This window comes from Pteropus medius, unplaced genomic scaffold, assembly GCF_902729225.1.
Source record: "Pteropus medius unplaced genomic scaffold, Ma_sr-lr_union100, whole genome shotgun sequence".
Classification (NCBI taxonomy): domain Eukaryota; kingdom Metazoa; phylum Chordata; class Mammalia; order Chiroptera; family Pteropodidae; genus Pteropus; species Pteropus medius.
Window position 1 is genome coordinate 111,041 of NW_024346787.1, and position 72,089 is coordinate 183,129.

The 72,089-nt window shown below is 38.7% G+C and overlaps 3 protein-coding genes, 1 non-coding gene, 4 pseudogenes and 2 gene segments (V, D, J or C); 6 read left to right on the top strand and 4 right to left on the bottom strand.

Moving 5' to 3' along the window:
- Positions 1 to 5,918: 5,918 nt before the first annotated feature.
- On the top strand, positions 5,919 to 6,545 carry LOC120613915 (nucleophosmin-like; annotated as a pseudogene).
- Positions 6,546 to 6,620: 75 nt separating this feature from the next.
- On the top strand, positions 6,621 to 7,565 carry LOC120613918 (cytochrome c oxidase subunit 6A1, mitochondrial-like; annotated as a pseudogene).
- Positions 7,566 to 10,802: 3,237 nt separating this feature from the next.
- Positions 10,803 to 11,698, bottom strand: LOC120613917 (T cell receptor alpha variable 9-1-like). The segment is given in 2 exon segments: positions 10,803 to 11,403; positions 11,540 to 11,698. Coding segments are annotated over 2 exon segments (381 nt in total).
- A 5,030-nt stretch (positions 11,699 to 16,728) lies between these two features.
- Positions 16,729 to 18,677, bottom strand: LOC120613914 (40S ribosomal protein SA-like; annotated as a pseudogene).
- Positions 18,678 to 19,240: 563 nt separating this feature from the next.
- LOC120613916 (T cell receptor alpha variable 1-2-like) lies at positions 19,241 to 28,908 on the bottom strand. The segment is given in 3 exon segments: positions 19,241 to 19,631; positions 27,780 to 28,150; positions 28,469 to 28,908. Coding segments are annotated over 3 exon segments (438 nt in total).
- Positions 28,909 to 33,323: 4,415 nt separating this feature from the next.
- On the top strand, positions 33,324 to 35,000 carry LOC120613911 (olfactory receptor 10G2). Its single transcript, XM_039876531.1, has one exon. It carries the CDS (start codon positions 34,044 to 34,046, stop codon positions 34,998 to 35,000), a length of 957 nt encoding a protein of 318 aa, XP_039732465.1. The 5' UTR covers positions 33,324 to 34,043.
- Positions 35,001 to 41,727: 6,727 nt separating this feature from the next.
- LOC120613913 (olfactory receptor 10G2-like) lies at positions 41,728 to 42,903 on the top strand. The gene has a single exon (XM_039876532.1). The coding sequence runs from the start codon at positions 41,942 to 41,944 to the stop codon at positions 42,896 to 42,898; it is 957 nt and encodes a 318-aa protein (XP_039732466.1). The 5' UTR covers positions 41,728 to 41,941; the 3' UTR covers positions 42,899 to 42,903.
- Positions 42,904 to 45,954: 3,051 nt separating this feature from the next.
- LOC120613939 (U6 spliceosomal RNA) lies at positions 45,955 to 46,061 on the top strand. The gene has a single exon (XR_005655802.1). It is a non-coding gene; the product is annotated as a U6 spliceosomal RNA (small nuclear RNA).
- Positions 46,062 to 56,119: 10,058 nt separating this feature from the next.
- Positions 56,120 to 57,272, top strand: LOC120613926 (olfactory receptor 10G3). The gene has a single exon (XM_039876534.1). It carries the CDS (start codon positions 56,331 to 56,333, stop codon positions 57,270 to 57,272), a length of 942 nt encoding a protein of 313 aa, XP_039732468.1. The 5' UTR covers positions 56,120 to 56,330.
- An 11,106-nt stretch (positions 57,273 to 68,378) lies between these two features.
- LOC120613932 (T cell receptor alpha variable 26-2-like) lies at positions 68,379 to 69,301 on the bottom strand (annotated as a pseudogene).
- Between the last annotated feature and the right edge of the window lie 2,788 nt (positions 69,302 to 72,089).

Consider the following 72,089-nt stretch of genomic DNA (forward strand, 5'->3'; position numbering starts at 1 on the left):
AGACATGTAGGAAAATTTTCAGAGAAAAAAAGTGAGGAGTTCAGCTTTTGATTTCTGGTTTGCTGGAGAGATACAAGGAAAATAAAAACCAACTGAGTCGATCCATTAAAACAGACAACCTCAAGGCAAGGGCCTGAGCTTGTGATGAGTATGTGACAAGAACACTGTCTCCTTCATTTTTCTCGAATACTATTTATGATGATGTAGTTCTTACAAAGAAGAGCAAAAAGCTTCTGAAATAAAGTTCATCAGACACGGATTTGTAGGATTATGTCAAAGAAACTGAGTCTCCTCTGCTCTCTTCGCCTCATTTGCTGTCATATGAAAACAGATCTTTAAAAATAGCACAGGAAGAGATCTAAAGTCTCCAAAACCTCCACGACCATGAGTGGTTTGTGCTCAGCTCCCCCACAGTCTCAGGCACTGTGTCACTCAGAACACAGAAGTACACAGCTGAGTCGTTCAGACGGGCTGAGGATTTCTCCAGGTTGAAGGAAAACTCATTCTTCCTAAATTCAGCCACAAAATCTTTGTCGCCTTTAACCAAGGTGTCCCCTGAATAGTATTTGAGGAGAAGCTGGAGGCCTTCGCTGGGGTACTGGACGTACCAGAAGAGAGAAGGAGTTCCGCCATACTCAACCTGCACCTCAGCTCCAGTGAGGCTCCTTCAGAGACAGCGATGTGGCTGTCAGGCTGGGTCACCTTCTGGGCTCTGGCATCTCCTGCAAAATCAATGTTTTATCAGTGAATGCAGTGCAGACTTCACTGTGAAACTTAAGTATTTCCACTCAGAATCTGTAGAACTAGAGAGCATTATGAAATTTCACTCACTCGAGGCAAATATCATGCCCAGTATTGAGACGAGCAACAGGTGCATGGCTGAACAAGAGAAACACCACGGAATATTTTCTGGAAAATCTGCGCTGAGCAGGCAGGCAAATGGCTGCAGAAAGCAGCCCTTGGAATTAGGAGGTGGGGGGAAGAACCAGCTTGCTCTTGTCGATAAAAATGCAAAAGTTGCTGAGATGAGCCTGGAGCTTTCTGACATCTGACGTTTGTCACCTCTCTGACTGCAAAGAACTCAGCCAGCTGCAGGGAGGTGCTGAGCAGATGATACTGATTTTGTTCTATCTCTAGTTTGTGCAACATGGCCCTCTGCAGGCCAGGTGCACAACCAAAGGTCCTGAGGCCCCATGAGTACTAATCACTGGGTTCCTTCTATTTTCTGAGATGAATCAAAATTTCCACACAACATCTTTCTTCCTTCCCAAATCTGATGGTGTGTTAGTTCTACAGTCCATTAGAAATGAATATCATATAAAAGTAGACTAACAAGTCTACTTTTACCTTGCTGAAAAATCAATTTTTTAAAAGTGTATCAGACGAGAAATTCAAGTCTGTGAGAGTCTTCAGAATCATACCACTTGCCTCAGACTGAGTTTTGGATGGCCCAGTGCTGACATGTGATGATGGAAGATGAAAGAGGTATTTCCCTTGGCTGATGCTCATGCACCCACATGAGTCTTGGGAAACCTTTTAGAGGAGTTTCAGGACCCATAAAATGAGAGTAGTGCTCTGTGGAAGGGAGAAAGTAGATTGCCCAAGGGCTGAAGGACATAACAACCACACTAATAAAGCAATCTCTGAACAGCTCAGAATAGACAAATTCTCTGCTTTCTCTGTGGACAATAAGCTCTTTGACAAAAATCTGAATATTTCTTCTCTGTGATTCCAGGAGTCTGAGCCCAGGCTTCTCCTTGGGTTCTTCAGTCATTTGTTCATTTCAATCGAGATTTCTTTCAACAAAGATTTACTAATGCTATTCATTTGTGAATTGTTAGTCTATTGAGTGTGGACCTCTGATTCCTGGGGCTTTTTACTTACTCTCATCTCTTCTGAAAGTCCTTCTAACTAAAAGCATAGAAATATGAAAGAGAATAAACCAAACTCCACAGAAGTACAAACAATAATGATCATGTAGAGATAAGAGAGTTATAGTTTTTTCCACAATACAGAAAGTAAATGGGATCATACTGAGCATTAAAGTCAACACAGAAAAAAATTGTAAAAAAATGCTATGAGGAGCAATTCCTGCTAGCTTTCAGGCTGGTGGCCATTTTAACTCCTTTCGAAGTAGCCCAGTGTCAGCAAACCCCAGCATCTACAAAATCAAAGGCCACCAGATTGACATAAGCCTTGAAACAGTGCTCTTTTCCTTTGTACTGGAAGGACGCACAGGAATTCTCCAGTCGTCTCTGGTAGTGAAAGCAGCATCTCATAGTTGAAGAAGTTCAGAAATAGAATATTCTCCTTTAAGAAAGTCGAGAGGATTCTAAGAAATATACTGATTGCTAGAAAGGTTAAATAATCTCCACAGAGAGCATAGAACACAATAAAAAATGATCCTGAAAAACAAGCAAAAATTAAGAAATTTAAAAATTAAAGAGTGGAAGAGAAAATTGAAAACACAACAGCTGTTTTAGGTACAAAAAAGACATAGTCTTTGATAAATTATACCAGGCCTTAACATGCTTTTGGAAATTGATGCAGAATTCAAAAATGCTTGAATTTTAGAAAAAGATTTGTAGTACTTAAAGGATGGATAAAAACAAGTAATCATTCTCATTTTCCCATAGACTCTTGACAATTATATAAAAGCAGGCAAATTCTGCAGGGTAGTCAAAACTTGGAAAAGCAACCAGTACAAGGATATATGTTATATTTTATTTTTCTTTTAGCTTTGCTCTGGTGGCAAGCCTCTGATGGTGGGGTGGCAAGAACACAGGAAGCTAAAACTGAAAGAAACATGATCTTTCTGGCCCTAAGAGCTGGCTGCTATGGAGAGACTCTAAAAAAAAGACATGGAGAACAACATAAGTTCCAGGCTAAACCAAAAACTGGACATGCATGGGACAGACCCAAATCAGAATAACCAATATGAGACGTGAACCACTGCCTCAGTCTCAGACTAACCCCTGAGTGAACACATGCAGTGCAGACTCAAACCAATGTAATACCAATTTCAGGTACTAACCAGAAATGTGACCCACCCAAACAAGTTTCAAATTAATCCCTGAGATACACATGACAAAGAAAAACCCATAGCAACATAATATATGATTAAAGTACTAAACTGAGACTTCAGCCACAAAAAGAGACAAAACTTACAGTCTAAAACAAAGTTGATTTCCTTCTAAAACAAAAACATCAACATTCACCAGAGGATTATTATAAAAATATAAAAGAGTTTATCCAACAGAATATTTAAAATGTTTAAGATGCATTCCAAAATTATTTAACAGACAAATGTTAAAAAACAAAATTCAGTTGAGTAAAAGTGAAGATTTAATTGACCTTACTGAATGATTCATGAATCGGGCAACATCCCGCCTATCAAACAGAGAAGCACTGCAAGAAATTATACAATATGGAAAGTTTTTACAGTGAGAAATTGGGCAGGACAAAGAAGTTATTAGCAAAAGGAAATGAACAGTCCTTTCAGGCAGGGTCGCCTTTCTTTGTGGAGAAGGATGACAGGAGTTTTATCAGTCAAGGTACACACTAGTGTTAATCAGAAAATTCCAGACTGATTGGTTTAAGGTCACACTCCTGGGAGGGACTGAAACTGCAATTTAGCCTTGGGTTTTTGTCCTGGGGTCAAAAGGTTTCACCTTGGGCCTGTTGTTTCTTTTAACACAAAGAATCAGAGAAATCGACTAATATGTATCTTAGTAAAAGATAATCAACAAGTACAAACGTCAAAATGACTAAGATATTGCCGTTAATAAAAATAAAAATGTAGTTAAAAGGAAGCACACTTGAAATTGTCAAAGTAATATAAATGGAGACACTTTAAAATAGAGCTGAAGCTGCCATTCCAGAGGTACTGCCTTGCACATCTTATGCCACAAATCAAAAAGTCCAAAATATATGTAATTAGAGTCCCAAAAAGAATAAAGGAAAGAGATTGGAACATAAAACATATTTGAAGAAAGAACGGCCGAACACTTGACAAATTTGATGAAAGACAGAAATTAACAAATTCAGAATCTTAGCAAACCCTAAACAGAAAAAAAAAAAAAATCAGAGAAAATTACACCTAAAAACATCATAATTAAACTTCTGACAGCCAAAGATTAGACAACAATGTAATATATAATATATATATAAATTTATTGGCTAAAGAAAAAATTATCTATCTATGTATATATATATATATATATATATATATACACACACACTATATATATATATGTATATATATATATATATATATAGGAGAGAGAGAGAGAGAGAGAGATAGATTAGAAAGAGAGAAAGAGAGGCTAATAAAACAATATATTACACTGGGGAGCAATATTTTAATGTCAATTGATTTCTCATCACAAAACATGGAGACAGTGAAAACATAGAGACAGTGAAACAACATCTTTAGAGTGCAAAAATGGTGGCGGAATTGTAAATTGGTGCAGCCACTGTGGAAAACAGTATGGAGATTCCTCAAAAATTAAGACTAGAACTACCATACGATGCAGCTATTCAACTTCTTAGTATTTATCCAAAGAATGCGAAAGCACTAATTTGAAAAACCATATGCATTTATATGTTTATTGCAACATTATTTACAATAGCCAAGATATGGAAACAACCTAAGTGTCCATTGAACAATGACAGGGTAGAATATGTGATATATATATATGTGTGTGTATATATTTATACACACACACACACACACACACACACACACACACACACATACACACAGTGCAATATTAGTCCTCCATAGAAAAGAGCAAATATTGCCATTAGCGACAACATAGATGGGCTTTGAAGGTACTATGCTGAGTGAAGTAAGTTAATCAAAAAGGAAATAAATTGTATGATTTCGCTCACATATAGAGTATAAGAAAAGAAACAAATGAACAAACAAAACAAAAACAGCTCATAGATATGGAAACAGATGAGTGGTTACCAGAGAGAAAGGGCAGTGTCAGCAGGGCAAAATGTGTAAAGGGGGTAAAATGTATACTGACTCATGGAAACTAGACTTTTGGTGGTGAGCACGTTATGGGGTATACAGATGTCAAATTATAATATCGTACACCTAAAATTTATATAATGGTATTAACTGTTAGTTTCTCCAAAGGAAGAACACCCAAGGCCAAAGGGGTTAAGCAAGGTTTATTGTAGTAGAGTGACAGCTGGGCTGAGCCGAAGATGGCGTCAGCCTCAAATACAAAGGGACCTGAAACTTATATGGAACTTTAGGTGGGCTTTTTCGGTGGGAATATTTCAGGTGGGTAAATTCTCAGGGAAGGGAGGAGAGCCCAGTGAAACCGGAGATGAGCATGTAGCGTTGCCAGCCAGATGCCATGTCCCATTCCCACACAAAGGTAAGGGAGGAGTCTGGTTCTCACACTAAGGGGATAAGGCCCTCCTGGACCTAACATTAACTAAAGTAACCTCAATTACAAATATAATTAATTAAAATAAAACAAAGTGTGCCTTGGTGTAATTTCATCCTGTGTGCTGTTCTGCCAAATGGTAGTCATTTATATCCTTCTGCTTTCTCTCATGTGTTGTAGCCGCCAGCCCTCGATAGACACACAGACCATCAGAAATCAGTGAGTTATAGGAATCATACTCTTTATTCAGCCAGCTGGGTCTGCCAGGAGTACGCAGACCCCAAATTAAACAGCCCCGAAATGGAAAGGTACAGGGTTCTTAAGCTCCAAACCCTTATTCTTCATCCTGTTTGAACATACGAGTCTATTTTTCTTCTTTTTACTAACTGTCAACTCACAGGTCGGTTGTGCAAGCGGAGGGTACAGAAGCAGAAAGTTTATTGTTAGAGAGTTATGTTCCCATGGGCGATAGTCAAACAGTAATTTTCCAGCCAGCACACATACGACCACTCCATGGTAGATTTGATGGACTTGGACATGAGCCCCTTGAGGCTCCAGAACTATCTTTTCAGTTGTGAACCAAAGGCTGACAAATATTATCACTTTAAGGTGGATAATGATGAAAATAAGCACCAATTATCTTTAAGAACGGTCAATTTAGGGACTGGTGCAAAGGATGAATTGCACATTGTTGAAGCTGGGGCAATGAATTATGAAGGTAGTCCAATTAAATTAATGCTGGCAACTTTGAAAATGTCTGTACAGCCAACGGTTTCCCTTAGGGGCTTTAAAGTAACACCACCCGTGTCTTACTTGTGGTTCAGGGTCTGTGCATATTAGCGGGCAGCATTTAGTAGCTGTGGAGGAAGATGCAGAGTCAGATGATGAAGAGGAGGAGAAAGCCAAATTCCTTATATCTGGAAATTCTGCCCCTGGAAGTGGTAGCAAGTGTCCACAGAAGAAAAGTGAAACTTGCTGCTGATGAAGATGACAATGACAGTGATGATGAAGATGATGATGATGATTTTAATGAGGAAGAAGCTGAAGAAAAAGCTCCAGTAAAGAAATCGGTACAAAATATTCTAGCCAAAAACGCACAAAAATCAAACCAGAATTAAAGAACAAAGAAAAATAAAACCCTCGAAATCAACATCACCAAGATTAAAAGATCAAGAACCCTTTTAAAAAAGGAGAGATGTGGAGTCCTGGTAAAAAATGGCGGCGGCGGCGGGGACCCTGGTTCCTGAGCTGCTAGGTCGGTTCCGGCCACGGCTGGCACAGCCCATGTCGAGTGGCGCCCACGGCGAGAAGGGCCCAGCTCACATGTGGAAGACCCTCACCTACTTCATCACGCTCCCCCGGGTGGGAGTGAGCATGCTGAAGTCTTCCTGAAATCGCACCACGGGGAGCACGAGAGACCCGAGTTCATCGCCTACCGCCATCTCCGCATCAGGTTCCAAGCGCTTTCCCTGGGGAGATGGTGACCATGCTCTATTCCATAACTCTCAAGTGAATCCACTTCCGACTGTCTATGAAGATGAATGAAGAGAATCTGGACCACTACCCAGTGGGGACCATAGCACTGGTTTAGACCATTACTCTGCACACGGACCAGAAAAGTATATGGGACCTTAAGCTGACCTTTCCCTGTATCAAATGATGACCAGTATACTTATCTTCCATCCTTTTGCTTCCGGCAAGAGATGGCTTAAATAAATAACTTAGATTAGTCATGGGAAAAAAAACCTCTTAAAATACTGAAAGGACATAGTTCTGTAAAGCAAAAATGCAAGCAAGGATAGGAAAAGCTGCTTTTCTTCCCTTAATGGAAACCAAGTTCATCAATTCTGTGAAGAATAGCTTCTGGATGACTGAACAGGCGACTTCACCGTCTCTGGCAGAGGATGAAGTCTCTTTAAGAAAATAGTTTAAACAGTTTGTTAAAATTTTCCATCTTCTTAAATTTACATAACAGTTGATATCTGGCTGTCCTTTTTATAATGCAAAGTGAGAACTTTCCCTACCATGATTGATAAGTGGTGTCCAGGTTCCATTGCCAAGAATATGTTGTTTAATTTTTAAAAGTGGAACTCCACCCTTTGCTTGGTTTTAAGTATGTATGGAATGTTACAATAGGACATAAGAAAAGCAATGGTCAGAGAAGTGGAAATGGGGGGAGGGAGACAAATATATGCATATGAAATAAACTCAGTATTTAATAAAGTAAAAAGTAATTTTTAAATTAAAAATAAAACAAAGTGCAAAAATAATACCATCAACACAAAATTGCAGATCCAGTGGAAATCTTTCCTATATAATGGTGAAATAAAGACATTTTCAGTTCAAAGACAACTAAAAACATAGTTGCCAACAGACCTGTGCCGGAGGAAATGCTAAAAGAAATTTTTCAAGGTAGAAGAGAAATACATCATTTCAGACACATCCCCTGGTATCAGAGGAAAACTTGAATCTTCAGGAATGAAGGAAGAATGGCAGAAATGATAAAGACCTGATAAATAGAAAAGACTTCTTATTCTTCTTTTAAGTTTCAAAATGCATACAACTATGTTTTCAATGTATGTAGATGTAATATGTATAAACAACTATAACAAAGCTTCAGTACTGATGGATAAAGAGACATACTGTACAAAATTTCAACATTTTACGTATAATAGAACAGTATTAACTCTCAGTAGCCTCTGAATAGTAGGCATGTATGTTACAATCTCTAGAAAAACCACTCAAAAAAGTTCAAAAAGATATAACAAAAAGTCAACAGATAAAATGGAATATTAAAAAGTATTTAAGTAATCCAAAATAGTCAGGTAAAAAAGAGAGGACAAAAAAATAAAGACAGGTCAAATAGAAAAAATAATAAAATCCTATACCTACACTCATGCAATGTAATCTACAGCAACATATAGAAGACGATTTTCTGAGGTCCAAAGTGGAAAGACAGATGAACTGTAAAGGCCAAAAGGATGCTTTGGTGGTGGTAGAAATGTTTATTACCTTGACTGTGACATATACATATGTTAAAACTAACCATATTGTACACTTAAATATGTGCAGTTTATAGCACTTTAATTACAAATTAATAAAAGGCAAATGCCACACCTAAGAGATTAGTCACCCAGTGTTTACGATCACCAATTGTGTCTCGTCTACATTTCTCAATATGAATCCTCGATGGACTAAATAATGACTTTCTTTGCTCCGTGCTTCCTATTCCAATGTCCCACATCCTAAGGAAAATGTATCTTAGCTATTTTTGTATTAACCTCACTAAAACTCTCTTCTATCTCACAACAAAAATGAAGCCAGAAAACACCTACGCGGCTTTCAGACACATCTCCGTACTTTACCAAGTACACTGCCCAGGGCGGCATCCAAGTCCAGCTTCTCTCTCCTATATTCTTTTCTGCCACATGAAAGGGAGACTCAAGTTTACTACCAGCTCACCAGACAGCAGAGATGGCTCTGCTGCATACATTTATATCTATTCAGAGTCGTGTCGTATGTGTGAGGAGAAAAGCCAGCAAGACCATCTTACAGTCAGAACGACAGTTGCCCAAAACTTTCGATTAACTTCTTGTCCAGTCTTCTCCTTACCACCGGCAATGTGATCTATATATACATTTATATAAGTACTCTAGATTAATACTTAAGTCACGTGCATTGAGAACCTTCCTTTGAGTCCTGCCTCTGCTACTACCCACCTACGTGATCATGAATAAGTGACTTACACTCTTTGTGCCTCAGTATCCTCAGATACACAATGGACATAATAATAGAAAATTTTTTGAGAGAATTACATAATCTGATGCACATTGAACACTTCGAATAGCAGTAACATGGAGTGAGCCCTCTATTAGGATATAAGATCTATTAGGGCAGCAAATTTTGTTTGTTCCGTGTACTGTCTCTTTGGTTATGATCTGGCACAGAGAAGGTGCAAATAATTCTTTGTTGAATAAATTTGTTTAATGAAAATCTGTAGCTTTCATGTAATAGCAGCAATAAGCTTTCCTACCCATTTATAAATTTAACAATTATTTGAGGGGATTTTACTTTGATACAAGCACTATTCTAATGCAGATATTATAACAGTTTTGCTTTAATGTGCATGGAGAACACCAGTCTAGGCCTGACATGTAATTTCCCCAATGAGAAACTGTAAGAAATATTCCATCATTTCTTTCCATATAAGTGGTCATAGGTAAGAATCTCTCCTCCTCCTCCTTCCTTTCTTGTATTTCTTCCTTTAAGAATCTATTGTTTCTTCAAACGATCCAGTCAAAAAATGGTCAGAGTACTTGAACAGACTTCTCTCTAGAGGACATACAAAATGTCAACAAATATATGAAAAGATGTTCAACATTGCTAGCTATTAGGGAAATGCAAATCAAAACTACAATGAGATACCATCTCATACCTGTTAGAATAGCTATAATCAACAGGACAAATAATAACAAATGTTAGAGAGGACACGGAGAAAAAGGAACCCTCATACACTGCTGGTGGGACCGCAAATTGGTTCAGCCATTATGGAGTTTCCTCAAAAAACTGAGAATTGATCTACCATATGATCCAGCAATCCCTCTACTGGGTATTTACCCCAAAGACTTGAAAACCATATCTAGAAAGATATTTGCACACCGATGTTCATAGCAGCATTATTCACGGTGGTCAGGACATGGAAGCAACCGAAATGTCCAACAATAGATGATTGGCTAAAGAAGCTGTAGTATGTATATACAATAGAATATCACTCAGACATAAGAAGAGATGAAATACTGCCATTTGTGACCTCAAGATAATCACGCTAAGCGAAACATGGATGGACCTCAAGATAATCACGCTAAGCGAAATAAGCCAGACAGAAAAAGTTGAAATTCACATGATATTGCTTATACGTGGAATATAAACTTAAAAGCAACAAAGGAACAGGACAAACAAACAGAGACTTATGGACATGGACAATAGACTAGTGATTACCGGAGAATGAGGGGAGAGCGTGAGGGGGGAGATAAACAGGATAAAAGGAGTCTAATATGTGGTGACAGAAAGAAATCTAACTATGGGAGGTGAACACACAATGTAAATATATACATGCCTTACTGTTAAAAGGTACAGCTGAAACTTACCAGATTTCGTTAACCAATGTCACCACACACACATAAAAAAAGATTAATTAATGATGAAAAAAGAACCTATTGTTTCTTGGGCAAACGTTTCCCTAGAAATCTTCCCTTTTTTATCCTAGTTTGTCAGGGAGACATGAAGCATTTGCAATCTCACCTGTTACAGGTGTGTCTCCTAATACAGTATGTCCCTGGATGACCTGGGACAAGGTCAGGGGGCTAGAATTTTAAGCGAAGATGAGCACATAGACCATTTCATTCATCCTGAGGCTTTATACTTTGAAAATCATACATTTCAGCTGTGATTAAGGAATCTGTTTTCACACTCGCCATTATCGTGCTTCGCATGAGGCATGTTTACTTCTTGCTCCTCTGCTGTGTTCTTGGAGTTCATTTAAATGACTTTCATACCAACCAGTGTGTCTAGAGAGTGATTGATGGGTGAAAACAATAGTAGACTAGCTCTTGGTTTCTAAATCATTGCATCAGACACTCAGCATCCAGGCTCCTTATTGTTGCTCAGAATTTGTGCTCAGCTCCCCCTGCAGTTTCAGTCACTGTGTCACTCAGAGCACAGTAGTACATAGCCGAATCTGACTCTCGGACTGAGGCTTTCTCCAAGTGGAAGGAATTTGCTTCTCGGTGGTATGTGGCTTCAAAACCGTTCTTTCTTCCCTTCTCATTGGCCCTTTGGGCTTTCAGGAGGAGCTGAGGACTTTCTCCGGGATATTGAACATACCAAAAAAGAGCAGGGTACCCTGAGGCTGAATAAGTACAGCTCACATTCAGGGAAATCCCTTCTGTAAGGGTCACCTGGCCTTGTGTCTGGGTCACTGAGTCTCCACTGCTTCTTCCTGAGAAAAAAAATAACGATAATGGTTCTGGTTACACTGGGCCTGACCTGGAGCTTTACCACTTGAAGAAAATCATGGTCAAACATTTCCAATATAATGAAACAAAAGACAATAAGCTTCTGTGCATTGGACTTACCAAACATTAAGAAGAGCACAATCACTGATCCTGGACAAGAGTTCATTCTTAGAGCCTCTGGTGTCCTCGGCTCTTGACTTCTTAGTGTGAGGAAAGTTTAAAGTCACAGGGAAAGGATGAATGTGAGCTGAGAATTTAAGCAGGAAATGTGCATGTGTTAGAAAAATGCACCCCCTTGTGGACAAGATACTAAACTCATAGGAATGTTAACATGTTCTCCCCTCAACTGTCAGTCAATATATATGTAATATAGAATTTCCATTTTTTCTTTGGAAAACTTTGATTAAATTGTATTTCTTTCAATTGTATTAGCAAAGTGGTATTTTAAGTAGCTGGCCTTTTTTTTTTTAATGACATCTGTCAACTGTCAATATGATATTTTTTAAATCAAAAGACTATTTCATATTTTCATAAACCTATTTTTTCCCCAGCACACTGCATGACTTGGAAGCTCCATACCATGATATTTCTGAGAAGAATTAAATTCTACTTTTTCTTATTTAGCCATTTTTTGTCTTCTCGTGATTCATGGAAATATTATGTAAGACATTTGTAAGATAAAATCAGAAGAATCTCAACAATACATGTTTAATCATTGGCAGATGATGTGAGATGACGCAAACTTTTTTTACCACTCTGTTCCCACACTCACAACAATGTTGGACACTTATCAGCTGGTGGTAAAAAATATTTATGTGCTTAAATAAATGCATAAATGAATGGTCTTTGAGAAATCTCTGCTACTTGAAATACCGCATTGCAAATACAATTGAAAGAAACACAAATTAATCAAAGTTTTCCAAAGAAAAAAATGGAAATTCTATCTTACATATATATTGACATAAAAATGATAAAATGTAACTCTTAGCATTGGACAAATATAGAATCGAAGTTATTAAATCCCTATAACATTTTCTGGCATCACTCTCTTCTCTCTTAGGATTTTAATGATTCTCAGATCACTCGATTGGCCCATGTGCATCAGACAAAATATTCTAATGCTAAACTTTTAATGAAATTTTGCCTCAAGTATGCGCTCTACATATATCCAACTGCCCAACTGACAAATACAGTTCAAAAGAATTATTTTCATGACAGGATAGGATATTCAGATATTGTGGATTTGCCTCGAAAACAAGAATGAGTTCAATATCAGCTTCTAGTATTGGTGGAGACATGTCTGCTGATGAACAGAAGCATTTTTTGGCAAGGATGAAATTTATTTTTTATATAAGTATTAGTCAGTGATCACCTTTAAAGTACAATCTGGAGATCTCTCCATTTTACAAAATCATAATCTCCAGAATTAAGACCTGGGAAAATAAAAATCTAAGGTGGTTTATGATATAGCCAGTGTTTTATCCATTGATAAAATAACCTTCAGGAACCCTGAACTAAGAGGACAGTTGAGATCTCACTGAACTACTTCTGGGTCAGCATGGGAAAATGCCTCCAATCCTCACAGATTTTTAAAGTCATTCTTCTTTCATTGTACTACTGAAGTCAATAGCAAAAACAAATACTGCTTACTCTCAGTATTCTTCCCATTCAACTTATAACAAAAAAACTCTGACTGTTCATGGGACAAATATGGAAAAGTACGCCTTTTATCTATTGAGCTCTACTATTATATATATTTGAACATGGAAGAATTTTTCAGTGTGCATTGTGGAAATCCTACTCTCCACGACATCGGAAAAGGCAGCAGCTACATGGTCCTGCATCAAGGTATAAATAGTAACAAGCTTCAGATTTGGATACAAAAATTTCGATCTAGATATTATTTCGATTCACAATCTCTTCTTTCTCTTCCTTTTCCCTTCTACTTGTGTCAACTCTCTGTGAGCAAGGAGTGTCTTCCTCCTTTTCTTCCTGGTTCTTTTGGCCCATGCCTCTAACCTACTCTAGCTGAAGTCAAAGCAGAAATAAACAGAGTGAGCACTCATTCTCCATGATTTTCTTTATTTTTTCAAGTCAATTTTATTTCTTGCGTACAGCACTCTCCATTCCTCTGAGGGAATCTACTAACCACATTATGAGCTCATAAGTATATGAATGTCATTTGAGTAATTGTAGCAGTAGGTTTAAGTAGAATATATTAGAACTATGTGACCAATAGCAAAAAATTGCTTAAGCTAATTACTAGCCAATAATAAATTTTATTCAGATGTCGTGACTTCAGGAGCTCAAGAAGCTGTGCTTAAAGGATTTAGATTTACTCAGGTGTATTAGTCGAAAGTCAGAAAAAGTAGAAACAAGTTCAAATATTTTAAGTAGAAGGCAATTAATACAAGAAATTAGACATACAGATATTGTAAGAGATGATAAAGAAAAAAATGAGAAAGATTAATTACAAGAAATTCTGAAGTATAATGAATCCAGCTGCTGGCAATAGCAAAATGTGTGATTCTCAGGAAGAAACCCAGGACGCCAACAAAGCCACTGCTGGTAACCTCAGCTGTCTGCCCACAGCCAATACAGAAGAATAATGGCTTCCCTTCCTCTTCCACTTTTCTACTATCACAGGATTTAAGTTAGATAATGAAAGAAAGGATTGTGCAAAACGTAGTTTGGGTTATCCTCAGGAAAGCTAGGTAGTATATTAAAGGAGATGAGGAAGATGTGCAGTTGACAATATTCAGTGCAGCATACCAGTAAACTAAGTCCTTATCTATACTTTATTAACTGCAGTTTATTTATTTATTTGTTTGTTTTAATGCCTACAGCAACTGGTATTCCTAGGTGGTCTCCCATCCAAGTACTGACCAGGCCTAACCTAATTGCAGTTTAAACTTACAGAAACTAGTAGCACTGTTGTGTAATCAGAAGACTTCTATAATCTTTAATAGAGATAATAACTGAAAATAGATTATGACAACTATAGTATTTCATAAATTGTCATTCAGAATTTTTGTTGAGTTTTTTCCCAGAATAATGAGACTGAACGTGAAAAGAACCACCACAAAAAGAGCAAGGATTAAGCTAATGACAAATATATTGTTTTCTATTATTACATGAAAGTTTTAAGCCTTTATTAAAACCTCACTGTGAGCTCTTCAGATGTGTCATATGCCCTTCATAAATTGTTTAATAAATGCTTTTGAATATGTGTGCAATAAATGACACAAGATATTTGCTTTATCACTGAGAAGAGACCCTGCTAATGTGTATCTGTGGCTACTGTTTCACTATTCATACAGTTTTTTTTAAAAAAAAATTCTGAATTCCATGCTTGCTGATCCTATCCCCACTTCTCTCATCTAAGGTCTCTTGTTTATAATAATGACAGTTCTCTACCACTTAGAGCTGGAGCTATAACCATTCCATCTGTTTAGATATATAATGATTTCCGAGTAATTCCCACTGAATGTAATAAAAGAAGATTTGAGGGAATCTCAGGATTAAAAGAGTGTGATATGCATGAGGTTAAGATATTCTTGTTGTTCATAGTGGTTCTTAGTTTTCTATATTGTCAACTTGGTTCCATAGAAAACTACAAATCTCTTTCTGTGTACAAAAGTGGATTTTTACGAGATTTGAGAGGCAGGCAGGAAGCAGCAGCCATTATCTTCTGAAGATCCCTGTTGGTTAATGATGGTAAAAGACAAGCATAGTGCTGTTGGCTGGTTCCATTTTGTTCTTGTTCTTCCTTGCTGGAAACTAACTACTAACCAACTCCACGGCACCTAAATTTACCATGATCACAATACCTCTCAAATGCTAAAGTTATCACATAAGCTACGGCAGCGGCTTATACCCGAATCCCATGACAATTCACCGCAAGTAATTACTACCTGTCAGGACTTATCACCAACCCACTTATCTCTAATTGTGCGATCTTCGTTGTCATATGACCATGAATAACTTAATTCCAGAGACTCATTCTGTCAGTTCACTTGCTAGGACCACTCTACACCAAAAGAAATCTTAGATTGAATTTCTCCAATCTCAAAAAAGGAATTTGAGTACAAAGAGTTTATTTGGGAAATGAAAGAAGCACAAGTAGGGTAGAGGGGATGTGTGATACAGGGAATATCAAGTACACGATGTGAGGAAATGAGGTTCTTTCATGCTCCTGATTAAAGTAAAAACTGGTAAGAACATTTTGAAGAGCGATTTGGCAATAGCAGTAAGTTGTTAAAAGTGTAAATCTTATAACCCAGTAATGCCCCTTCTGTGTATATGACATAGAACATTCTGTGCCTATATATGAGGAATTATATATAATTATATTCCTTGTAAAATTTTATAATAATAAAAAATTTAAAACACCCCCTCTAGTAAAGGATTAGCAAAACTCTCCTACATGAAAAAATTTCTACCTGTGTTCAACCTGTGTTCACCTGGAAACCTGATAAATGTGTAATGTCAGCTGTATTACTATGGAACATTGCTGTGGTCAAATGATCTCTTGTTGGTAAATTGCATCTAGACTGTAATGAACTGTGAATATTTGGTAGGACACCGTAGCTTTGGGGCAGTGATTTTGTAATTGTCGCAGGAGATATAGGATAAGGGGCTTTTGAGTGGCCTATTTGGTTCTGTTCCCTCACGCCTGAGCACTTGATGTGGGTGAAGGGACAGGAGAGTTGAATAAAGAATAGTCCCTGAGCTCCTATGTAAACAGCTGATGGGACTCCACTTAAAAACACTTCTGGCATGAGGAAAGCGAAAACTTATGTGACTTTGAGATTTGTAAATGATTATCTAGTTGACCTTAAGACCATCGCTGATGACATTGCATGATACATCAAAAAGGGATATGTGATATATTCCTAAGATGGGATACTACATAGCAGTTAAAGTAATAAAATTTATCCATATGTATAAATTTTTCTATATCTCAAAAATATTTTTTGTTTAAAAAAGCAAGTTTCAGAATTACATATACAGTAAGATAACATTTGGATAAATTTTAAAAATACGTCACCACGCACTTGAGAAACAAAGTTCATAAGTTTGTCTTGGGAAAGACAAAGAGAGACTGAGGAGAAAAATAAAGGAGTTGGCAATTTTATCTGTAATATTTTATTTTTTAAAAATCGAAATCTCATATTGAGGTATAACTATATTTATTTGGAAAGATATAGATAATATAATATTCTAATATATTTTATGTATTTTAAAAATATTTTTAATATTACATATAACAAACATATTTATGTTAAAATAATTGGGAATTTCTTCTTTCCCCTTAATATATTATGTATTATGTAAAATTTTTCACAATTACAAAATAATTATGCAAATAAAACAAACTATGATTGCTCAGGCAGCGTTGCTAGTGTGAGGATGAAAATGTTTTCCCAGGTGCTTGGTGCCAGGAGTTATACTGCCTCACTACTCAGCTTCAGTTTGGATTTGAAAGAAATTGGCATTTCTTCTTCGCATACATACAAAGAAAACACACTTTTGTGGTCATCTTGGGTCATGGATCTAAGATGGTGACCACAATTCTTACAATCAGCCTCTCAAAACAAAGCAGGTTAATTCAGCATTCTCATGAATAATTTTATGTCTTTTACTCCATTTTTAGAAATCCTTCAAATGCATATAAGTAGACATATCAATATGACTTGAAAAATAATGCTGATTCCTACTGATGTCCCCTCTAGCTAAGGTAAATCACTGAACACAATCCACTATTATTCACTATATCTTTGAATTTCTAAAATCTTCATCACTTATCCATCACAGCATCAGGACATACACAACTAAAAAGTCAAAACTTCCTCCACGTCCTTCCCTTTACTTTCCTTCAAAGTCATTAACTTTCAAGACTTCAGATGCTTAAGAATACCATCTTCTCATAGAGATTTTCATTCTAGCCAAGAGTGTCATGTTTTTCACATGCCCTTTGATCTTTTAATTCCCACTGGAATTCTTTTCTTTTTTTTTTTTTAACTTTTAGAAACTGTTCATTTTCCGGCAACCTTATTCCATTTTAAGAGTTTGCAGAAGAACAGCTTAAGACCAATCAGTGGTTGTTCCTACCCATTCAGTGGCCTGAGCAGTGGGAGCTGCAGACACATCTTCAGTGGCAGGCTGAGCACTCCAGTCTTCAGTAGGAAACTGCTGAATAGGGCACAGAGGGCACCTGAACACCTTCAGACCAGTCTGTGACTTTAGGTTGAGCAGCAGTGAACTCGGGAGCCGGAGCAATCTATTCACCCTGAAAATCCTCCTTGGTCACAACCTTTTCAGCAGCAGCCTGCTCTTCCTTCCTTTTCAAGGTCTTCAGGATCTCTGTAGAAGCAGAGATCAAGCATGACCTCCCACAGGAGATGGTGCCACACATGCACGGGACTTCCCGGGCCAGCATCCACCACATCAGACCTACTGAGTAAGTTCCCTTGTTGTTGCAAGGGTTAGCAGTGTCCACATAGTGCAGAACAAAGTCTGTGTTACACAGGGAGATGGTAGGCAGGTTAACATATGATGCATCTCTGAGGGGCTGGTGGTCGGCCCTGAGATTGGTAACCACCAGAATTCTCAGCTCCTGGAAGGTTGCCTGGATCTAGTTAGTGAAGTTTCTAGGAGTGAAGCAACCAGCAATAGGAGTGGCTTCAGTGGCAATGGCAAACTTCAGCACAGCTCACTGGCCAGTATTTCTGGATGACATGATAGGGACATCAGCTGGGTTTTCAATGACACGAGCTGCCAGCAGAAACTTCTCCCAGGTTCTCTTCAAATTTATGATGTAGATGCCATCACTTTTCCTTTAGAAGATGTACTGTTTCATTTCGAAGTCAAGGTTGGTACCACCTAAGTGAGTTCCTGCTGCAAGGAATTTGAGGACCCTCTCTTCCTTCATTTGCAGGACACCAAGGGCTCTGGACATTATGAAAGTTTCCCTTCAGTTACATGGGAACAGAGAACAACGCCGTACGGGCCTCTCTCTGGGTAGCGCAGGAAGGTCCCATTGAAATTCTTAATCAGTGCACTTTCAGGGGCGAGACATTGCTAAACTTTATACATCATAATTGCAATGTGAAACAGATGGGAAACAATTTCAAAAATTCCAACAGTAATGTCATATGAAAACAGAATAAGAGTAGAAAACAATGACGGCATGTGTAATAAATTGGCAAAAATTATTGTCCCGTCAATTTTAAAGATTTCTGGTATGAATTTACAGAATTTCAGATATTAAAAAATTGAAATCTATTGTTATAACTGGGAAAAAAATAAAACAAACCTACTTTAAAACAAATGGATTTTGTTTTTAGTATTTAGTATTTAGATTTAGTATTTCCTTTCTCTTCAACAGTCTTTGAAGAAATACTGAAAATTTTGAGTTATTCACCCTTCTTTCTACAATATGTCTAATAATTTACTAAAATTTGCACGAGCATGCCATATTCTTAGCTATTCACCATGCCAATCATGTCCTCCTTCCTAGATGGGTACCTAATAAGGAGAGGAAAAAACCAACACAGAATGGAGCCAGAAAGAAAAATTTCAGAAAAACTCTTAAAATTAGCAATTTGAGAAAGCAAGTAAATTTGTAAGAAGGAGATGTCATCAAAAGGAATCCATCTTTTGTTTTGGATTATTGCAAGGTAAAATGATGAATGGAAAGTAAAACATTCTGGTGCCACGTCTCAACTTTCATATCCAACCACTAAAGTAGTATATCCACCCCACACTGAGCAAGTCCCCGAGCACCTCTACACTGTGTAATAAGACGACCATGGCTTCTACAATGTCAGGATCCAAAATCCTTCATATGCAATTATCTTCCCTAGTGTCTCACAGAGTTTGTGTTCAGCTCCCAGTGTAGTCCCCAGCTCTGTGGCACTCACAGCACAGAAGTATTCAGCTGAGTCACTCCAATGAGCAAAGTGTTTCTGCAGGTTGAAGGAAGATTCATCTTTCCTAAATTCAGCCACAAAATCTTTGATGCCTTTAACCATGGTGTTCCCTAAAGAGTACTTGAGGAGAAGCTGGAGGCCTTCGCTGGGATACTGGACGTACCAGAAGAGATAAGAAGTTGCGTCATACTCATACTTGCATCTCAGCTCTAGCGAGGCTCCTTCAGAGACAGCGATGTGGCTGTCAGGCTGGGTCACCGTCTGGGCTCTGGCGCCTCCTGCAAAATTAATGTTTTATCGGTGAAAGCAGTGCAGACTTCACTGTGAAACCTAAGTATTTCTGCTAAAATTCAAAGAAGAAAAATGTTACTTCTGTGGAACTAAGGACCATGATAGACTATTACTCACTCAAGGCAAAAAAACATCCCCAGTACTGAGATGAGCAACAGGAGCATGGCTGAGCAATGGAAATGCTGCAGGCTTCTTTGTGGAAATTCTCCTTTGAGCAGGCAGGAAAACAGCAGTAGAACCCAGCTCTCAGAAATATGTATGAGTAAGGTTGGGCTTCACAAGTCCTTTGTTTAGGTAAAAATACAAAAACTGCTAGATAACTTTGGGTGCTTCTGATCTCTAATTCTCCTCTCTTGTCTCTGTCTTCAAAGAACTCAAGGAGGGTGCTTCAATAGGCTAGTTTCAGGAAGGCAGGGGCTTAGGGGAAGGTGCTGATCTTCAGGGAAACAAGGATCTCTAGTTTGTCCAACATCGCCCCCTGGAGGCTAGACAAAGGACCAAAGATCCAGACTCCCCCGTGGAAGCTAATCTTCCTTCTCTTGAGATGTATCAAAAATTTCCACTGAATATACTCCTTTCTTTCCAAATATATTCTCTACCCTCTGTAGATCTTATTAATCCTTGCCTCAATGAAAAATAAGGCCTGTAAAATATAGTAATTTACTTTACGGAGAAATTGATTTTACAGTAAGTCTATCAGACTTTGGAGTCCTTTGGAGCCTTTATGTGAAAGCAGTGGAGTCATTCTTTAAACAGAGATAATCAGATCAACCTCCCTAGGCTGAGCTTTGGGTAGCCTTGCTGGCAGTAAGCATCAGATTTTGAGGACGTGGTAGGATGTGAAGATAATTGCCTTGGTTGGTGAAATTAAAAGTAAGCTCAGATGTACAAAATAACAGATTAAAACACAAGCCCTCATCTATGAAAATGAAGTAAGATTATCTTTGTCTAATTAAATCAGAATTATGAAGATTCATTGGCTTTATATCAACTGGTAAGGGTGGAAAATTTTCAAGTGAGCAAACTAGCTAAATCAGCTACAGGGAAGAAATATCTTTAGATATCAGAAGTTGTCCTACTTGCTTGTGTGTGGTTTAGGAAGTATATTGTATAAAATATGTAGATGGCCAATGTCTGCCTCTGTAATCTATTTACTTGTTAATTAAGGGTGTTGTTCCGGGCAAAGATATGCTAAAAGCCAACTCCCACTTCTGTAATCTGCTGGTTTGTTCAGGAGACCACCAGGATATGGTCTTGAGCTTTATCAGCTGCCTGCTCTGAAAGCTCGGGGCTGATCTCCTCTAGCCCTGCGTGGTAGAGAGTCAGTCGCCGGCCAGCTAATAAAGGCTCATAATTAATCTCAATTGGCTCCGTGGGTCTCAGAATCGTTCCCGCCATAACACTGTCATTACTGTTTTTTCATTACTTTTCAAAATAGCTTATAAATTTACTCTCCCACCAGAGTGTCTCTATTTTGCTGCATCCTGTCCAAGTTCTTTTTTAAAATTGTATTAAATTATTTCTAAAATTCCCTATTGGAGTTTTTTAAGTTGTTTACATTTTTATAACTTCCAGTAAGTTTAAACATTTTCCACGTGTTTGTGAACCATGCTGTTTTTTTCTTGTGTAAATTGCCTCATCGAAAAGTCTATATATTTACTTATTTTGATATTAATGTTTTTCTTTTCATGCATATAAAAATAATTTAGAACAATTGTTAATCTGTTGTCAAATTAGCAGCAAATTAACAGTAAACTGATTTGAATGTAATTTCGGTCATTCTTCATAGAATGAATTAGTTTTTAATATTTCTGTAATCGAATCTGTTTTTCCCTTGATTTCTTCAATTATTTTTAAGTTTAGAATGATCTTCCCCAGTTACTCAATTAATATATTTTATATGTATTTACTAAAAATTTTGTGATTTAATTCCTTTAATCTCTCTAAAATTTATTTCATCATGTAAGGTACTTAATTTATTTATTCATCTAATATTTATTGATTGATGATTTTGAAACACTTTTTTTTTTTTTACAAATATTCAACTTTGTGCTTCTCAAATTAGAGTTCTCCTGCCCTCAAGACAAAACATGAAATAAACATATACATCATCTGGGAGCACTATCATTACTGAAATATTGGAGAATGGGTCAACTGGTTAATTATTTTAAAAATATGCTGCACCAAAATTAACATGGAGATATTATACGGTAAAATTAAAATGTTTCCTCAATTTTTTAAAACATGAGACTGTTTATGCTTGCAGCAGACTACTGTAGACTACTATGCTCTCATCATCAAGATTTCAGGAAGGAAAGGGAAGGAGAGGGTTGTTGTGTTCATTCTCCCTGCACAGTGGGGATGCTCAGGAGAAAGACTGAGAGTCTCTGAACTAAACAATTGATACAGCACAATTTAAGGAATAATCCTGTTTCCCCTATTAATTTAGGTGTCCTCTTTTGTTTAATTCAATTTCTTTCTTATTTGAGTCCACTCTTTGCTTTTTCACTGTTTTCATACTATTATTATTATTACTATTATTGGCCACCACATTTTTTAAACTATCTATTTAAAAAGTAACATCTGTTGGTGAGTAGGAAGAATTCCCCTACTCTACCCTTCTTATGGATGGACTAGTTATAATAAAATTGACACAAGACTAGATTAACAGGAGGAAAAAAATAATTTAATATGTACACATGGGGTGATCACAATATGATGCTCAGATCATAAAATAAGACTCAAAGAAGTGACCAAAGTCGGCACTTTTTTCTACTTTTTAGACAAAGGAACAATAAATTTGTGAGAAATTGACAGGACAAAGAAAGTTAGTGCTCATTAGAAAGGAATCTAAGCAGATTTGGGTATTCGTTAGAGAGAAATCTAAAAGTTTGGGTTTGGGTAGTAAATTAGTGAAGGCATTACAAGGATTTTTTATACACACTTTTTCTACTCTGGATTTTATAACTCTTGCAATAAGTTTGTCTCTCAGTCCCTCCGGAGTGGGAAGGGCATCTATCATGGAGATTGATTTCCTGCTTTTACTGGGACAAAGGAGAGTCAGAGGGCTCCTCCTGTTCTTGCTGCTTTTCAGGTGATTTTAATTCAAAATAATCAATATTCCACTGGGATGGCCTGCCCTGGGTCCCAACACATCTGAGTTCACAAAAATATTGAGGGATTCAGGGGGAGCAGAATATGAGCTAATGCTTTATAATTATTTGTTTTTCCATAATACTATTTCCCCACCAAACCTTCCTTAGAGGGAAACACTCTCCCATCCCATGGTCTAGCCATATCAGTCTCAATAGAATATATCATCAAATATTGCTTTCCCTGTTGCCAAAATAGGAGACAATCTCATAATAATAATAATAATAATAATAATAATAATAATAATACCCTTATGGCTCTGATGAAGCCACAGGAGCTCTATAAGGTTCCCAGAAATTTTGCCATTATTTCTGTCTTTCTTTGCTCCCTCTCAAAAAAACCCAACTTTGAAAAGTGATAATGACCTAGAATTTATGTTTCTGCTTCAGATATTGCAAAAAACTAGTCTATCGTACCAATCAGAAACAAAAACCTTTCCCCACCCCTTCCTCTATTATCATCTCCATTCTCCTCGCTACGCCATCCACGACAGGGGAATGGGAAAAAAGAAAAGAGAAAGAAGATCAACAAAGAGAGCGAAAGATCTAAACTCAGAAGAGCCTTAGAAACCATCTCTTGGATTCTTAAATGGCCAAAGAAATGTTCGACATTTGTGTGACAATAAATAATAATCTGACACAGCTAAATTTTTCAAAAGCTGAGAAGCAAGTTGTCCACATTGACTGTGTGCAGTGCACATGTAAGGGTGTGTAGTGTGTGTGTGTGTGTGTGTGTGTGTGTGTGTACATGAACGGAGGAGCACCAGTGAGCGAAGCAGCAATACTTTAACTACCATAGATTGCCTCATTTTGTATACTGAGCAGCTCAGAGACGATGGTGGCATGAAGACATTGCACTGTATTCCCTTTCGTACTGTTTGAATTTCAGAGCATGTAATGGAATATCAATTTTTAAAATAAATAAGATGGAAAACTTTTTAACAGTAAAATAAAACATGGATTTGCTAATACCTTCTGAAAATAATAAAATAAACATTTTAGAAAGCACTACTTTGGGGCTTCTTCCTGGGCTTGACTCCCACCCCACAGGGGGATACTGCACAAGTGCAGCCTTGTCTGTCTCACTGTGTGTCACTCACGATGCAAAATTTTGAAGCTAAAGACCTTAAGTGCTTCCTTTTGCCCATTGACCAAATGCTAGAACTATCAACATTATCTATACAGTTTGGGGTTTTTTTTTCAATTTATTTATTTTAATTAGTTTCAAATATATAGTACATTGGTTAGACATCTATACAGTTTGTAAAACGATCCCCCCAATTGCTCTCTCCCTCCCCTGACCCTCCATTTAGCCAACATATTAATGCTAATTGCATTCCCTATGACATGCTCCCCATCGCCATAACCATCCATCAGCTACTAATTTGTACTTCTTTAACCCTTCACTCTACTCTCCCAGACCCCTATACCCTCCTCCCTTCTGTCTGTCACCAAATTGTCCACTATATTTGTGAGTCTGTTTTTGATTAGTTTGTTCTTTTTATTCCTCAGATTCCACATATTAGTGAAATCATATAGTGTTTATCTTTCTGTCTGACTTAAATACCTTCTAGGTCCATCAAAGCAATATCTTTTTCCATCCCCTTCCTTTTCATATGTAGGAGTCTTATTTTCTTATCCTTTCAGCCACTCTATCTTTTGGTTGAAGCGCTTAATTCTTTTCCATTTGAGGTACTTATTCATAGGAATGTAGTTGTTACCATTCTTTATTCCTGTTTTTGATACAGGTTTTTTCTCCTTAAAGAAGTTCCTCCAACATTTCCTGTAATTCTGGCTTGGTGGTGATCAATTTCTTTAGCTTATTATTGCCTGGGAAGCTCTTTATCTGTCCTTCAACTCTAAATGATAGCTTTGCTGGATAAAGTATTCTTGGGTCTTCATCCTGCCAAGCCCTTCTGTCCTGCATAGTTTCTTTTGAGAAATTAGCTGCCAGTCTTATGTTATAGGTTTTCCCTTATAAGTAATTATCTGTTTTTCTCTTATAAGTAATCCCTTATAAGTAAATTTGTCATTGTTTTCCCTTATAAGTAATTATCTGTTTTTCTCTTGCTGCTTTTAATATTCTTTCTTTGTATTTAACCTTTGGTATTTTAATTATGATGTGTCTTGGTGTGGGCCTCTTTGGATCCCTGATTTTTGGAATTCTCTGAGCTTCCTGGGGTTTTATGTCCATTTCCTTCACCAGGTTAGGGAAGTTTTCCATCATTATTTCTTCAAACAGCCGTTCAATATCTTGATTTTCTTCAGTTATTCCCATCAGGCAGATATTTAGACCCTTAATAGTGTCCCATATTCTCCTTAAATTATTTTTATAGTCTTGTCATCTTATCTCTTGCCATTCTGGTTATGTGTCCTTGGTTTTCCTGTCTCCTAAATAGGGCATTTGATGCTTTTCTTTATTCACTTTGTTTATTCCTTTGTTTATTCCATTTAATATACTTCTCATCTCAGATAATGTGTTCTTCATTTCAGACTGGTTCTCTTTTATAATGGCCATTGCCATTTTTACATTTTTTATCTCTTTGTTGAAGTTCTCACTGAATTTAACCAAAAGTTCATCGAGCATCTTTATAACCAGTGTTTTGAGCTCTGCATCTCCTAGATTACTTGACTCTATTATATCTGGATCTCTGTTCTGCTCTCTCTTATGTTTTCTGCTTCTTTGTCTTCCCATTTTGGCTGCCTTTCTGTGTTTGTTTCTAAACAAAGCTCCTATGTCTCCTGGTCTTATTAGTGTGGATTTGTGAAGCAGGTGACCTGTCCTGAGAGGAGTTCAGATGCAGGCCAAACTTAGCCCTAGCCTCTGCCCCTCCAGGGCCACCAGTTAAGATTCAGCAAGCAATCCACAGATGCTGTGCTTATATATAGTTGCCTCAAAAGGCCACACCAGAAACGGAGGCTGCCTCCAGTGTGAGTCTCAACAAGGAGCACCTGACTCTCTGAGGATACACCTGGATGTGGCTTGGGTGGGCTCACGAGTTAGGGGAGGCGGGCTTCCAGGGAATCTTCTGGGCGGAGCAACCTCTGTTTGATGACGTCATATCTATGGCAGCACTGTGTCCACACACTGGGAAGGAGGAGGGTTCAACAGGGAACAATGGATACCACCGGCACTTCTGTACAGAGCAAGTCTCGCCTAAGCCCTCACTCCGACAATCTCTCCTTGAAAGTCCCTGGTGCCCCCGCATGCAGCCTAATTGGCACTGGTGCTCTGAGCAAGCAGGTTCGTCACTGGAAAATCCACTCATTGACATGGCCCCTTTAAAAGGCTTTTACTGCTGCCGCAGCCTCTGTCTCACTCAGCCACTGGAGACTGGGCAGCCCCACGTCCTCATCCCGTCCTATCTTCTGCTGTTGCAAAGTGATTTTTTGGATTTCTCCCTAGTTGTATGACTTGTTTATCTAGATCCCATGCTTTTTCCTTGCTGCTGCTCCTTATTTCCGTCACAACTTTGATTTGGTTGCCAGAGAGATGAAGAGCCTCTATCATCTACAACATTTTTTTTTTTTCCTATCCAGTTTGGGGTTTTTAATATTTTTACCTAAAGATATCTCTTTTGGGTAATAATGACAAATTTGCTTTTTTTAAGCCTGGTTTTTCTCAATATACCTTTAAAGTCTTTCAAATTGTTTTATATCTGGTCAAGTTGAGATTTTTAAGAACTTCATGTTTAATTTGTAATAAAAGTTTATAACTCGATTCTTTAAAAAGTCAACTGTGATGTTATGACTTAAAATAAGAAATATATATCTGGGCTTTGTCCCCTTTTCTGGCAACTCAGAGTTTTTATACAGTCTTATGTCTTTTATTGGCTGTGTGGTAGGTAGAATTTCAAGGAATAGCCCCAAGATTCCATGACCTAATCCCCAGGACTTTGAATGTGATGAAATGTCACTCTGTTGATTATGTTGTGTTATATGACACAGCTGACCTTAAAAAAGGCAGAATTCTAGGTAGGCCTAACCTATTCACATGAGACCCTTAAAAGCACCTGAACTTGTCTGGTGGCAGAGAAAGAAGGCAGAAGATGAAGCCCAAAGATTCCACACATGAGAAGGACTTGAAATGCTATTGCTGATTTAAAGATGGAGGGGATCACGTGAGAAAGAATGCAGGTGACCTTAAGGAGCTGAAGATGCCCCCAGGCCATAAACAGCCAGGAAATGAGGACCTCAGTCCTACAAGTGCAAGGAACTTGATTGAAGACCCTGAGCTCTAGACGAGAACTCAGCCAGCCAACACCTTGACTTGTAATATCCTAAGCATAGAAGCAGTTGAAACTGCCTGAACTTCTGACCTACAGGACTATAAGTAAATATATGGGTGTTGTGATAATTCGTTATACAGCAACAGAAACTAACACCTCTTTAAAAAATATCATTGGTCATAACTTGCTTAAGGTTGTTGCCCATATTTTGCCCTAATGAATAGCGAGCGCTTCTATGTAAACATTACACACTCCAAAATTCAAAGCCCCTAAACCTCATTTCTAGCCTTACTCTCTTTCAGTGAGAGCTCAAAAATGGAATTATCCAGTAAAAGGAATGTGAACATTTTAATGGCCTTGATTCAAAATGTCAGGTTGCTTTCTAACATGACTATGTCTGTCAAGATTCCATCAAAAGTTCACCAAAAGAGAATTTTGTTTAATCTTTGATTCCAAACAAATTATGCAATATATGACCAACTACTTTATTTTAACTTGGGGCAGCCCTCATTTTTGATACCCAAGTAACCTACAATTTGACCTTCCAAGTTCTGGTCAGCTTTATTGTAGGGGGACAAAACTACAACAATAATTATTTATTTTCTAAACCTAGCTGACAGTAGGCTGTAATATTTAACAAACTTAATTGTAAATTTGAAGACAATACAAGGGAATTACAAGGCAGGAAAGGAAGATCTTAAAATAGACTGCAAATCTAAGCAGTCTGGTTCTGAAGTCCCCTGTCTTAACTCACCACAGGCATACACTTAGGAAATATAACTTCCCACTGCCATGGCTGCCTTGAATTCTGGTGCAGCTGAAGGGGCCTCATAGTCACCGTGTCTCTCACAGCACAGAGGTAAAAGGCAGAGTCTTTCATCTGGAGCTCCTTCAGAAGGAGGTAACTGTATGTCTCAGAGCAACTAAGGAATGAAAAAAAATGACCTCTCTTCTCCAAACCATCCAGAACATTGTAAGAGAGAAATATGGGTGCTCTGCCATCATCTTGTTGGTACCAAAAGAGCGCATTGAACCCAGAAGTCTGGTATATGCAGTTGACCTGGACAGAGGCTCCTTCCATAGCCACCAACTCAGAGGGCTGCTGGACACCTTGTCCCGTGGTACCTATAAGAAGACACATAACCGTTACTAAGGAAGCACTCCAAGAAGCCGCATCATTATTTAAAAAGTTAGTTTCCATGTAGTCACAAAAAAACTGCCATTGATGGAGAAGTTCCTTAGATAGAAATAAATGGTGATAGAAAGAGGAACAGGAGGAGGACAAGGACGGGGACAAAGACAAGGTCAAAGATGATACATAAAGAAAATATGCATAAGGAAAGACTCTTAGTACAAGTGTGAGAAGTTACAATCATTTCCTTTAGCTGCAAGAAAATTATTTTGAAAATTCCCAGCAATGTTTCCAATTGATTTGAGACTTACCTCCCATTGTCAGAAAAATGTAAAGAAGGAAAACTCCCCACATCTTCTACCGGACACCACGAGCCAGGCGTTGTATCCCAGTCTCTGAGCCACTGGAGCCAGTAGAAGGTCAACACCCTCACTGTGGATGCAAAACCCAGAAGAAACACAAAGGGAGGAACTCCTTTCCCAGAGCAGCTCTGGGTTCCCTTAAAGGAGTGTCTTCACATGAATATTGTCTACAGATGAATCCACAGGTTTTAGCCCAAGTGACTCTGTGAACATTGAACAACAATGATGAGAAATGGGGAATAACATAAAGCAAATGCAGAAGAGATCAATTTCTCTATACTGAGTTTCTGTTTCTCAAAGTAGGAGAAATGAAAACGGATGTGATTAGAGGTAGGTTATATACACGTTGTGTGTTGGGGTCGGGGGTAGTAGTGATGGTGGTGATATTTATGACAGTATGGAAGAGATGGGAGGGTTTTTCTACTATCTAAAAGTATTTCCCAACAGGCAATGAGATCGGTTGTGGGGTTTTTTTTTGAGATGTTTTTAAAAAGACCTAAAGAAATACAATATACATCTATCTGTACATATGTATGAATATAGAGGAAGAAATATGAAACAACAAAGGAAACTAGTTACTTAAGAAAGGTGAGATTTAAAGGAAATGGTGGGAATGTTAACCTTTTCTTACACATCTGTTTTGTTTGACTTGTAATTTTTATGTAATAAAATGAGTACTTGAAAGAAGGAAATGGAAGGGGAAAAAGGAGGAAGAGTAGAAAACTAGAAGAAAAAAGAAGAAAGGAAAGAAGGAAGGAAAGAAAGAAAGGAAGAAGGGAAGAAGGCGGAAGGGAGAAAGGTAGCTATATTTCAAACTATTTCCAAATTGTCACAAAAGGAAATTATCTCTTTTGACACATAGTTTTCTCAAGCTGATGTACAGTATCTTTGCTAAAGGAATTTATATCCCTCATGAGCCCTCTGGATTTATTATTTCTATTTACTCCATATAACAGACACAGTACAGTACTTGGTTTTAACACAGATAATACTGTCATCTTGTGGCCAGATGTCACATTGCACCTTAAGCACACACACACACACACACACACACACACACACGCACACTCACGCACGTGCACTCACAAACACCTTAGTAATTTAGAATTAAAAAGAATCTTAGAAATTACACAGTCTTTGTCTGGCTCTATCATTTTACAGTGGAGCCTCCTGAAGATTATATCACACTCCAGCCATTATTTCTTCATTCCTAGCCAGTTGCTTAGTATTACTCAGATTAACATTAACTTTTATAAAATAAATAAACGAATACCTACTCAAAGCTACTTGCACTAGATCTGCGCATGCATGTGAAAATCAATTTGATATCAGATCAACTCCTGGTAACTTTAAATCAGAGGTTCATATTCAAAAGCGCAGCTCTTTTTTCTGCTCACAGCATCCAATATGTGTGGCTATTTCTCTTATTCATTCATTCAAAAGCATTTCTTGGGATCTACTATGTGCCAAGCATTGTGCTAGTGTTGGGGATTCCACAGTGAGCAAACCAACATTCAAGGGAAGGGAGACAATAAACAGGTAAATGAGTAAATATTGTGTGCCAGATAATGTTAAGTGCTATGGAGAAAAATAAAATGGCAAAGGGGAAAGAAGGTCAAGGTGGATCTCACTGATTAAGTGACGTTTCAACAGAAACCAGAAAGGATGGCGGAAGGACCCCTGATGGATATTTGGGAAGAGAGTAATCAATAGAGACCCCATAATAGCTCTAAGAAACTGGAAGTCATCCAGACCTGTTCTGACAAGATTATTCCCCACAGCATCTTGCCCAGAGATCTTCTAGAATCATTTGTAGATGCTCTCTCCCTCAAAATAAAATAATGAGGATTTAGAGAGGGAAGATCTCATTAGGGAAATACTTTAGAGTAGAATTTCCCCTGAGGTTAGAATTTTTCTTCAAATCTCTTGACAATGTTTTCTTTCTTTCTTTTATTTGGAGCAACAGAGGCAACAGCTGATGAAAACCAACATAAAATATGACTCAAGCGATATAGAAGTCAGACTCCTCAAAGAGCCCTGAAAAGCAGATGCTCTCAGAGATTCTGAATGCTTGTTTGCCAGGAGAACTCCTGAAAGAATTCTAAGGCCTTTCCGAAACAGACATGGGAGCCCTTTACAATAAGCTAGACTGAATCTCTGAAGGACATCTCTCCATCTGCTGGACCATTCCACTCAAGGGCAGCCTCCTCCACAAGTTCACAGCTCTGTACATGTGAGTCTAAGAGGATGGAAAAGCAATCCTGAAACCAGCTCCATTCAGAATAAGGCCAGAGACCAATTTTGAAACTTTAAAATTGTTCTGTTATCTTGTTCAAATGCTAATTTAACCTGTCTTTTTCCTCCATCTTCTTCCCAGAACTCTTTCGCAAACTGCTAGAATTGAGTTCCTTTTTCCAAACTCAGAAATTTCTTTTTGTATTGAGAAAATAACTCAGAAGAACCTCAACACTGTTTTCTGTTCATTTTCTCTCTCTTTTTAAGGAAGTTATAAAGGGCAAAGTTGGGCACCTTTATGACCTCTTTGAGGTCGTGAAGAAGATTCTTTGGTTATTGTGCAAACACAGGCCAAACCCATAACCTTTTCTTTCTCCAGTAAAGAGGACATTAAGTACCTTTCCTTAAGCAAGCTCATTGCTTTTTACTTTTTGGTAGAAGGACAGGAATAACCTCTGGTAGAAAAAGATAAAATATGTCTAGGCCATTTCAAACTATCCATTTCCCTTATTCTGCTCTAGCTCTATCAGGATGTCTAACTGCAAATGAATGTGAAGGAAAGGGAATCTTTCCAGAAACAGATTTGGGTCGGGTCTTCTCGAAAGGTAAATAAAAGTCCTTTGATCCTGGTATGTCTAACACAACACTGGGCCAGTCTTCATTCTTCATACTGTTCCCTAATGGCCCATATCCAAGTTCACTATAGAAATCCCAAGTTTTAAATTGCTAGATTTTCTCACACCAAACTGGCCTGATTGGCAAGGGGGCACAGGGTGTCGGAGACAGGGCGGGGCGGGGGGTCTGAGAGGGTAGTTGCTATACAGAAAGCAACCTATCCCATGATCCCCATGGCTCCATAGAGTTCTCTAAAAAGTGCTCCTGGCAACCTCCCCTGTCCATATCTTTTCAATGACACTCTCACCCATCCCCACAGCCTGTCCCTAGTGTTTCCATGATAATTGCTTTTTGAACATGGATTGTTTATTCTCTAATGTCACTGGGGTCTAATTTTCAGATGCCTTTTGCATTGAATTTTAGCCTTTTGCTATTTTTATGTATTTTTATATTTAAACTTCAACTGTTCTTACAACATGATTTTAACATCAAATAGTCTAAAACTTGGGAAATTTTTTAAAACTTTGATTATCTAATTAGCCAAAATATACAAAAATTATTTTTAATTTTTAGAAATTATTTAAATCTGCCCCTTCCTTACTTTAAGTGTCTAAGTTTCCACAGCTGAAAATAGGGGCATGCCTAAAACAAAGTGACACATAAATCTAGCCAAAGGAGGAATCATGGGGTGGGGGTGGGAGGCAGTATCCAGACTGTTCTCTCTTGTCAAGACATCTAATCCATCTGCAAAAATGCTCCTTGTTTCTCCAAAAATCCACCTTCTGAAAATCTATTCAACCCACCTCTCTGCACCACAGACTGCCCTCCTTTGCAGCCTCTTAACACTGTACTCCAAGTCAAAACCTCCATCCTCTGCAAAGCCAGCCTAGAAAAGTAACCTGCCTTCACACCAAGCCACTGTAACCCTCCTCAGTTTCCTGGTCCTACCAGGCAGAGCACCCAGAACCTAGAAGGTAAAAGGAGCTTTCTTCCAATGGGACACCGGAGAGAAGTAGAACCAGATTTATGTACAACAAACAGGAAAAATCAGACTGGCCAAGCAAATAAATTGGGGAGAATTTTTTCACCATATTTAAATATGCATTTATGGAAATCTTCCAAATAATTCCCCCAGAGGTACAGTTTTATCTAATTTGATATACAATTAATTTTCATAAAACAGTCCAGGAATATATCATTTGTCTAAGTGAAAGCATACTGGTATATATGTCTGTATTGACAAAAAAATTACTTGGGCTCCTTAGCAGTATTTTATGCATAATCTTAATCCCAACTGTATCTCTTTTTTATATTCTAACAAAGAAATAAGAACTAGTCTTCTCATCCATTTTCAAATAAATCAAGGTATTCTGTTCACCTGCAACTCAGGAGTCAGTAAAAATCTGGTTGCTTATTTTGGCGGGGGGCGGGGCGCAAAGGGTATAGTTAACATTTTCTGTAGACTCTGAAGAGCCAAGTATATATATATTTATATATATATATCAAGTCCTACATTAATCAATGCTTTTATAATAAACAATAATAATTCCTCTGTAACTCCATACCAAAAAATCCAATCCCAAACCAATGGACCACATAAATCAACAAATGAATATAAATGATATCCTGGAGCGATAAAAAAACATGAATGATCCTTGGAGTTTGTTATAATAAAATTAGACCTATTTTGCATGACCCAGGTGGGCCCAAGATCAAGCAGAGAAAGAAGCCCTGTGTCAGATCCATGAGATTTGGCAATATCCATTCATTCAGCTATTCAGTCACTCAGAAAATAATTATCATTTGCACCATGCTAGATGGGACGAATAATGAAGGAGACATTAAGAAATTGGACAATGGTGTGCTCACTTCAGCAGCACATACACCAAGAAATTGGACAATGGCAATATAATGTGCTACCTGCTCTGAAAAGTGTAAGGATGGTCCTCGGGAATCAGGAAGGCCTTCTTGAAGATGAAGACCTCCAATCTCAGTCCTGAAGGAAAAGTGAAGAAGGGAGCATTACCCAGCTGAAGGGAGCAGAGAAAGCAGCCTGTGCATAGGAGCATGCTACTGAGAGAGCCCTGAGGAATCCTGTGCATCTAAACACTAAAAGGGAATTGCAAGGGATGTGAATAATAAATAAAAATTATGTAATGGAGTGGTAATAAGGGCCAGATAATGAATATTTTTGCATGCTATTGTAAGGAGATGAGATTTTACCTGAGGGCAAAGAGGAAGCATTGCAATGATGGTAAGTGTAGGAAAAAGTAGACATAGTAATTGTGAGATACCCAGTCCACACTGCTCGGCCTCAATCTTAGCCCCTCTTCAATGAACACTCTTTTTGGTTGGAGTTATACGTCCTTTTCTATCATTCACGTGTTTCCCTATTCCTTGATCTGCCAAATTCTGCTCCTCGGTATCTCTCACTAAATAAGAGTTTCCATTTCTCTAGGAAACTAACTAGCCGCTCTAGACGATTTCCTGTGTCAAGGAAACCAAAATAACTAATGGCAACTCCACTTCTTCTTTTAAAACAAAAATTAATATTATTCATTCCTCCCATAACTCTTAGCCTTAATCATCAAACACAAGCATTCTCTCACCACCTCCATGTGTTGTATTTCCCTTGTCTGACTTCACCATTCATCTTAGCAGACTACAGAGAGGCATGGGAAAGACCAAAAACACATCCCTGGACTCCGTGGTGACCGATTTCATTCTCCTGGGCTTATCTCACCCCCCAAATCTGAGGACCCTCCTCTTCCTGGTCTTCTTCACCATCTACATCCTGACTCAGCTGGGCAACCTGCTCATTCTGCTCACCGTGTGGGCAGACCCAAAGCTCCATACCCGCCCCATGTACATTCTTCTGGGCGTGCTCTCATTCCTGGACATGTGGCTCTCCTCAGTCATTGTTCCTCGGCTAATACTGGATTTTACTCCTGCCAGCAAGGCAATCTCGTTTGGTGGCTGTGTGGCTCAGCTGTATTTCTTTCACTTCCTGGGCAGCACCCAGTGCTTCCTCTATACCTTGATGGCCTACGACAGGTACCTGGCAATATGCCAGCCTCTGCGCTACCCTGTGCTCATGAATGGGAGATTGTGCACTATCCTTGTAGCTGGAGCTTGGGTGGCCGGCTCCATTCATGGGTCTATCCAGGCCACTCTGACCTTCCGCCTGCCCTACTGTGGACCCAACCGGGTGGATTACTTTATCTGTGACATCCCCGCAGTATTGAGATTGGCCTGTGCTGACACAACTGTCAATGAGCTTGTGACCTTTGTGGACATCGGGGTAGTGGCTGCCAGTTGCTTCATGTTAATCTTGCTCTCCTATGCCAACATAGTCCATGCCATCCTGAAGATACGCACCGCTGATGGGCGGCGCCGAGCCTTCTCCACATGTGGCTCCCACTTAACTGTGGTCACAGTCTACTATGTCCCCTGTATTTTCATCTACCTCAGGGCTGGCTCCAAGAGTCCCTTGGATGGGGCAGTGGCTGTGTTTTACACTGTTGTCACTCCGTTACTGAACCCCCTCATCTATACACTGAGGAACCAAGAAGTGAAGTCTGCTCTGAAGAGAATAACAGCAGGTCTCTGGGCAGCAAGTGAAAATAAGTAACTCTAGGCTCAGGGACTAGCTCCATCACCTCTCCATCACTCTTTTCAGCTACTGCCGCATGTGGCAATAACGTTCAACAAACAGTTAGTGATTTAAACTGAACTGAATTAAGTTCTATTTAGAAGAAATTTCTGACCTCTTTAGATTCACTCTTTTCATCTTTTAAATTGCTTCAAATCGTTCTACATTATCCGTTTAGAATTAAATGGATACATTACTTCTACCACCTCTGACTACTTTGTGGTATAAGAAAATGCCTTATTCAGGATTTGTCCAGCATGTGTCAGCCTCTTCAGAGATGTATTATGCCAGAAAATGTGAAAGGGGAAATAAATGACATAATGCTACACTAACCTCTTTATTATTCTCTTCACCCCTAAACCCTAGCCTTCTAAATTCTGTTTCTGTGGCATTAACATTTCCAGACACTTGAACTTGAAGACAGTGGGTCATTATGTTTCCTTCCAGTCCCTCACTCTTTCCATGTGCTAAGACATCAAATTCTGTCCCCTCTACCTTTAGAATGTCTCTCTTGATTCCAAAGTAATCTTTTGTCCTCTTCCTCATCCTCACCACAGTCAAAATTACCCTTCTGAATCATAGAACCTGTAGGACTCGCCAATGAATATAAAATAAAGCCAGACTCCTTAATCTGGAATTCAAAGTTCAAAAAATCTGGACCCAACAAATCTTATCTCCCAAGACATCTCTACCCGTTTTTCCTTCTCCCACCCTCACTGACTTACTGCCATTCCCTAAGCATACTCAATATTTGTTCACCACTATTTTGCTCAAATCCTCCCCTCTGCGTGGAATACACTTCCCATTCAAATTTATTTTGTGTAATCTCCTAAGGATTTTTCTTAGAAGAGGGTCAAACTATAAGCTCCAAATTTTAACTATTCTTAATGAGGATCTTGGCCTTTGTTTTCCTTCCAACTGACCTCCTTCATGGTGCAGCACCTCTGAGTAGACATGTAATTAACTCAAGGGATATGGGTGGTACTGAATAGCCCACACAAAACAGGATAATTCGAGAAGATTTCCTTTACATAGGGACTATTTATAAAGATATAAGAGTAGGGGGACCACAAGGAAAACTTTAGTAATCTTGGGCTTAGTGACACTCAAATGATTTGCCATCCTAAGACCAAAAAGGACAATGGAGGGAACAATTAGAAGAGCCAGGAGGATAAAAGTCCCATAAGGTTCATGCTCACCCAGGGACACACACACACACAAAAAAGTTACATAACTCTCCCAAGTCCTTTCCTCCAGAGTAATGGCACACTTATATACAGCCCTGTAGACATCTAGGTTTTCCTGAGCTACCTATGTAACAGTGAACAATCACCCTTGACATGAGGTACACTCTTGTTGATAAGAGTATCTTCCATTACCATTCTTTTGGTTTATTTTACCCAGGAACTATAACTGAAGAGGAGTTAACTGCCACAATGAGAACATGCTCCAGATATCTAAGTATCAGTGGCTCTGGAAACTCCATAAACACCACAAGGACTGGAAAATAACTGGACAATAGAATATTCTGTCTAGCTCACACTGAGTGAAATAGAGAGCCCCAAAAGTCTCAAGACAAAGGACACTGAAGCAGGATTCATCCCCAAATACACAAGGGAACAAGGCCAAGAGATGCTCAAAACTCAGAACTTAGGAAGCTTTACTCTAAACATCATGAAAGATAATCAGATTAAATGTACTCCAAATTTCTCCCAATCCTGATAACCTATGTTGCCTAACTTCTGGGAATGGCTTGCTTCCACCTCTAGCACTGAACCTTCTTCCAGGTAGAAATGGAAGAGGTTACTAGGTGAGCTCGAGGCGAGAAATCCTACTGGCAGAGATAAAAAGTATCAAAGAGAAGTGATGTTCTTTCTTGAAAATTTTCTATGGCTGAAAAACATGATTTTAGAGACTTAAGGCTTTAGGGGAAAATAGGTATGAAAATAAGGTCAGAATAAACCCAGAAAAGTCCCTATGGATATTCCTCATAGTCATTCAATTAAATACAAGATAATATACTGAATAAAGGGAATATCCACAATTTACATCTTTAAATTTAAGATATTTGATATTGTAGAGGCTATTTCCATTTTCCATTCACTATTTGCTGGAAGCTTTTTAGACTCTGTCTCCTTCATCATTTTAATGAGGTGCTTGAATTTTTATTTTTCATTTTTACTAATAACACTTGCCATTTGCTTCAGTGTTAGATCTTCCATTCGAATGTTTGGCATCTTTCTGATTTTACATGTTGGAGTCCTACTATGAACTCAGATATATTTGAGTAATTTGAAAGATTGAGAATCTTTAGATAGCTTGACTTATAGTCTTGTAATCATCCAGTGCCATACAGCCCTTACTCAGCTCATGACCAATTTATTTTATACAAACACATGACATCACATTGCTTTTATATATCACAGCTTTCTCCCTCTAAAAGACAATGAAGTCCAGTTCTGAGGGTCAAGTTTATTTCCCTTACTTTCAAAAGAATGTTTTCTAAAAGGTCTATTCTTTCTCTGTCTTTGCTAGAATATATGCAACGTGACTACAGGGATCTTTTATTCACTTATGACCCCAACAATTGAAAGAGTGCCAGGCACACAGTAGGTGCTCAATAAAATATTTGTTGCATGGAAACCATCCATTTTACTTTTATTTCCTGGTCCCTACCACCAAGTCCCTCTTATTCTTTTTATCTCAAAAGGATGACGCAAAGTTAGCTGGTAAAAGAACGTAAACATCCAAAGCCAATGGGAAGAGTACATATAGAAATAAATATATGTACTAAGGTATAGAGAAAGAAGAATTCACATATGAGGAAGAAATGTTGCATTTCCCTCTATACACAGAATATGCAGGCTATACTGTTTAACAAACTTCAAAGACTTTGGGATAACATATAAGAATTACGGTTCAAAAAAAAATAAAATCTTTAAACCGAATACCAGATTTTACTGTTCTTCATGTTCATCATCTGGTGCCTTCATGGGAATTACCTACTGGCCATGTCCTTCTCACTCCACCCTCCACCTCATTGAATAATCTCGCTCTTTTGTTCCACAAACAGGAGTTCTCTCTGAATTTTCCCTTCACTGTTTTAAGTCCACAGACTCTGCACTCTCCAAAATGTTTCAACTTTAGTGGATAAATCTACCAAAAAGTTAAATAATATCAAAATAATCCCTCCGAAAATGCGAAAAAAAAAATGAAGGCAGATTTTACAGAATTAAATGGAATCTTAATATCTCAAACCGAGGCATTTTGCTTGACTTCACAAATTTCAGAGCCTTCCAGGGATAAATGTATAAGCATATGACTCACTCACCAAGGGATTCTTCCTTTGACTAAAGAGCTTTCTCCAAAAGCAAATTCTGCCTTCCACCCTGAGGGCCACAGGATAAGTAGTCAAAGAGGGAAAGGAGAAGAAAGAGAAGAAGAAAAAGAGAGAGAGAGCAGTTTGTCCCTCCTTCTAGCAGTCCATGATTCAGACATACTAGAATTCACTTCCAGAGTCCTCTGCTACATCATTCTAAACAAGTTTAAAACTAGAGATCTAAGCAGGCATATACTTAGAAAATACCAGAACTTCTCAAACCCACCCTGCCTATATGTTTTGCCAGGGAAGACAGAGACTTATTGGAAATGACAGTGCATCAGCACAAGGCTAGAGTCAAAGCAAAGTCACTACTACATAAAGTGACTTTCAAACCAGAGGTCAAGAACAGGAATTGTGGATTCCAGCTGATGATATGCTGGTAATGTTTAAAATAATGGCTCCCCATCCCAAAATCCCCAGACCAAAAAAAAAAAAAAGTGATTTGTTTTGATTGCCAATTTCCATAGTTTAAATATTCTCTCCACAGTCAATTTCAGACTCCAACATGACATCATTGCATATGGAATTGGTAATAGCAGCACGCCATTACATAACATTTCCGCTATATCGATATGACATGAATAACTTTACAGATACTAGTAAGACATAGTAAAATAATTAGAAAGTGATGAGTTTTAAGTATTATTACATTTCAATGTAATTTATTTAATTGGAAAATGTATGTTTAATTACAAGTTTAAATTTAATTGCAATTTTAACAAAGAGCTTACAAAATTTCTGAAATTTAACGGTAAGCTGTTATAAGCCAGTACAAACAAACTCCAACACACAAATGATTCCAAATAAGTTTTGGGGGAGCAAGTCACCCCACAATTTCAGATGGGACCACCCTTACCTACATGGTCCAGTTGTCTACCAGACCTGCCACACCCCAACAAAGAGAGCAAGTATTCAAGGAAAACTCCTACTGTTTGAAACCATCCTCTTTCTCTATTGCCATGGGAACAATGGCAATAGACTTTAAAGTGGAGGTGACTAAATTTTACTCAACTAATCTAAATCTAGGGGTTTTTTTCCTATCCATATCCAGAGAGGTGAAAACATATAAGAGAGATTAGCTCAATTATTGAAGATAATGTACATTTTCAATGCACTTCTTGGGATAATATGGGTAAATGTGTGATCCTGCAGCACTTCAAAGAAAGGAATCACAGTAATTAGAGGCCATCCAAACTGATGATGTTGTTCTTCACAGCTCACTTTCTAGACATGTAGAAATGATTCCTGTTTGCTGTCAAAACAAAAAGTAATGAGCATCATGGGGAATGTAGTTCTCATGGGAAAAGTGTTTCAGAGTAAAACTCCCAAGAGGTAGTTTTCTACAAATCTCTTGACAATGATTTTAAAAACTCAATTAAGGGAAATCGATCTAATAACATAAATTCAAGACATTTAAGTAGAGAAGTCACAGTCTATAAAAAGCCTCCAAGAGCATGTGGTCTCATAGATTATTAAAATAGTCATCGGATCACCCACTGAAAGATTTTATTTCCATCCCACAGCAGAGATCCAGTCACCCATTACCGCACACCCAAGAGATATTCTGAAGGACACTTTCTTCACCTGTTGGACTATTCTACCTGAGAAAGACAAGCCTTCTCCAAGATTTTTCTGCTTTGTCCATGTGAGTCCAAGAAGGGAAGCATTCCTAAAGCCAGGGCAATTCACAATAGGAGCAAAGACTTAATTACCAGACTTTAAAAGTTTCAATAACTTTGCCAAAAATTTTATTTAGTCTGTCTCTTTCCTCCATCTACTTCCTTACCTCATTCTCTCCTCAGAGTGAATACTTTAAGCATATTAATTTTTAATTAAATTGCCTTTCTCCAGATTTGAGAACTTTCTTTTTTGAACTGAATTTTAAACATTTATCTGTTCTTTTCTCTATTTGGGTGGTGGAGGCAGGGGGAGAGGGGGGCGGGGAAGGGGTGTAACGAAGCCAGGCCAATTCACAATAGGAGCAAAGACTTAAATTCCAGATGTTAAAAGTTTCATATAAATAATAAATATAAATGAAGCCTCAGATTCAACATGGGATCTTTAACCCTTCTTTTCCCAGTAATAAGCACATTTAGTCAACTTACTTGAAGGTTAAGTAGTAATAAAGATTAAATACATCTGAGATTGGTGTTTATAAAAGGATATTTTTGGTTAGATCCAGTGGTTAGACCTATCAATGTTCATATCTCTGTATAACCTCTTATTAAAGTTTAATCTAAATATAGTTTAATTTTTTGTTGTTTCTTAAGAATTATAAGGTGCTTTAGTTTAAGCAACAAGTGAAAATACCTAAAATACCATCATCAGGGAAAATTCTTCTAGAATAAACCATCCATCAAAAGGAGTTTTCAAATAACATCTGACTCAGATGTGTAATACCTTTAAAGTGTTTTAAGAAACTGTTAGAAGACAAATAAGTCTTAAGATAATAACATACTAAAGGTCAAATCCTATAATAATCACTTCTATTATAATCCATATCATCAAAACCATTAAACTGCTTAGGTCAATCAATAAATTTATGTAACATTCTAGAGCAAACAGATGCATGGATAATGCCTCGGACTTTGTTTACACTGGGAATAGACTCACATTGCTGAAGTGTATGTGACCTAAAGCATGAGAAATGTGATCACACGTGGAAACAGGATGCATGATTAATGGGAACTGGCAATATCCAGTCAGCCAATTAGCTAACAAATATTTATTAATTAAATTACTGTTGCCAAGGACTAGGGCAAGTGCTGCAGAAACTTAAAAAGAACAAAACGGCCTAGGTCTTTGTTCTGAAGACGCTTATAACCTAGCGGAAGAAACTCATGAGCATTTTAGCAAATAGCTCTTATTACTCTGCACTGCAATTACCTTTTATAATATAAATTCTTATCTCCCAGAAGACTGTCTTCTAAGGGAGACCTCTTCCCAAAGGAGGTGACAGCCAAAGTGAATCTTGAGGAATGAGGCTATGTTAAGATGACTCTGAAGTATACTTCAGAAGAAGTAAGTCCAGAAAGAAAGAGCATGCGGTGTTCTCAGGGAACCAAAGGAAAAAGACTATAGAAATAAACAGGGTCAGATCACAAAAGTTCTTGTAGATCATGGGAGGAGACATTTTGAGGCTATTAAATCAGAGACTAACAATAGGGATAGTTATTGTGGAGTGATGTTCTGCACTGCTCCATAGCACCAGAATCCACTTCTCTTTAGTCCCCCTTTGAGGCATAGACCTATCGTTTGCACTAAGACTATTATTCAGATATACCCTGTGCCTTGGCTGTATGTAGTGTCTTCCATTGAAGAAGCATTTAGGGCACCTGGAAAGTAAGCAGCCTCTGAGGACTTGTCTTGCCAAGCAAACTCAAATGATTGACGGCAAATTTTCTCTACTTAACACTTGGAAATCGTCTGTTAACCTCCTAGACTCTGGTCCCCAAACACAGGCATTCTCTCACCACCTCCATGTGTTGTATTTCCCTTGTCTGACTTCACCATTCATCTTAGCAGACTACAGAGAGGCATGGGAAAGACCAAAAACACATCCCTGGACTCCGTGGTGACCGATTTCATTCTCCTGGGCTTATCTCACCCCCCAAATCTGAGGACCCTCCTCTTCCTGGTCTTCTTCACTATCTACATCCTGACTCAGCTGGGCAACCTGCTCATTCTGCTCACCGTGTGGGCAGACCCAAAGCTCCATACACGCCCCATGTACATTCTTCTGGGCGTGCTCTCATTCCTGGACATGTGGCTCTCCTCAGTCATTGTTCCTCGCATCATTCTAAACTTCACTTCTGCCAGCAAGGCAATCCCGTTTGGTGGCTGTGTGGCTCAGCTGTATTTCTTTCACTTCCTGGGCAGCACGCAGTGCTTCCTCTATACCTTGATGGCTTATGACAGGTACTTGGCAATATGTCAGCCTCTACGCTACCCTGTGCTCATGAATGGGAAATTATGCACTATCCTTGTAGCTGGAGCTTGGGTGGCTGGCTCCGTTCATGGGTCTATCCAGGCCACTCTAACCTTCCGCCTGCCCTACTGTGGGCCCAACCAGGTGGATTATTTTTTCTGTGACATCCCTGCAGTATTGAGATTGGCCTGTGCTGACACAACTGTCAATGAGTTTGTGACCTTTGTGGACATCGGGGTAGTGGCTGCCAGTTGCTTCATGTTAATCTTGCTCTCCTATGCCAACATAGTCCATGCCATCCTGAAGATACGCACCGCTGATGGGCGGCGCCGGGCCTTCTCTACATGTGGCTCCCATTTAACTGTGGTCACAGTCTACTATGTCCCCTGTATTTTCATTTACCTCAGGCCAGGCTCCAAGAGTCCCTTGGATGGGGCAGTGGCTGTGTTTTACACTGTTGTCACTCCGTTACTGAACCCCCTCATCTATACACTGAGGAACCAAGAAGTGAAGTCTGCTCTGAAGAGAATAACAGCAGGTCTGGGGGCTGCAAGTGAAAATAAGTAACTCTAGGCTCGGAGACTAGCTACATCACCTCTGTTACCAGTCTTTTCAGCTACTGCCACACATGGCAGTAACAGGTTCAACAAATAGACGTTAGTTTCAGCTTAATCGAATGTAACTCTACTGGTAAGAAGATTTTGGTACTAAATTTAATCTCAATAAATTGGACAGGGTTACTTTACACTTTTCTGATCCATCTCTCAGGAGAAAGCACATTCCACACAAATGTGGAATATGCAGAATAAATGCTCTATCTAGAAAGAGGAAGGATTATTACAGGCAAATTTTGGAAAAGCCAGCATAATGCTACATCATCACCCTTTATCCATTTGCTTCATTCCTAATTTCCCAAGCCTCTAGGCATTCAAGATTGTTTTGCTCACATCTAGGCTAATCCATCCTTCCAAGTGCTTAGTGTGAATTTCTGTGCACATCGTCCATGTTTCCTTCCAGCCCTTCTCTCTCTCCCATGCAGTAATTCACCAAATTCTGTTCACTCTGTCTCAAGAATGTCTCTCTGGCTTCGTAAATGATCCCTTCTTCATCTTCATTCGCATTCATACCGCTACCAGTTTCCTTTCTGAAACAGAGCTCTTCACTGGCTCTCCACTGCATATAGAAAAAGCCAAAAAGCCAAAAAGCTTGAAATTCAAAGTCCCCCATAATTGGATCTCATATCTCACATCCCAAGACATTTCTACCTCCCTCATCCCTCCTGGCCCTATTAAGTTACCTGCCATTATTTAAATATGCTCTTTACTTCTGGGCCTCTGAGCCTTTACTTAAGATATACCTGTATGATAAATATTTTTCTTCCTTCCTCATATTGGTAAATTGATGTTTTATGCTTCCTTCATGGCCCAGAAAAAATTCTTATTCCTACTAGAAGTTTTCTGATTCTCTCAATCAGAACCTATCTCCTCCTTCTTTTTATTCCTATAGTCCTTTGAATTTTATAATAGCACTTATTGTAGGCTGGCTTGTATTATAGTTTAGATCAGAGTCCCTGGAGAACAGAAAGAACGTTTTATCGGTGTCTGTGTTGTAGCCCCCTTTTTCGTAATACCTACTAGTAGGCGTTGTGGCAGAGATAGCTAACTGCCCACCAAAATCCGTATATAGTTAGAACGTGGCTGCCCCACTATGGACATTTCCCAGTCTATCATACAGGCAGGTGCAGTTATATGTCTCAGTTCTCTCAAATTGAATATGGAGAGTCAAAACTGGCATAGGAACTTTTTCCTCTTCATTTCCTACTCTGAGGTGGAACTGGCATATGACAGGGACCCAGCTCCACTTTGTGCCCAAGTAGAGATAAGTCACCTGCCAACCTGGAACATGCACCTTAGAATTTTAAGTGAAAAGAAAATAAGCCTCTAACTTCTTTAATCCACTGATTTGTTATTGGGTTACTTTGTTACAGCGGCTTCGTCTCATCCTAATTGATACTTCACTCAGTTGACAATTTTTAAAACTTAAAATAGCACCAGGCAAGTCTTTTGAACTGCATTTGAAATGTCCAAAGCATCCAGAAAACCTTTTGGTCAATTATAATGCCTAAAAGTCAAAGATCTGGAAGCCACCTAGTCAGTCATTCACTGGACCAATCGGTTCATCACGTAACGTCGTTCTAACCAGGCCAGGGTTAGGTAAATAACCTTGACTTCATATGAGTGGAATCATATAGTATTTGTCTTTTTGTGACTGTCTTATTTCATGTAGCATAATGTCCTCAAGGTTCATCCATGTTTAGCATACTGCTGGATCATGTGGTAATTTTATTTTTAATTTTTCCAGGAATCATCATGCTGTTTTTCACAAAGGTTGTACCTTTTACATTCCCACCAAACATGCAAAAGAGTTCTAATTCATCCACATTCTGACTAACACTTGTTTTCTGATTTTTTGGATAGTAGCCACCCTAATAAATGTGAAGTAGTATCTCATTGTTGTTTCGGTCTGCATTTCCCTAAAGACTGGTGATGTTGAGAATCTTTTCATGTGCTTGTTGGGCATTTGTATATCTTCTTTAGGGAAATGTCCATTCAAGTCCTTTGCCCATTTTGAAAACAGTTGTTTGATTTTGTTGTTGTTTTAAGAGTTCTGGATATTGATCTCTTATTAGAGATATAATTTAGAGATAGAGTTCTGGATATTGATCTCTTATTAGAGATATAATTTGTAAATATTTTCTCCCATTCTATGGATTACCTTTTTACTCTGTTATGAGTGTCTTTTGATGTGCAAACATTTTTAATTTTTACGAAGTCCAATTTGTCAATTTTTTTCTTTTGTTACCTGTGCCTTTTTTTGTCAGAGCCAAGAAATCATTGCCAAATCCAATGTTGTGAAGCTTTTGTCCTATGTTTTCTTCTAAGAGTTTTATTGTTTTTGGTCTTATATTTAGGCCCTTGATCCATTTCACATTAATTTTTGTGCAATAGTCCCCCTTTATTTGTGGGAGGTATGTTCCAAGACTGCCAGTAGATGCCTGAAACCGTGAATAATACCAAATCCTAGATATTCTGTTTTTTAATATATAAATACCTATGATAAAGTTTAACTTATGAATTAAGTACGGTAAGAGATTAGCAACAATAGTGAATAATAAAATAGAACATTTACAACAATATATGGTAATAAAAGTTACGTGACTCTGGTCTCTCTTTCTCTGTCTCTGAAAAACAGTCTGAAACCACTACCAAGTGACTAACAGGGAGGGTACACATACAGCATGGATATACTGAACAAAGTGATGATTTACTTCCTGGCCAGGATGAATCAGGACAGCGTGAGATTTCATCAGAACAGTAATTTAACAGTTATGAATTGTTCATTTCTGAAATTTTCTCATTTAATATTTTGGGACCATGGTTAACCACAGGTAACTGAAATCACAAAAAGCAAAACCGTGGATAAGGGGGCACTACCGTATATGGTGTTAAGTAAGGGTCCAACTCATTCTTTTACATGTGAATACCCAGTTATCCCAGGACCGTTTGTCAAATAGACTATCCCAGTGAATGGTCTCGGCATCCTTGTCAAAAATCATGTGACCAGTGCTCACTTCTGCAGCAGATATACTAAAATTGGAACAATCCAGAGAAGATTAGCATGGCCCCTGCACGAGGATGACGCGCAAATTCATTAAGCGTTCCATATTTAAAAAAAAAAAAAATCATGTGACCATAGCTTCAAGGGTTTGTTTTTGGGCTCTCTTCTGCTAACTTTGGGATTCGCTTGTTCTTTTTTTAGTTCCTTGAGGGGCAAGGTTATGTTGTTTATTTGAGAGATTTCTTTTTTATTGATGTATCTACTTATCGCTATAAATTTCCCTCTTAGAACTGTTTGGCTACATCCCATAAGTTTTGATATGTTGTGTTTCCATTTTCATTTGTCCCAAGATATTTTTTTATTTCTCTAAAATTATATCTTTATACATTGTGTGCCCCAAAACATACGCTAATAATTCATTTAAATGCATTAGTCTCCTACATTATGTAGTAAACAAGATTTAGAGTTGCAAACCAAACTTACAGCAATACTAGCTTTTAAACTAATAATCCTTCTTTTCTTTAAATGTATTATTCTCTTCAATCATGTAGAAAACAAGAAGTGTAGTTACAAACCATTTTTACAATAATACTAGCTTATAGTTGCCCATGTATTTACCTTTATTTAGATCTTTATTTCTCTAAATGGCTTCTAGTTACTGTCTCGTGTCCTTTTATTTCACCATGCAGGACTCCCTTGAGAATTTCTTGAAGGGCAAGGCTAGTCACAAATTCTCAGCTTTTTTTCATCTGGGAATGTTATAATTTCTCCCTCACTTTTTTGACAGTTTTACTGAATCTAGGATTCTTGGTTTACAGGGGTTTTTTTTTTTTAGCACTTTGAATATATTGGCCCACTGTCTTCTGGCCTCCAAAGTTTCTGCTGAGAAATTTGCTGATCTTATTGGGGATTTTGTTGAGGATTCCTCGAATGTAACAATTCACTTCTCTCTTGCTGCTTTCAAGATTCTCTCTTTGTCTTTGCCTTTTAAAAGTTTGATTGTAATGTGTCTCAGTGTTGGTCTCTCTCTTTTTTAAAAAAAATTAGTTTCAAGTATACAAAACATTGGCTACACATCTATATAGCTCTTAAAACAATCCTGCCAATTGCTTCCTCCCTCCCCTGACCCTCCATCTAGTCGACATATTAATGCTAATTGTATTCCCTATGCCGTACTTCCCATCCCCGAGACCATCCATCAGCTACTAATTTGTACTTCTTTAACCCTTCACCCCATTCTCCCAGCCCCCCAAACTCCCCTCCCCTCTGTCTGTCACCAAATTGTCCACTACATTTATGAGTCTGTTTGTTTTTGATTAGTTTGTTCTTTTTATTCCTTAGATTCCACATATTAGTGAAATCATATAGTGTTTATTTTCTGTCTGACTTAAATACCTTCTAGGTCCATCAAAGCAATATCTTTTTCCATCCCCTTCCTTTTCATATGTAGGAGTCTTATTTTCTTATCCTTTCAGCCACTCTATCTTTTAGTTGAAGCACTTAATTCTTTTCCATTTGAGGTACTTATTCATAGGAATTTAGTTGTTACCATTCTTTATTCCTGTTTTTGATACATGTTTTTTCTTCTTAAAGAAGTCCCTCCAATATTTCCTGTAATACTGGCTTGGTGGTGATAAATTCCTTTAGTTTATTGTTGTCTGGGAGCTCTTCATCTGTCCTTTAACTCTAAATGATAGCTTTGCTGGATAAAGTATTCTTGGTTGTAGATCCTGGGTCTTCATCCTGTCGAATAATTTTTGCCAAGCGCTTCTGTCCTGCATAGTTTCTTTTGAGAAATTAGCTGCCAGTCTTATGTTATAGGTTTTTCCTTATAAGTAACTATCTGTTTGTCTCTGCTGCTTTTAATATTCTTTCTTTGTATTTAACCTTTGGCATTTTAATTATGATGTGTCTTGGTGTGGGCCTCTTTGGATCCCTGATTTTTGGAATTCTCTGAGCTTCCTGGGGTTTTATGTCCATTTCCTTCCCCAGGTTAGAAGAGTTTTCCATCATTATTTCTGCAAACAGCTGTTCAACATTTTGACTTTTCTTCAGTTATATCAATCAGATGGATATTTGGACCCCTATTAGTGTCCCATATGCTCCTTAAATAGTTTTTATAGTCTTGTCATCTTATCTCTTGCCATTCTGATTGAGTGTCCTTGGCTTTCCTGTCCTCTAGATAGAGCATTTGATCCTTTTCTTTAGTCACTTGTTTATTCTCTTGTTTATTCCATTTAATATACTTCTCATCTCAGATAATGTGTTCTTCATTTCAGACTGGTTCCCTTTTATAATTGCCATTTCCATTTTTATGTTTTTATCTCTTTGTTGAAGTTCTCTACACTTCCCAAAAGTTCATTGATCATTTTTATAACCAGTGTTTTGAACTCTACATCTCTTAGATTACTTGACTCCATTATATCTAGATCCCTGTTCTGTTCTGTCATATGGCTTCTGCTTCTTTGTCTTCCCATTTGGCTGCCCTTCTGTGTCTTTTTCTATGTAACAAGCAAAGCTCCTAAGTCTCCCGGTCTTATTAGTGTGGATTTGTGAAGTAGGTGACCAGTGGCACAGTCCTGAGAGGAGTTCAGCTGCAAGCCAAACTTAGCCCAAGCCTTTGCCTCTCTGGGGCCACCTGTTAAGATTCAGCAAGCAATCCACAGATGCTGTGCTTATAGTTGCCTCAAAAGGCCACGCCAGAAACGGAGGCTGCCTCCAATGTGAGTCTCAGCAAGGAGCACCTGACTCACTGAGGATACACCAAATGTGGTTTGGGTGGGGCTGTGAGTTGGAGGAGGCAGGGTTTCACGAAATCTTCTGGGCAGAGTGACCTCTGTTATCTACTTTGATGACATCTCAGCTATGGTGGCGCCGTGTCTGAGCACTGGGAGTGAGGAGGGTTTAACAAGGAACAATGGATACTGCCAGCACTTCTGTACAGAGCGAATCTTGCCTTGACCCTCACTCCGACAATGTCTCCCTGTAAGTCCCATGCGCAGCCTAATCAGCACTGGTGCTCAGAGCAAGCAGGTTTGTCACCATGAAAATCCGCTCGTGGACGTGGCCCCTCTAAGAGGCTTCTACCACTGCCACTGCCGCAGCCTTCGTCTTACTCAGCTGCTCGAGACTGGGCCGCCCCACATCCTGGCCCATCCTACCTTCTGCCGTTGCAGGGTGATTTCTTGGAATTCTCCCTAGCTGTATGGCTTGTTCATCCCAGGCGATTTTTCCTTGCTGCTGCTCCTTGTTTCCATCGCTACTTTGATTTGGTCGCCAGAGGGATGATCAGAGCCTCTATCATCCACGCCATTGTTTTTCTTGTGTTAGTCTCTTTGCCTTCTATTACTTGGAGTCCTTGGAGCTTCTTGGATGTTTATATTCAAGTGTTTCATCAAATTTGGGAGGTTTTCAGCCATTGTTTCTTCAAATAGTCTCTCTGCTACTTTCTCTCTCTTTTCTTTCTGGGATTTCCAAGATACACTTGTTGGTTCACTTGATAGTGTCCGACAGGTCCTTTAGGCTCTATTTATTTTCCTTCAATCTTTTTTCATTCTGTTTCTCAGACATAATTTAATAAATGATAATTTCCATTGTCCTATATTAAGTTCACTGATTCTTTCTTCTGAGTGCTCAAATCTGCCTTTGAATCCCTCTAGAGAATTTTTTATTTCAACTATTGTATTTTAAAGCTTCAGAATTTCTTTTTTGTTTCTTTTTAGGATTTCTATCTCTTTATTGACATTTCCATTTTGTTCACACATAATTTATTTGACTTTCTTTACATCTTTCTTTAGTTCTTTGGGAATTTTAATACAATTATTTTAAAGTCTTTGTCTTGTATATCTGCCATTAGAACGTTTTCAAGAATAGTTTCTGTTTACTTGTTTTTCCCTTTGAATAAGTTATACCTTCCTGTTTCTTTGTATGTTTTGTGATTTTGTTGTTGTTGTTGAACACTGGACATTTGAATTTAATAATAGAATAATTCTGGAAATCAAATTCTCCCCCTTCCCCAGGGTTTGTCAGGCTTTGTTATTAATTTTGGTTTTCGTTTGCTTGTTGTCGTTGTCATCATCATTGTTTTTTATTGTTGTAAGCTGTCTATCCCAAGGGTCAGCCTGAGGTTTAAACTTAAGATATTCTCAGATTTTTTCTGATCTTTTTCCTGGGCATACATGGTCACTTTCTAATGTTCCCAGTGTGTGCAGTTGCTTTTTAATATTCTTATCGTTAATGTCTGGTTCCTAAAAGAGTAAAAATCAAAAACTGAAGGAAGAGAAAAAGACACAGGCCCTTTAAATCTCCCATAACTCTCTTCATTTGGAGGGGAAAGGGCTTGCAACAATGGAGGGAGGTGCAACAGCAACCGCCACCCATCTCTTTATCTGCATCTCTCTATTCAGAAGCAGTGAAATTGCCAATTGTTCCATGAATAAAGTAATGTTGGATAGAAACCAGAGTTAATGGATATGACTTTTGTATAACACCTAGGCTTGGGGACCTAATTATTGTTTCCAGAGGACATAAGATACTGCGAAGCCTGTCAGATCTTGGTGTCATATGCATATTTAATCCATAAAACCTAATTACTCTCTTTTAAGTTAGTATCATCACTAATTTAACCAATAAACATAACTACTCTTATGGAATAGAGTGATTTTTGTAGAACAGAGTTAGAAGGGTGTCAGTTGAAACCAGGAAACCAGATTAAATCATGAACAATTTAAGAAATCATGAATCTGTACCTGTGAAACCCCACTTCACAAAGTACCTCCGTGCATTCTGGTTGCAATATACAAACCTGGACCCCAAAACTCAACAGTTTCCTTTCTGAAACTTATTTCAACTGAAATCATGCTTCCTGAAATAGTGAAAGCTGCAAATTACAAGAAAAGACCAGGCTGTGAAAAGTAGACAAACATCTTTGCCTGACTCCATCCACCCACACATATTCATTGTGGCCAGTCGTTCTCATTAATTAGTCACAAACAAGTTTTGTTCTTCCCCTGATTACCTCTATTCACCTATCATCAAGATTTGTCTTGCCAACTGTTTTTTGTATTACCTGTAAGCTAGGAATGGTTTTTACATTTTTTAAATAGTTGAAATAAAATCAGAACTAGAATAATTTTTTATGATATGTGAATTTAAGTTTCAGTGTCTACAAATAAAGTTTTATTGTAATACAGTCATGACATGTGTAAGTATATTGTTTATGGCTGCTTTCATGTACAACGGCAGACTTTAACAGATGCAACGGAGACTGTGTGGTCCACAAGGCCAAAAGTATTTATTATCTGGACTTTACAAAAAGTTTGCCAATTTATTCTCTAGACACTTCAACACCAATGTGACTTGGGAGCTTTAGAGATTACCACAAATCTGGTAGCAGGGGGAACAGATCACATTCAAAGTATTCTCTTAAGACATAGACCATCACTAGACTTTTGAAGAAAGTTTGGGGAAAGGGTTCAGAGAGTTCCGAAGATTGGACTAGCAGAAAAGATATCAGACCAGTCTCAAAGTATTCAAAAAAAAAAGGAGTGAAAAATAAAAATAAAAATCACTGCTCAGAGAATATAAATTAAAATACTATAGATGATAGTTGGAGTGGATGATTTTTTTATGTCCCTCTAATCTCAAGATTGTTTCTCCTAGTCTATGCAGATCTGTTAGCACCTTAGTAATTCAAAGTATGAGTTTCATAAAATGTAAATGTGCCAATAAGAAAATATCCTTTAACCAGTAACAGTACATTAACTTTTCCTTCCTAATTCCTCAAATGTGTTTTTGAAAGATAAAAGAAATCACAGATATACAATCATCAATAAACCCTATTAAGCCCCACAGACTTTGTCCCACCTGATGTTACAAAATCCGAAAAAAGTTAGAAATAAGGGAGTTTCCCAGGAAACAAACCATGGATATCGGTCTTGTCTTATCACAAGGGTGCTATTATAATATTCCCCAAGCTAAAGGTCTCACTGTAATTGACTCTGGGAAAAATAAAAGAAGCAACAGAACACAAGAGAGACCAACTTTAACAGGTACCTTCAATGGGAGCCAAAACTCCTCCCCCAGTTTGAAAGGAAACCAGAAGAGGACGTCTACAAATAAGCAGGCAATTAATAAATCGTTTCGATAGTTTGGTCCTTCATTTTGATCCGGCCAGAACTGACTATTGGGTCTTCTGCCATGAGCCCTTCACGATAACTACTACTGACCCCATGAGATCTGAAACCATTCAAATCTTTCTAATAAAAGGTTGATATCTCTTCTCTCAGATTGCAAAAGGATTTTCTGTGGATACTGACACCTCCAGGCGAAGGTGATTCTCTCTTCCCCAAGTAGCACTCTCCACTATCCTATCCCATTTTCCAGAGTTAAACATCACCTACAGGACCTGATCACTGATGTGAAGAGGTGCTGAAAAAAAGAAGATATTCCAAGATATAGATGACGACAGAGTAAGTTTCAGATACAGATAAATGACAGGTTCAAATGCTGTGCAAAAAACTTCTCCTCTCTCAGTCATTTTATCTCTCAATGTCTTTTTTTGTTTAATTATTCAGTATATTTTTCTGCTCTCACAGAAATTTTCTTTATTGCTCTGCTAAGTCTAACTATGCAGCTACCATTTAGCATTTTATATTGGGATAACGCTGTCTCACCAAGCCTTTCATTGGCTGTATCTTTCTCCAAAACTACTCTTCTTCAGAAATTCATTCACTGCCTAAATTCAATATCAACCAAAAAAGATAAGAGCATCTTGGAGCTCTGTAGTAGTTCCAACTTTACTCCTTGATGTTTGGTCTTTGTCAGGTCCTTTCTCCCACCTGTAAGACAGATTCTCTGCCCACAGCTTAAAGGATAAATGTGAACAAAACTGTAGCCTGATTTCTGTGTTAGTGACTGTTTTAAACAGACAGGGTTTTATAGTTTAATAAAAACTTATAGTCTCATTTCGCAGACTTAATAACTCAGATTTTTCTCATCTCATTTTATATGTATTTATTCCAATGTCTCTTCTTTAGTTTATTTTCAGTTGTACATGTCTTAGTGTAAAATTCAGAAAATATCAATAGAAGATATAAGCTTCGAAATATTTGAGATACTTTTTATAAATTAAAAGAAAGTGCTTTGAGTTGATATTCAAAAAATCATAAAAGTGTTTTAAGTTTTCTTCTTAAGAGATGCATGGCCATTTAAGAGATGAATGACTAGAGTTCGGTATATAAAACTCATCTGCTGAAGTGAGGTCAAGACTGTGTCCTTTGTCTCATCAGAAAAGGTGCCTAATCCCCCATGCAAATCAGTCACAATTTTTTAATGATCCACATTTAGATTTATAGTCATTTTGTGATCCACTAATGATTCCCATATTGTTTGCAAACATGATTGTACTAGATGACTTTTTATATTTTTTAATAACGATCACAATTAAAAAATACATTCCATCAATACCTTCACAGTCTAAGTCTCTCTAGATTGAAAATACTGCTAAGCCCCCAGGCAATAGTCTATTTGTTAAAGTCCTTGGTGTGATAAAATGCCAGACAATTAAAGGAGATGAGCCAATTTACGCATTCATGGTAACAAAATTTGACTCTTCTTTGACTTTAGAACATATACTTAATTTTACTATATCTAGGTTTAAAAATAAGAAGCATGAACACCAGTTTAGGATCTCTAACAGAATGAACCATTGAACTCTTAAAATCGTTATTCAGATTATAAACAAAGCTATGGCCTCAGGACACTGACGATTAATATTGCCAATAGATTTTTAATACTCCTAATGATTTAGCAACCTGAAATGACATGATTAACTAAATTATTTTAGCTTATTTATAGGAAGGAATGTTAAGTAAAATGTAAAAAGAGTTCTAAACTGAAAAATATAAAACCTACTTGGAGTCCTTACTCTAGCACTATATAACTATGGGACACCTCTGACATTTAGCTCCTCTAAGTATCATAAGAACACTACACAGGTGTAAAATACCATCATTATTTTGTGAGTTCTTATCACCTTAGTCCATTGAGGTTTCCATAAGTGCCATGTTTCTTTCTCTTTGTACCACGTTATCCTCTCTCTCTCTCTATCTCTATCTCTCTGGCTCCAGTCTTGTTATCGAAATGAATTAGGGCATCTAAGAGCCACATCTGGGATATCAATGAATCAGTGTAAGTAGAGGGTGTTCACCCAGTAAATACCAAACTCCATTCTTTGAGATCTATGATAATGGCAGTGGTGCAAAGATCATGACAGATCAGAGAAAATCGTCCTATTAATCTTTCTAACTAAATGAGGAAGAAAAATTGTTTTTTAAAAAAAGTAGAGGAAAACTTCATTGCAACTAGAATGAAATCACACCTAATAAAAACAGAATTACAAATAGGGCTACATGCCTTCTCTCACCATTCCCTTTAAGATGGCTCTAAAATCTAAGGGCAAGATTAGAAAATACATTCTCTCGGGTTGAATAAAATAAAAATCAGCATGTACAAATACCAACTCATTATGATATGCACCTGAAACTAATATAATGTTATATGCCAATTATACCTCAATATTAAAAAATAAATTTTAAAAATTTTAAGTTCGGGTTCTGTAAAGTAATTCGGTAGATTTCTTTTTGGTAGAAAAGATATCTCCAAAGGATATGGTTTCATTGCACTGTAACCAGTTTTATAGTAACCTAGCAACTTTATGCCAACAGTCTTTTTTGTTTTTTAATGTCTATAAATACCATGTCCTTCAAATGCTTTGGAAACTCTACACTTTAACTAGTTTGCTCAACCATGAGTAAATAAATGACATATATTTTAAAAACACACAGGAATCAGCACACTATGTGTAGACTGGAATTCCCTATCTACAGGAAATTTTTCAAAAGAAATAGTAGTTCCTAGAGAGTAATTCAGAGAACAGAGAATGTTCCCTAATGCAAATAAGAAGACAGAATGGAAAATAAATGAGGCAAAAATAATTAAGGAACTCTAAAAAGTTAGGAAATGTGCTGAAAAGAAGAAAGCCTTTAGAAACAATAAAGACAATCTAAAAGAAATATAGACTCGGGAAGAATATAATTAGAGTAAAACTTTGTCAATGTATCCTCAGTACTGCCCAGAAGAAAAAGAAATTGTATCTGAAAGATTAAAGAATAAAGATAAAGGTATCGTGTAATTTACTAGGTGTAAGTCACTGAGACCTATTGAAGCCTAAATTGTGTGCTCCATCAAATTCCCTTTGCTCTGATTCAAAACTCAGAGATATGCACCCGATTCCTAATTTGATTTCCAGGGACCTTGATATTAGTAAGTGGTTGCCCTGAGTAGTAGACATACCATTTCAGTCATGGGAGTGAGATCTCCCACTGTAGATTAAATTGGTTGTTTGGTTTACAAGTCATTCTCTCAGGTATTTGAATAGTGTGAATTGATTTCCCAACCCTGATTCCCCTAGGGAGACCTAACCAAGTCAGGCTTCTAAATCTGCAGAGTTTAACCTCAGACTGTTGTGACTCCAGAAAACTGTAGTATCCCATGACTGCCAGACCAGAGCAGCCACCGGACTTATCACTATCGCCATCCTTCTTTGTTTCCTCCTCTCCTCTCTTTCGTGACCATGCCCCAAGGCAAAATTATGATATACAAAGAAACCAAAATACATAGCATCAAGTACCAACAGCAACTTTACTTACATGCTTACAGCCTCATGGGCATTTTTTTTTTCCTTTTAACTATAAAGAACTTGGAGAGTAGACTTATACAGCATCAAGCACACAACTAGCCATTTAATCAAAATTCTAGTCCATTCTCTCTACCACAAAAGGGAGAAAGGAATTTTCCCATTTCTTTTCTGCATACTCTCTACTCTATATAAATTTATGCCCTGGCAGAGAATAGAATGAGCCAGTGGCCTCTTTGTCAGTTTCTGAACCAGAAGAACATTTAACAAAACAAATACTCTTTCTCACATATGTCATTTCTAGTAAACCCTTAATCTTTGGCAAAAGTGCTCTAGATGCAAACTCCTAGGAGCAAACTTTTTCTGTAAAGTTCCAGAGAATAAATATTTTAGGTTTTGCAGGCCAAGCGCAATAATTCCACTCTGCCTTCATAGCACCAAAGCATCTGCAGACAATATATAAGTAAGTGAGCATGGCTGTGTTCCAATAAAATTTTATTTACAAAACAGGCCAACCCCTGCCGTAGAACATACTTTCTCCCTCTTGTTATCTCTCTACATGAGAAAAACTCTTCTGCCGTTATTCCTAGTTTTTACAATCTTTCTCTCGTTCCTCCTCACTTTCCTCTCATCTCCACATTAACTCCTGTTTTGTCCATTCTCTAGGTAAGGTCTCTCCAGAGGATGGAAAACGTCAACAGCACATTGTTGACTGAGTTCATCCTGACAGGAATTCCCTACCCACTCAAGCTAAGGACGTTTCTTTTCGTGTTCTTTTTGCTGATCTACATCCTGACTCAGCTGGGGAACCTGCTTATTCTAATCACTGTCTGGGTAGACGTGCAGCTCCATGCCCGCCCTATGTACATCTTTCTTGGTGTCCTCTCCATCATTGACATGGGCATCTCTACCATCATTGTCCCTCGCCTCATGATGAACTTCACTTTAGGCATCAAACCCATTTCATTTGGTGGCTGTGTCGCTCAACTCTATTTCTATCACTTCCTGGGCAGCACCCAGTGCTTCCTCTACACGCTGATGGCCTATGACAGGTACCTGGCAATATGCCGACCCCTGCACTACCCTGTGCTCATGAATGCTAAGCTGAGCACCTTGCTTGTGGCTGGAGCTTGGGTGGCAGGATCCATTCATGGGGCTCTCCAGGCTATCTTAACCTTCCGTCTGCCCTACTGTGGGCCCAACCAGGTAGATTACTTCTTCTGTGACATTCCTGCAGTTTTGAGGCTGGCCTGTGCTGATACAACAGTCAATGAGCTGGTGACTTTTGTAGATATTGGGGTGGTAATTGCCAGCTGCTTCTCCCTGATCCTCCTCTCCTACATACAAATCATTCAGGCCATCCTGAGGATCCGTACGGCTGATGGGAGGCGCCGGGCCTTTTCAACCTGTGGAGCCCATGTAACTGTGGTAACCGTGCACTATGTGCCCTGTGCCTTTATCTACCTGAGGCCTGAAACCAACAGCCCCCTGGATGGGGCAGCTACCCTATTCCCTACAGCCATCACTCCTTTCCTCAACCCCCTCATCTACACTCTGCGGAACCAAGAGGTGAAGCTGGCCCTGAGGAGAATGATAGGAAGCCCTGGGACTAAGAATGAGGTTTGAAAGTGTCTGTCCCCTGCTGGGGGAACCTTCACATTTACAATTATTTTAATGTTTAGATTTCAGTGGGGTTTTTTTTCTTCTTCTTGATTTTTCCCTTTTATGTGACCATATAATATCAATACACTGAGATTAAACAATTTAAAATGACATACTACTTTCTAGCAGTTCCTTAGTGTTCCCTCCAGGTAAACAACTCTCAGCTGCTATAAGAGTAGAGCGCGAGACTAAAGTCACTCAGAAGAGAGTAAAACCTGTCACACTTAGACATCCAGAGGACTGAAATATCAAAAGCATCCTATGGGCTTTTTAGCCATTAGGATGATATTGGTCAAGCCTTCATAGGATGGACTATAGCTCTTTTGATGGGAGAATGTTCTACAGTTCTGTTGCAATTGGATATATACCTGAGGAGCTAGGGCTAGAAGAGAAACTACAGATACCCTGCTGTGTGCATCTTAACAGGCCTGGCTTGGGGAACTTCCTGAGGCCACTATGAGATATGAAGAGGAACTGAAGTGCTTACTTTGCTTCACCTGCTGAAGAAATAACCTTTTCTTAAACTGGTGTTTTCATAAACCAAACCCAGTTAAACAATCCAAAAAAGAGAATGCAATAAAGTCTTCTCAAATGTCTCAATAATAATTTCCCCACACAAAAAAAGTAAAGCTCATTATGAAATTTCTCATTTAAAAAAATTGGACAATTAATCAGGGCACATGGATAATTTATCCAGATCAGTATTTCATATCAATTTAGATTCATGAGGTTGACAAGTTTTCATTGAGTTAGACCAGAGCTTAATCAATGCGGGCAAATTTTGTGCAATATCTCTGGTTTCAACCCCTTCACACCTCCAGTCTTATCCTATTAAGCTTCTGCCTCATTCTCAGCTTTATATACTGGACAGTTGCTTTATCCATTTAATGAAATCATGTTATCAATAGAGAAATTCTCTCGGTCATAGTGGAGAGTCAACAGTTTGGTCAGTTTAACGTTCACCTTCGAAGGACTCACAAGTTCACTTCCTTGGTACAGGAGACAGAACACTAACCATTCTCCCTTAGCTGAAACTGACCTAAACAATTTCTCAATATTCTGTTCAGAAAACAAACAATATACTAGATATCAACTCCCTCAAACTAGAAAATTACTTATGAAATGTCTTAATCTTTAAACATATAGAACAAATAAGATGGTCAAATAGGGAATTACAAAAATAAACTCGAATCTATAGCATATGAATCAAAAAAATTTCCAAAGGCTATTATACATCTTGTTCCTTTTTCCCAGGTGCTTCACACAATTGCTGTCATAACTCTTGTCTTAACAATTAATAAAATAATATTATTACATGTCTTTATTCAGTTTTGTAGGTGGAGTGTTTAGGGTTCCCAGGCAGAGGCCAAAATGATCAATTCAAACCAAAAGAGAAAGATTTTGGTAAGCCACATGGGGATCTTATCTAAGGGGTTCAAAAAGGGAAGGCAGTAGGAGGCAGAGACTAATGATCACGAGGGCTGTCGGAAAATTCGTATAAGAAACTTACATTTGCTTGTGACTCTGAGGGCTGCTACCTGGAGCATGTGCTTGCATGAGGGAGGTAGTGTCAGTTGAAGGTCACCTGGTCATATAAAAACATGCAAATAAACAATACCACATGGAAACCATAGAGACCTAAACGTCATCTTACCTTTTTCTGAGAGTGAAGGTCTATTTCCTCACTTGAAGGTACATACTAGCCTATTGCTTTCTAGAAGGAAGATGCCGGTGGCACTTCCATGACTGCCACACCAGGGACGAGCTTCATTCTGAATTTTGGGATGCCCTGTTGACCAATTTACCATATGTCATCCACATAAGACTATGATTGTAAGTGTAACTATTCTATCGTTGTCTTTGTAAGCAGGCAGGGATTTGTGTCTGTTTTGTTCACCACTGAATCTCCAATACTAAGAAGAGTGCCTGGAACGTAGCAGGTATTCAATAAGTATTTGCCAAATTAGTGAATGAATATAATTAAATCTCTTTTGCCTTCAATTTATGAAAGGAGACTGTTAGAATCCTGCCATTCTCTCTACCTCTTCCTTACCTTGCACTTCCCAACTTGTGTCATCTGTACTTTTTAATTGTCAAAATTGATATTTATATTCTTTTCCATAACCATCAGTTCACCTTCATTACTCTGTTTACAGTGATTCCAAATATCATTAAAAGCATTTACTTAAAGGTTATCACATTATGATTCTGTAAATGTCATTCACATAGCCTGTTAAAATGTGCACGTGAGGTGAGTTGGCGGGTATACATTTTTCTAGTCTGAGTGAGTGTGTGTGTAGGTGTGAGTGTGCCCTGCAACAGAAGAGTGTCCTGTCCAGGGTTGCTTTCCACCTTGTGCCCTGAGCTTCCGGGATAAGCTCCAGCCACCTGAGACACTGAACTGGAATCAGTAGTTTGGAAAATTATTATCTTACTTGTTTACTCAAAAACCTCTCTTCCCTTCACTCACAGCCAGGGATTTGTTTTCCAAATGTCTGTCCTGGAATTGTAATGGCCTGCTGAAATATGAAAGGGTTAAAGAATAATTAAAACCTGAAACTGGACAAAGGAAGTCTATAACTTAGGCCTAGTTTCTGGAACCCCTAACCACATTCTGTTAATCATGAAACTTGTAACAATGAGCTCATACGCTAACTGCCAATTTTAGCCTGTGTAACCCTGCTTGCTTGCGTGGCATGAAAAATAATCAATTGTATATAAGCTGAAAATTACTGTTTGGCCATCGCCCATGGGAACATAGGCGGTCACCCATAGGAACATAACATTCTGACACAAGCTTTCTGCTTCTGTACTTCCCGCTTGCACACCTGGCCAGTGGGTTGACAGGTAGTGAATAGGAGAAAGATCGACCTTTGTGTTTAAGACAGAATGAGGAATGGGATTTGGGGCTTAAAAACCTTGTATCTTGGCATTTCGAGGCTGCTCCTTTGCAAGGACAGCCGCCGGCTAATAAACTGTCTCCTGGTTAAGAGCACTCAAGTTGGGTCTGGTTATTCTGGACACAACATTTGGAGGCCCCAGCGAGATCTTCTCGTTGTGGGAAAATTGATCAGTGCACCGGAGCGTTGGACCATTTGCAGTTGGGGAGGCCTCTAGGGCACTTGCCCTAGCCCGCCGCCTGTGGTTTCTCGCTTTGCGGAGCACGATCCTGGGAGTGCTGAGGCAGTTTCTGGTAGGGGGCCCAGGGACCGTGCGGACGTCGGACGCGACAAGTAAGTCGGCGGTCGACTGAGACTGTGACGACAGTTTTCTCAGTCCTGTTCTGGTTTGTTAGTCTGTGTCTGTCTTGTTTTGTTTTGCTTCGTGTGCTTTATTGTGGAACTATGGGACAATCACAGGGCAAACTAACTCCGTTACAGTGCATGCTTAACAACTTTAAAGATTTTCGTCGTAGGGCAAGGGCCTATGGTGCTTCAGTAACCCCTTTTGATTTGCAGCGCTTTTGTCAATTAGATTGGCCGACCTTCGGAGTAGGATGGCCCTCCGAGGGATCATTTAACATGCAGACTGCATTCCGGGTTCGAAGTGTGATTTATGGAAATCCTGGGCATCCTGACCAAATTCCTTATATTGATGTTTGGATTGATGTTGTTTCCGATGCCCCTAAATACTTACGGAATTGCAGTCGTGGACCCGTTACTGTAATGGCAGCCATACCCCAGGGTTTTAAGAAGCCCCCACCGGTGTTGCAGGGACCTCCCTCGGAGGATGACTGGTATCCGCCACCCTATAATGGAAATGGGGGTAGACGTCCTCCTCCGGAGGGACCGGGACCTCCTGTAACCCGGTCTAGGGATCGTAGGCCACCTTCCCCTGATTCAACCTCCCTGAAAAGAGCCAGTATCTGTTCAAGCCCCATTGAAGGTGATTCCAGGAGGTGGCGGTGAGCCTACTGTCATCTACTTGCCATTCAGTACTAGTGATTTATATAATTGGAAATTGCAAACGCCATCCTTTTCAGAGAAACCATAAGGACTAACCTCCCTTTTAGAGTCTATTTTCTTTACCCATCAGCCCACTTGGGATGATTGCCAACAGCTCTTACAGGTCTTATTCACTACTGAAGAAAAGGAAAGAATTTTGCGGGAGGCGGCTAGAGGAGTAACAGACCCAAATGGGCAGCCCACAGCAGACTTAACCAGGTTACAGGCTGTGTTTCCGACTCAACGTCCCCAGTGGGATCCAAATACAGATCAAGGTAAGGAGGCTCTCCTAAGGTATCGCCAGTTTCTGCTACAGGGACTCCGGGCTGCTGCACGTAGACCAATAAATCTGTCCAAGGTAAGTGAAGTAATTCAGACTAAGGACGAGTCACCTGCAGCATTCTTGGAAAGACTATTAGAGTCTTACCGCCTATATACACCTATTGACCCGGAGGACCCCAACAATAGAAGAGCCATTAATTTGGCCTTTATTAGTCAGTCGGCCCCTGACATTAGAAAGAAGTTACAGAGATTGGAAGATTTTGAGGGAGAAAATTTATCCAAATTATTAGAAATAGCTCAGAAGGTCTTTAACAATAGGGACGGTGTGCAAAAAGTCATGTTTGTGGGACAACAAGGAAACTGACCTCCTTGGAAAAAAAAAACCCCTAACCATAGAGGGGGACCTAGCAACGAAGAAGGCCAAAATAGAAAACCTAGGCTAAGAAGAGACCAATGTGCTATTTGCAAAAAGAAAGGACATTGGAAGAATGAGTGCCCTGAAAAGGAGCAACCAGGAGGTGAGAAGAAAAAAGGCCCCTCATTCTTTTGGAAGATGAATAGGGGCGTCAGGGCTCTTATCTAATGAGCCCCTGAGAGCCCAAGGTAACTTTACAAGTAGGGGGCAAACCTGTGAACTTTTTAGCTGATACTGGTGCAACTTACTCAGTTTTAACAGAAACTGCTGGTCTGTTATCCAAAGAAAAGACTGTAAGTCAAGGAGCCACTGGGAAAGGGAAGGCATACCCATGGACACAGGCAAAAATTACTGACTTGGGAAAGGGAACCATCACGCATTCGTTTTTAGTTATGCCTGAATGTCCTTTTCCTTTGCTTGGAAGAGATTTGCTCCAGAAATTAAAAGCCACTATTTAAGCAACGAGTGGCATATCTCTCAAAGAGACTAGATCCGGTGGCTGGAGGACGGCCTAGTTGCCTGAGAGCACTAGCTGCTACTGCTATATTGACCAAAGACGCTTTAAATTGACCTTGGGCCAAAATATTGAAATTGTGGCTCCACATGCAGTTGAAGCCATGCTGCGCAGCCCTCCTGAAAGATGGATTTCCAACGCCTGGATTACTCAGTACCAGGTACTGTTGCTTAATCCCCCACAGACCCAGTTTTTGAAAACTACAGCCCTGAACCCTGCCACGCTGCTCCCGGATGATGACCCGCAGGCTCCATTGCATCACTGTGTTCAGCACCTTGAGCAGGTAACTGTACTACGGCCAGACTTGAAGGATGAGCCGTGGCCTAATCCGGATGCGGTATTATTTACCAATGGAAGCAGTTTTGTATCCGACGGAGTAAGGTATGCCGGGGCAGCCATAATAACAATCAGGGATGTGATATAGGCACAGGCCCTAAGCCATAGGATATTGGCACAGAGGGCTAAACTTATAGCTCTAACACAAGCTTTACTGTGGGGAAAGGATAAAACTGTAAACATCTACACTGATAGCCGATATGCCTTTGCAACGGCACATGTACATGGAGCCCTGTACAAGGAAAGAGGACTATTGACATCAGGGGGAAAGAAAATTAAGAACAAGGAGCAGATTTTGGCTCTTTTGGAGGCTATCTGGCTACCTAAGAAAGTGGCTATTATCCATTGCCCCGGCCATCAAAAAAGGGGAAGGAGCGGTAGAAAAAAGAAACCGCTTGGCAGATAAAACAGCAAAGGAAGTAGCCAGAAAACCAGTGGGGACTAACGTCATAATTGGTCCCCTTCTTGTGCCCCCCTTGGTACAGGCTCCAAACTATAGCCCCCAAGATATAGAGTTGGGGAAGCAACTGCACGGGAAGTTTGAACATGGGTGGCTTTGGATTCCAGATGGAAGGCCGGTCCTCCCTGCTGTGCTTGGTAACACCTTAATTAGCCAGATGCATAATGCTACCCATCTTGGAGGAACTAAGTTAATTGAACTGCTAAAAAGAGACTATTAAATTCCTGGACTAACCTCAAAGGCTCAGGATGTGAGTGCACGATGCCCAATATGTGCACAGGTCAACCCTCACCCCATCCCAAAGGAAAATATCGGCACTCGATTAAGAGGACAAGCTCCTGGAGAGCATTGGGAAGTGGACTTTACAGAAGTTGCTCCTGGCACTTTTGGATTTAAATATCTTCTGGTATTCATTGACACCTATTCTGGATGGACTGAGGCCTTCCCCACAAAGAAGGAAACTGCACAAGTAGTAGCTAAGAAATTAATTACAGAAATAGTGCCTCGATTTGGCTGGCCCTTATCATTGGGGTCCGACAATGGCCCGGCATTCATTGCCCAAACAAGTCAAATGTTAGCTAAGGTATTAGGGATTAATTGGAAATTACATTGTATTTATAGACCTCAGAGTTCAGGACAAGTAGAAAGGATAAATAGAACACTTAAGGAAACTTTAACTAAATTTAAGCTGGAAACTGGGGAGAATTGGGTGAGCCTTCTTCCTTTTGCTTTGTTACGGGCCCAGTGTACTCCATATATTATGGGAATTTCCCCTTATGAAATAATGTCTGGGAGACCTCCCCCTTTACTCCCTAAAATTGGAATTGAAAAGGTTACAATGAGTAATAATACAAGTCTCCTTAAGTCTCTACAGGCCTTGCAACAAACCCAAAATCAAGTCAAGGGCTTGATTAAAGCTGCTAGACCGACTCCGGGGACATCACAACCTCATCCACATCATCCAGGCGATTGGGTGTAGATAAAGAAGATCCAGCCTGCTAGCCTAGAGCCCCGGTGGGATGGTCCGTTTCCAGTAACTCTAACCACACCAACAGCTGTCGAGGTTGCAGGGAAAAGACATTGGATTCACCATACCCGCCTTAAGACAGCTCAACCTCCCCCGGAGACAGAGAAATGGAAGGCAACACTCACAGAGGATCCACTCAAGATAAGACTCTCGCGGGAATAATTATAATTAGATTAATTGTTATCAATAATGTTTATAAGTTTGCTAATGACAGTAACTCAAATGCTGCAAAGGATTGTTGGTTTTGTCTGAACCCTGCCCCACCTTATTATGTAGGACTTGGTGTCATTGCTAACCTTGGCACAGATCAAACTGCTATTAGGAATGTAACATCTCCGAATGTTACTATTTGCCCTTGGGGAACCAAAAACCCATCTGTAACGTTGGGAGATTTACAAGGAAAGGGAACTTGTGTGAATACTAACACTTATAGAGTTGATAAATCTAGGTATAAGGAAAATTGTAAATCATCTATTTTAGTAAATAGCACCTCTTCTACTTATTTAGCAGCCCCTAGTGGCACTTGGTTTGCTTGTAATACTGGTTTAACTCCCTGTATTAATCTTAACTATTGGAAAAATAATACTGGATTTTGTGTGCTGGTTCATGTTATACCTCAGGTGTATATGATGAGCGGACAAGAAGGAAGACAAGCAATAGATTTGTAGGGAGGATATAACTATCCTCGGCGTAAGCGAGCAGTTCCACTGCTTGTGCCGCTCCTAGCTGGCCTAGGAGTGGCAGGATCAGCTGCAATTGGGACTGCTGCTTTGGTTACAGGGAACCAAGGTATGGCCTGGCTCACAAAGCAGATTAATGACGATTTAAGCACTCTAGAGAAATCAATTAATCATCTTGAAACATCTCTTAATTCTTTAGCTGAAGTAGTACTGCAGAATAGAAGAGGTTTAGACCTCTTATTTCTTAAGCAAGGAGGTTTGTGTGTAGCACTAGGAGAAACTTGCTGCTTTTATGTTAATCATTCTGGAATTATTAGGGATAGTTTAGCATTAATTAGACAAAGAGTAAAAGACAGAAATGAGAAGTTAAAACAAGGAAGCAACTGGTATGAATCTTGGTTTAATGGAAACTCTTGGTTAACCACGTTATTGTCGGCTATAGCAGGACCATTGATAATTCTGCTGTTATTACTGACCTTTGGGCCATGCTTGATCAAATGTGTTAAGAGTTTAATCCAATCCAATATAACTGGGGCAAAGATTTTAATTTTAGGAGCGTCAGCCCCGACCCATTGGCCAGAAATCCCGACTTCTGACTCGAAGATTGAGTCATTCTAAAGAAAACCAGTGGGGAATGTAATGGCCTGCTGAAATATGAAAGGGTTAAAGAATAATTAAAACCTGAAACTGGACAAAGGAAGTCTATAACTTAGGCCTAGTTTCTGGAACCCCTAACCACATTCTGTTAATCATGAAACTTGTAACAATGAGCTCATACGCTAACTGCCAATTTTAGCCTGTGTAACCCTGCTTGCTTGCGTGGCATGAAAAATAATCAATTGTATATAAGCTGAAAATTACTGTTTGGCCATCGCCCATGGGAACATAGGCGGTCACCCATAGGAACATAACATTCTGACATAAGCTTTCTGCTTCTGTACTTCCCGCTTGCACACCTGGCCAGTGGGTTGACAGGTAGTGAATAGGAGAAAGATCGACCTTTGTGTTTAAGACAGAATGAGGAATGGGATTTGGGGCTTAAAAACCTTGTATCTTGGTATTTCGTGGCTGCTCCTTTGCAAGGACAGCCGCCGGCTAATAAACTGTCTCCTGGTTAAGAGCACTCAAGTTGGGTCTGGTTATTCTGGACACAACAGAATCACACTCTGGAACAGATCTCCAAATGCCCGGACAGCCTTATCTTTGCCCGGCCTCAAGAGCCTTTGTCAACAAGAGCCTCTGTTTCTCTATTTGTCCATTCTTTCAGCCGGACCTCTTAACTCTCCCAGGCCTCCTTCTTCCAGGATCCAGAACTTTTCATGTTATCCAGGCCCAACCTGATCTGCCATAGGCCAACGGGCAGGAGCCATTATCCCCAGACCATGGTATAGAACATTGAAGTACAGAAATATCTACCTAGCAATGAAAAAATGTGTGGATAGTAGAGGGGAATCAGTGCTTGAAATATACAGAATTGTCATATGATAATTTGCCTATTCTACGCACCTCGTGAAGTGGAATCATATATTATTTGTCCTAAGTACTTTTCATTTAGCATAATGTCTTTAAGGTTCATCCATGTTGAAGCACTTATCAAAATTTCATTCTTTTTTAAGGTTTGTGGACAAAAAAAAAGGATTCTATGGAAAATAACTTCACAGGTTGATCTGATCATAAATTTCTAACTGGGTAGTTCATGGTGGGTCGTCACACCCCAGGCATATAACTTTTCAGTAAAAGGTTTACCTTTGCCTTAAGCAAGCCCTATCCATTGTTCCTGTGAATCTAAGTTAACACATCTTTGAAATAACCACCCTCAAGAGAGTGCATAATGTTGTTAAATATCTTGTAATCCAATCCCGCCTTGCTTTCTTGCACCTTCATGAAAATTTTCTCATGTTCCTTCCTTAATTTCAAATGCATAAAAGAATCTACAAAACTGTTATTCTTCTGAGCATTTGAGCTCTCGTTCCCCAGTATATATGATCACCTTGGCTCAAATAGACTCATAAAAATCCTCTATGGTTTTGGATGTTTTTTACATCGACAGGTTGAATAAAATTCCATTGTGTGGCTATACCATGTATTGTTTATCAATGGATATCAGTTGATAGTGATTTGGGTTGTTTCCACCCTTTGACTATTATGAATAATGCCATAGGAATATTCATGTACATGTTTTATTGTGAAACTATCATAATCTGAGATTTAAAGGATATGAAAGAAGTAGGCAAGGCTAGCATTGTTAATGAGAGTGAGGATCCAGGGATATAAGGAAAAAAAGGAGTAGAGTAGAGCCCGATCATTCTCATCTTTGTAAGGACTGTGAATTTCATTCTAAATATAATATCAAAGCCATTGAATGAATCAAAGCTCCTTAATATGATCTGACTTGTGGGGGGGTTATTTGTTTGTTTATTTTTTCTTATTTTCAACTATATTTGATGTACAAATTATATTAGTTTCAAGTTTACAACATAGTGATTAGACATTTATATAACTTATGAAATAATCACTCCAGTAAGTCTAGTACCCATCTGATACCATGCATAGTTATTATAATATTATTAACTATATTTGATTTATGTTTTAATATTGTCACACTTAACTGCTATGTAGTGAATGGACTACAGAAGCCAACAAAGTAAGGAGACTAGTTAGTAGACTGTTGCAACAGTTCAAGTGAGGGGTGATAATAGCCTGGCTTAAGGTTATGGCAGTGAATATTGAAATTTGTGGGTGCACTTAAGAAGTATTTGTCTCTTCCATCAGGTTTAAGTTTTGAAGAAAAATAAACAACAATAAATTTAATAATTTTATTGGCTTGTCCAACTTCGAGATGAGTTTCACTAAATAATACTCTTCCTTTCTAGAATTTTTAGCATTAGAGTTGTGCTTACAACCTACAGTTTTGTAGGACTGCCCTGCTTATAAATTTAGAATGCAGTTAAACTTTCATGCAAGCTCCTTATGAGTGAGTTAGCTCACAAGTGACTTCCACCAGGAAGGATATTTTTACTTAACTCGTTGTGATTTAATACATTTTATGTTCCTTTCATAATGATATTCTAATATGGATAAATACAATAGTCATAGTAGAAATTAATTTTTTTAGATCAAAGGCACTATATTTCTTTCTTTTTTTCTTTCTTTTTTTTAAGCATATGTTATACCTTTTGTAGCTGTCTCAAATTTCTTGGATATCCTGTTCTGTTTTTTTTGTTTTGTTTTGTTCTCACGTGTTTTAGTGAGACTGAAGTAGAAAGCAACATTTGATTAAACAAAGAACCATGACAAATTCTCATTTCCATTCCTTTTCATTACAGGTTTCCTACTGTGGTTATCAGTTTTTCTGTAAGCTTTTTAGTTTCTTCAATAGTGTAAGTGCTTCTTGCTCATCTTTGTTCTCCTTTCATTCTTTGCTGTTTGATTTCTTCACTATCTTCTCTTTACCTTTTCTTCTATCAGTTTTTTCTGCACATTCCTGTGCAGTGGTCTCTTTAGATGGTGTTGCTGCTCCCCTCCCCCACCAGGGAGATATCGTACAGGTGCAGCCCCCTCCATCCCACTGTGTGTCTCTCAAGATGCAGTAGTAGACAGCAGAATCTTTCAGGGTGACCTGGGCCAAGATCAAGGTACTGGACTTCCTGTCTGTGGCGATGATCAGAGACATCATTCCATGGCTCACATTGCCTTTCAGACCGTGAATCACAAACTCTGGACCCTGGCCGGGAATCTGTCGATATCAGTGTATGTACTCTCTTCCGCTGATTGTGGGGTGGTTACATGGCAGGTGCACAGGTTCTTCTTCAGAACTCTCCACTGCATCTGGCTGTGTGGACTTAGCATCACCCATGATACCTGAGGGGTTGAAAAACAGTAGATTAGCTCTGGAATGTCAAATCTGGGTGCATCTAATAAGGTCAGATTCATAAACAATCCTGAAACTCTCTTCTCTGGCTGTATGTGTCCTTAAGCATTTTCAGATGTGTTTCACAGGACAACAGAACCATTACTGCTTTTTATTCCTGAACATTCCAGAGACACTGGCCAAAGGTAAATTGCTGTATGCCAGGACCCTTGGAGTCAATGAACCTGCAAATCCTTATAGTCTGAGAGCTGTGAGGATTGGATATGATAAACTTCTCACTATGATGCTCAGATACTCTAGAGAAGCACACAGTCACATAGACACATAGAAACACATGTTATTTTCTCCTAGTGTTTGATAAAGTGCAGTGGAAGAAGTAGAAATTGCAGATACCTGCCCTTTGTTTTAGACCCAGATCACTTACCCAAAGTTAAGAGAATAGTAATTCCTGCCAGTGATCTCATCGTTCAGGTGCAACCTGAGGTGCTGGGCCTCAGAGCTCAGAATCTGTATCTAATCCTCCATTTGAGGAGGTCCCAGCAACCACTTAGCAGCCACTAGCACAACCTCGACCAGGAAGCTCTCAGTGGGTGTTCCCCAGGCAAGCATCAGCTAAAGACAGAGCGGTCTCTAGTCTGAGTCTACTCTAACCCCTAGGATGGAACATCAATTAACAAAGAGGGTAAGGAAGTTTTCCCAATGTCTAGCTCTAATTCAGAGGGTTGACAATGAGATCAGTTTCCAAGTTCAAGCTCAAATAGTCTATGTCTGAGTGAGGACGAATAATAAAATTATCCACAAGGAGATCAGCCATCCCTCATTTGTGGTACATGGCAAAACCCAACACTGAGCTGGTATAAAATATCCTTTATCCAAGAACTCTATGTTGATCTATAGGCTGTAAGGGGAGAAGAGAATCCTATCCATATTCCTAACCAGAGCAAGAAAATCTCAGAAGCAGTAATATAAAATTTAACTTCCAAAGTTAGAAACTTCCTATTGGTAAAAACAAACAAACAAACAAAAAACAAAAACCAACCAAACAAAAAAACACCACCACAACCAACAACAACATATAACTTCCATAAACTCAACTAAAAACTTAATGACGCTGTGTAAGAAAATATTTGTAACATATGTGACAAAGATAATTTCATAGTTATATAAAACTGCTGAGCTTCGTCTGATAGAAAAAGATAAAAGTAGAATTTAGTTTAAGAGTCAAGTGGCTTAGCACCGGGGCTCCCACATTGGCTCCTGGAGTGGTGTCCTAAGCATCTTCCTGATGGACATTATTGGATGCCTCTGGTCTCGATAGAGGAACCAGTGACTTGAATGGTACTTATTCCTATTCAACTAGATCCTCCTCAACACATATTTTCTCATCTCCATGCCCATCCTGAGGGGTCATAGAAATTGAGGACACTAAGGAGAAAAGAAAAGAAAGACAATAGGGGAAGCGAAGATTTGGAAAGGGAAGTGAAATGAAGACATTTGACAAGAGAGGTGGAAATGACCATAAAGAATTTTCCTGATTATTCTCAAAAGTGGATGCTATTAACAAAATACGATAGTATAACATTAAAATTATTCATTTTTCTACTATAAGAACCAAACTATTACTTCACTATAGGAACAAATATTTGGCCATTTGAATTTAAACTATTAATCACTTTCTCCTCTCTTCCCATGAGAACAATAAGTTTTTGCCCTGCATTTGAGAAGTTCTTTCAAAACCAAATGAAAACCTATACCTCACCCTGGAAGGAGCTTTGCTTTGTTGGTGTCACAGCCCCTCTTGTGACTGTACCTATGAACTCCTCTACCGAGAACCAGGATGTATCAGTCAGCAATCTTTCAAGGACTGTGTTTTCAGGCCTAGGGACAGATATCTCATACCCACTACCTCCCTCCTGCGGAAAGCCTCAGTGAAGGGCTTCATACCACAGTACTCTAAAGACTGAATTATTTTCAGTCACTTGGAGATTTTTGAATAATTAGTGTCAGTTTTCTGAAAGTAGTTCTAAAATATCCCTCCATTAAATTCTTTTTTACTTTCGTTAGTATCTTGTTTTTCCTGTGTTTTAAGGCAGTTCCCAAAGCCTACATTATTCACTGTTTAGCACAGGATTTGGAAGAGGCTAAGCACTTCATAATCATTTGTCGAATGAGTCTATTAATTCGTATATTGGGAGACGTTACATGGAATGACTTAAAATTATGCAAAGTAAGAGCTTCTCATCTTCTGGACATCAATGGAATCAAAGTGTCCAGCAGTGAAAGTAAATGCAAAATTAGACCTGTGGACAAAACTCAAACAGACATCACACCAACTCTCACTTCCCATCCATCAAAAATTTTAAAAATGTACAAATCTAGAATAGATGCAAAGCCTGCTTATGTGAATATTGCACTTTATGGCATACTGGTCATGTAGTCATATTTTCATAAACATTCAAGGTGCACCTACTGTATGCCAGATTATAAAGTAACGAAAATAATGGAAGGCTGGTGTAAATAAATAAATAAAAGATATATTGAGGTAGTTAAAAATATTAAATATGAGAGTCATCACGTCACCCAGTCATGTAAAACAAAGCTCAGACCAACATTACAACTTTTGATTTCATGTTCATTACTGAAGTACTCAGATTGTTTGGAGAATCTGAATAATAAACATTGTGGATTTTTTGGCTTTTTTTCTTTGTTTTGATATGGCCTCGTTGGAAAAATTCACCCATATAAAGCATACGATTCAAAGATTTTTCGTATATTCGCAGTGTCGTTCAACCATCCCCGCAATCAGTTTGAATGGGTCATGTTTCTAGAAGAAACCCATACCCATCAGAGATTACCCACCATTTTCCCCCATGGAACTCCTTCTAGGTAACCACTGATCTAGTTTGTCTCTGTCTTAGTCCTTTTGGGTTGCTATAACAGATTACCGCAGACTGGGTAGCTTACAAACAACAGAAATTGATTTCTCTTAGGTCTGGAGGCTGGGAAGTCCAAGATCTAGACACTGGCAGATCTGGCGTCAAGTAACAGCTTGCTTCCTGGTTCATAGATGGTGCCTTCTCGCTGTGTGCTCACATGGTGGATGGGGAAAGGGATCTCTCTGACCCTCTCCTATAAGAGCACAAATCCGAAAAGCCTCACCTCTGAGATTCAGGATTCAACTACTAAATTTTGGGGAGACACAAACATTCAGACCACAGCAGTCTTAATTGATTTTCTCATTCTGGACACTTC

Excerpts from the sequence above, each read along its gene's own strand:
- LOC120613911 (XM_039876531.1), top strand. The coding sequence starts at position 34,044 with ATGGGAAAGACCAAAAACACATCCCTGGACTCCGTGGTGACCGATTTC.
- LOC120613926 (XM_039876534.1), top strand. The coding sequence starts at position 56,331 with ATGGAAAACGTCAACAGCACATTGTTGACTGAGTTCATCCTGACAGGA.
- LOC120613913 (XM_039876532.1), top strand. The coding sequence starts at position 41,942 with ATGGGAAAGACCAAAAACACATCCCTGGACTCCGTGGTGACCGATTTC.